At 44.6% G+C, this 72,089-nt stretch overlaps 1 protein-coding gene across 1 annotated transcript; it reads left to right on the top strand.

Annotated features, from left to right (window-relative positions):
- The first annotated feature begins 32,819 nt into the window (after nucleotides 1-32,819).
- On the top strand, nucleotides 32,820-47,601 carry LOC125554696 (uncharacterized). Its single transcript, XM_087518085.1, is given in 13 exon segments — nucleotides 32,820-33,038; nucleotides 33,143-33,276; nucleotides 33,279-33,330; nucleotides 33,505-33,636; nucleotides 34,112-34,251; nucleotides 35,630-35,674; nucleotides 35,677-35,721; nucleotides 35,872-35,994; nucleotides 36,730-36,879; nucleotides 37,950-38,036; nucleotides 46,692-46,862; nucleotides 46,986-47,065; nucleotides 47,209-47,601. Coding segments are annotated over 13 exon segments (1,362 nt in total). The 5' UTR covers nucleotides 32,820-32,887; the 3' UTR covers nucleotides 47,261-47,601.
- The last annotated feature ends 24,488 nt before the right edge of the window (nucleotides 47,602-72,089 follow it).

Here is a 72,089-nt window from a genome sequence, read left to right as displayed (position 1 = left end):
CCCTACACGGCCACTTCCGAGAGTGAGATCTGATAGATATGATATGATAATATTTTTGGTATTTTTATGATAAAGATGCAAAGTAAAATAAAAGCAAAGTAAAAAGCAAATGAAATAACTAAGTATTGGAAGATTAATATGATGAAGATAGACCCGGGGACCATAGGTTTCACTAGTGGCTTCTCTCAAGAGCATAGGTATTCTACGGTGGGTGAACGAATTACTGTTGAGCAATTGACAGAATTGAGCATAGTTATGAGAATATCTAGGTATGATCATGTATATAGGCATCACGTCCGAGACAAGTAGACCGACTCCTGCTTGCATCTACTACTATTACTCCACTCATCGACCGCTATCCAGCATGCATCTAGAGTATTAAGTTAATGAAAACAGAGTAACGCCTTAAGCAAGATGACATGATGTAGAGGGATAAACTCATGCAATATTATGAAAACCCCATCTTGTTATCCTCGATGGCAACAATACTATACGTGTCTTGCTGCCCCTACTGTCACTGGGAAAGGACACCGCAAGATTGAACCCAAAGCTAAGCACTTCTCCCATTGCAAGAAAGATCAATCTAGTAGGCCAAACCAAACTGATAATTCGAAGAGACTTGCAAAGATAACCAATCATACATAAAAGAATTCAGAGAAGATTCAAATATTGTTCATAGATAGACTTGATCATAAACCCACAATTCATCGATCTCAACAAACACACCACAAAAAGAAGATTACATCGAATAGATCTCCACAAGAGAGGGGAAGAACATTGTATTGAGATCCAAAAAGAGAGAAGAAGCCATCTATCTAATAACTATGGACCCGAAGGTCTGAGGTAAACTACTCACACTTCATCGGAGGGGCTATGGTGATGATGTAGAAGCCCTCCGTGATCGATGCCCCCTCCGGCGGAGCTCTGGAACAGGCCCCAAGATGGGATCTCGTGGATACAGAAAGTTGCGGCGGTGGAATTAGGGTTTTGGCTCCGTATCTGATCGTTTGGGGGTACGTAGGTATATATATAGGAGGAAGGAGTACGTCGGTAGAGCAACAGGGGGCCCACGAGGGTGGAGGGCGCGCCTGGGGGGTAGGCGCGCCCCCTACCTCGTGGCCTCCTCCTTTGTTTCTTGATGTAGGGTCCAAGTCTCCCGGGTCTTGTTCGGTGAGAAAATCACGTTCCCGAAGGTTTCATTCCGTTTGGACTCCGTTTGATATTCCTTTTCTTCGAAACCCTAAAATAGGCAAAAACAGCAATTCTAGGCTGGGCCTTCGGTTAGTAGGTTAGTCCCAAAAATAATATAAAAGTGGATAATAAAGCGCAATAATGTCCAAAACAGTAGATAATATAACATGGAGCAATCAAAAATTATAGATACGTTGGAGACGTATCGAGCATCCCCAAGCTTAATTCCTGCTCGTCCTCGAGTAGGTAAATGATAAAAACAGAATTTTTGATGCGGAGTGCTACTTGGCATAATTTTAATGTAATTCTTCTTAATTGTGGTATGAATATTCAGATCCGAAAGATTCAAGATAAAAGTTTAATATTGACATAAAAATAATAATACTTCAAGCATACTAACAAAGCAATCATGTCTTCTCAAAATAACATGGCCAAAGAAAGTTATCCCTACAAAATCATATAGTCTGGCTATGCTCTATCTTCATCACACAAAGTACTTAAATCATGCACAACCCCGATGAGAAGCCAAGCAATTGTTTCATACTTTTGACATTCTCAAACTTTTTCAATCTTCACGCAATACATGAGCGTGAGCAATGGATATATCACTATAAGTGGAATTGAATGGTGGTTGTGGAGAAGACAAAAAGGGAGAAGATAGTCTCACATCAACTAGGCGTATCAACGGGATATGGAGATGCCCATCAATAGATATCAATGTGAGTGAGTAGGGATTGCCATGCAATGGATGCACTAGAGCTATAAGTATATGAAAGCTCAACAAAAGAAACTAAGTGGGTGTGCATCCAACTTGCTTGCTCATAAAGACCTAGGGCATTTTGAGGAAGCCCATCATTGGAATATACAAGCCAAGTTCTATAATGAAAAATTCCCACTAGTATATGAAAGTGGTAACATAGGAGACTCTCTATCATGAATATCATGGTGCTACTTTGAAGCACAAGTATGGTAAAAGGATAGTAACATTGTCCCTTCTCTCTTTTTCTCTCATTTTTTTATTTGGGCCTTTTCTCTTCTTTTTATGGCCTATTTTCTTTCTTTCTTTTTTATTTTTCGTCCGGAGTCTCATCCCGACTTGTGGGGAATCATAGTCTCCATCATCATTTCATCACTGGGACAATGCTCTAATAATGATGATCATCACACTTTTATTTTCTTACAACTCAACAATTACAACTCGATACTTAGAACAAAATATGACTCTATATGAATGCCTCCGGCGGTGTACCGGGATATGCAATGAATCAAGAGTGACATGTATGAAAGAATTATGAATGGTGGCTTTGACACAAATACGATGTCAACTACATGATCATGCTAAGCAATATTACAATGATGGAGTGTGTCATAATAACCGGAACGGTGGAAAGTTGCATGGCAATATATCTCGGAATGGCTATGGAAATGCCATAATAGGTAGGTATGGTGGCTGTTTTGAGGAAGGTATATGGTGGGTGTATGATACCGGCGAAAGGTGCACGGTATTAGAGAGGCTAGCAATGGTGGAAGGAAGAAAAGTGTGTATAATCCATGGACTCAACATTAGTCATAAAGAACGCATATACTTATTGCAAAAATCTACAAGTTATCAAAGCAAAGTATTACGCGCATGCTCCTAGGGGGATAGATTGGTAGGAAAAGACCATCGCTCGTCCCCGACCGTCACTCATAAGGAAGACAATCAAAAAATAATCATGCTCCGACTTCATCACATAACGGTTCACCATACGTGCATGCTTACGGGAATCACAAACCTTACCACAAGTATTTATCAAATTCACAACTACTCAACTAGCATAAGTTTAATATCACCATCTTCATATCTCAAAACAATTATCAAGCATCAAACTTCTCATAGCATTCAACACACTCATAAGAAAGTTTTTACTATTCTTGAATTCCAAGCATATTAGGATTATTTAAGCAAATTACCATGCTATTTAAGACTCTCAAAATAATCTAAGTGAAGCATGAGAGATCAATAGTTTCTATAAAACAAATCCACCACCGTGCTCGAAAAGATATAAGTGAAGTACTAGAGCAAAACTATATAACTCAAAAGATATAAGCGAAGCACATAGAGTATTCTAACAAATTCCAAATCATGTATGGCTCTCTCAAAATGTGTGTACAGCAAGGATGATTCTGGTAAACTAAAAAGAAAAGAATCAAATCATACAAGACGCTCCAAGCAAAACACATATCATGTGGTGAATAAAAATATAGCTCCAAGTAAAGTTACCGATAGAAGTAGACGAAAAGAGGGGATGCCTTCCGGGGCATCCCCAAGCTTTGGCTTTTAGGTGTCCTTAGATTATCTTGGGGGTGCCATGGGCATCCCCAAGCTTAGTCTCTTGCCACTCCTTGTTCCATAATCCATCAAATCTTTACCCAAAACTTGAAAACTTCACAACACAAAACTTAAAGTAGAAAATCTCGTGAGCTCCGTTAGCGAAAGAAAACAAAAGATCACTTAAAGGTACTGTAATGAACTCATTATTTATTTATATTGGTGTTAAACCTACTGTGTTCCAACTTCTATATGGTTTATAAACTATTTTACTAGCCATAGATTCATCAAAATAAGCAAACAACACACGAAAAACAGAATATGTCAAAAACAGAACAGTCTGTAGTAATCTGTAGCTAGCACAAGATCTGGAACCCCAAAAATTCTAAAATAAATTTCTGGATGTGAGAAATTTATCTATTAATCATATGAAAAAATAATTAACTAAATAACACTTTCCAAATAAAAATGGCAGAAGTTCTCGTGAGCGCTAAAGTTTTCTTTTTTTTACAGCAAGATATCAAGTCTTTCCCCAAGTCTTCCCAACGGTTCTACTTGGCACAAACACTAATTAAACAAAAAAAGACACAACCTAAACAGAGGCTAGATAAATTAGCTATTACTAAACAGGAGCAAAAAGCAAGGAATAAAAACAAAATTGGGTTGTCTCCCAACAAGCGCTATCGTTTAACGCCCCTAGCTAGGCATAAAAAGCAAGGATAGATCTATGTATTGCCATAATAGTAAGATAGATCATTAAAACTCATTTCATATTCTCTACGTTCGGCAGCAACTTTTCTTTGAGGCAAGCAAAAGTAATCAAAAGGGCTAAATTTAATGGGACAAAAGTCCCCAAGATCAACCTTGGGAGGTATAGGTTCCTCCTTTGGTCCTTCGTATTGCACAACCAATTCATCATTATAAGCATTCTTTTGACAGAACTTTGTGAGCCTATATTCAAGAGAATATCCTAGTTCATTATTACGAATGGCCAAATCATCATTAAGTTCAGAAATTCTATCAACTAAAACATTGGTAGGAACCCTTTTTCTAAGATTTTCATTGAAAGCAACATTGTCTAAAGATTGAAAACGCATTATTTCTTCTTGATCAAAAAGGATAGCCTCTATGGGAGGACGGCAAGCGTCCACCCTATAATGTGCAAAGATTTCTTTGGCCTCTTTTATTATGAATCTAAACTCATGAGCCAAAAAGATAGTAGCGGCACGCTTAACAGAAGAATGCTCAATATTAGAAAATTCTAGGAAAATCCTTTGTATGCAAGGATGCAAGTGCATGAATTGTCTTTCAAGTTCAACTACAAGCATGGCAATAGCGTCCGCAAGACTACTAGTTCTATGAAGGATAGAACTACCCATAGAAGGTAAAGTACCGGCACAAGTAAAGAAATCTTTAATAACTCCTTTTCCAATAATATTACCACTACCAACACGGGATTTTTTTGTATGTAAGATGGGGGGTTCTTTAGCAGGAGCATTAGAATTTTTCATGATATTATTATTGTCCATATCGACAATAATTTCCCCAATTTCAAACATAACGGCAGAAGGTGCAAGGGGCAAAAAGAGGCAAACGGGAAAAAGAGAGGGAGGATAGAGAGAGGGCGAATAAAACGGCAAGGGTGAAGTGGGGGGAGAAAAATGAGAGGCAAATGGCAAATAATGTAATGCGGGAGATAAGGATTGTGATGGGTACTTGGTATATTGACTTTTGTGTAGACTCCCCGGCAACGGCGCCAAAAATCCTTCTTGCTACCTCTTGAGCACTGCGTTGGTTTTCTCCGAAGAGGAAGGGATGATGAAGCAAAGTAGCGTAAGTATTTCCCTCAGTTTTTGAGAACCAAGGTATCAATCCAGTAGGAGGCTACGCACGAGTCCCTCGTACCTGCACAAAACAAATAAATCATCGCAACCAACGCGATAAGGGGTTGTCAATCCCTACACGGCCACTTACGAGAGTGAGATCTGATAGATATGATAAGATAATTTTTTTGGTATTTTTATGATAAAGATGCAAAGTAAAATAAAAGCGAAGTAAAAAGCAAATGAAATAACTAAGTATTGGAAGATTAATATGATGAAGATAGACCCGGGGGCCATAGGTTTCACTAGTGGCTTCTCTCAAGAGCATAGGTATTCTATGGTGGGTGAATGAATTACTGTTGAGCAATTGACAGAATTGAGCATAGTTATGAGAATATCTAGGTATGATCATGTATGTAGGCATCACATCCGAGACAAGTAGACCGACTCCTGCCTGCATCTACTACTATTACTCCACTCATCGACCGCTATCCAGCATGCATCTAGAGTATTAAGTTAATGAAAACAGAGTAACGCCTTAAGCAAGATGACATGATGTAGAGGGATAAACTCATGCAATATGATGAAAACCCCATCTTGTTATCCTCGATGGCAACAATACTATACGCGCCTTGCTACCCCTAGTGTCATTGGGAAAGGACCCCGCAAGATTGAATCCAAAGCTAAGCACTTCTCCCATTGCAAGAAAGATCAATCTAGTAGGCCAAACCAAATTGATAATTCGAAGAGACTTGCAAAGATAACCAATCATACATAAAAGAATTCAGAGAAGATTCAAATATTGTTCATAGATAGACTTGATCATAAACCCACAATTCATCTTCTCAACAAACACACCGCAAAAAGAAGATTACATCAAATAGATCTCCAGAAGAGAGGGGGAGAACATTGTATTGAGATCCAAAAAGAGAGAAGAAGCCATCTAGCTAATAACCATGGACCCGAAGGTCTGAGGTAAACTACTCACACTTCATCGGAGGGGCTATGGTGATGATGTAGAAGCCCTCTATGATCGATGCCCCCTCCGGCGGAGCTCCGGAACAGGCCCCAAGATGGGATCTCGTGGATACATAAAGTTGCAGCGGTGGAATTAGGGTTTTGGCTCCGTATCTGATCGGTTGGGGGTACGTAGGTATACATAGGAGGAATGAGTACGTCAGTGGAGCAACAGGGGGCCCACGAGGGTGGAGGGCGCGCCTGGGGGGTAGGCGCGCCCCCCTACCTCATGGCCTCCTCCTTTGTTTCTTGACGTAGGGTCCAAGTCTCCTAGGTCTTGTTCGGTGAGAAAATCACATTCCCGAAGGTTTCGTTCCGTTTGGACTCCGTTTGATATTACTTTTCTTCGAAACCCTAAAATAGGCAAAAAAACAGCAATTCTGGGTTGGGCCTCGGTTAGTAGGTTAGTCCCAAAAATATTATAAAAGTGGATAATATAGCCCAATAATGTCCAAAACAGTAGATAATATAGCATGTAGCAATCAAAAGTTATAGATATGTTGGAGACGTATCAACCTGCAAGCTTAAATAATCCACAAACTTCATCCACATAGATTAAGTGTAAATCGGGATGCAATGTTCCATCTCCTATAAAAGGATTAGCTAGCAGTTTCTCGATCATACCCAAACGAATTTCAAAGTAAACATTTTCAGTAGGTTGAGGAGCAACTCTTTGCTCTACTGGTCGGGGTGAAGATACCCCGAACAAGCCCCTCAAAGGATTATGTTCCATAGTAACAAGTGATAGTAAATTTCAGCACACTATATAAATTTTTCCTTACAAAATTCCACCTACCAAAGGCGCTTCACTCCCCGGCAACGGCGCCAGAAAAGAGTCTTGATGACCCACAAGTGTAGGGGATCTATCGTAGCCTTTTCGATAAGTAAGAGTGTTGAACCCAACGAGGAGCAGAAGAAAATGATAAGCAGTTTTCAGTAAGGTATTCTCTGCAAGCACTGAAATTATCGGTAACAGACAGTTTTGTGATAAGGTAATTTGTAACGAGTAGCAAGTAATAAAAGTAAATAAGGTGCAGCAAGATGGCCCCATCCTTTTTGTAGCAAAGGACAAGCCTGGACAAACTCTTATATGAAGGAAAGCGCTCCCGAGGACACATGGGAATTATCGTCAAGCTAGTTTTCATCACGTTCATATGAGTCGCGTTCGGTACTTTGATAATTTGATATGTGGGTGGACCGGTGATTGGGTACTATCCTTACTTGGACAAGCATCCCACTTATGATTAACCCCCATTGCAAGCATCCGCAACTACAACAGAAGTATTAAGGTAAACCTAACCATAGCATGAAACATATGGATCCAAATCAGCCCCTTACAAAGCAACGAATAAACTAGGGTTTAAGCTTCTGTCACTCTAGCAACCCATCATCTACTTATTACTTCCCAATGCCTCCCTCTAGGCCCAAACAATGGTGAAGTGTCATGTAGTCGACGTTCACATGACACCACTAGAGGGATGACAACATACATCTCATCAAAATATCGAACGAATACCAAATTCACATGACTACTTATAGCAAGACTTCTCCCATGTCCTCAGGAAAAAACGTAACTACTCACAAAGCATATTCATGTTCATAATCAGAGGGGTATTAATATGCATAATGGATCTGAACATATGATCTTCCACCAAGTAAACCAACTAGCATCAACTACAAGGAGTAATCAACACTACTAGCAACCCACATGTACCAATCTGAGGTTTGGATACAAGAGATGAACTAGGGTTTGAGAGAAGATGGTGCCGGTGAAGATGTTGATGGAGATTGACCCCCTCCCAGTGAGAGGATTGTTGGTGATGACGATGATGATGATTTCCCCCTCCCGGAGGGAAGTTTCCCCGACACAACAGCTCTACTGGAGCCTTAGATTGGTTCCGCCAAGGTTCCGCCTCGTGGCGGCGGAGTTTCGTCCCGTAAACTTGCTTATGGTTTTTTTTTCTCGATGAAAGACTCCATATAACCAAAGATGGGCATCGGCGGGCCACCAGGGGGCCCACGAGGCAGGGGGCGCGCCCAGGGGGTAGGGCGCGCCCCCCACCCTCATTGACGGTGGGTGGCCCCCCTCTGGTACTTCTTTCGCCCAATTTTTTATATATATTCTGAAACGTGCTCCCGTGAAGTTTCAGGACTTTTGGAGATGTGCAGAATAGGTCTGTAATATTTGCTCATTTTCCAGCCCAGAATTCCAGCTGCCGGCATTCCCCCCTCTTCATGTAAACCTTGTAAAATAAGAGAGAATAGGCATAAGTATTGTGACATAATGTGTAATAACAGCCCATAATGCAATAAATATCGATATAAAAGCATGATGCAAAATGGACGTATCAGGGGGCACCCCATAGAAACACAAGTTGATCATTGATCCCTTAGTCGTGTGTGGTGCCCCCCTCCACCATAATCCACCTCGATCATATCGTAGCGGTGCTTAGGCGAAGCCCTGTTCTGGTAGCATCATCATCACCGTCATCACGCCATCGTGCTGACGTAGCTCTCCCTCGACACTCAGTTGGATCTAGAGTTCGTGGGACGTCACCGAGTTGAACGTGTGCAGATCAGGGAGCTGTCATACTTTCGGTACTAGGATCGGTCGATCGTGAAGACGTATGACTACATCAACCGCATTGTCATAACACTTCTGCTTACGGTCTAAAGGGTATGTAGACAACACTCTCCCCTCTCGTTGCTATGCATCACCATGATCTTGCTTGTGCGTAGGATTTTTTTTGAAATTACTGCATTCCCCAACATGCAAACCCGAGGGTCATCTTTATTTTAACCACCCCGGGCCAGTGCTCCTTTGATTGTTGGTCTGAAACGGGCAGCCTGCGGGGCCACCTCGGGGAAACTTGAGGGCTGCTTTTACTCGTAGCTTGTCCCATCTGGTGTGCCCTGAGAACGAGATACGTGTGACTCCTATCGGGATTTGTCGACACATCGGGCGGTCTTGCTGGTCTTGTTTTACCATTGTCGAAATGTCTTGTAGCCGGGATTCCAAGAATGGTTGGGTCTTTTCGGGAGAAGGAATATCCTTCATTGATCATGAGAGCTTGTGATGGGCTAAGTTGGGACACCCCTGTAGGGTATAAACTTTCGAGAGCCGTGCCCGCGGTTATGTGGCAGATGGGAATTTGTTAATACCTAGTTGTAGAGAACTTGTCACTTGATTTGATTAAAATGAATCAACCGCGTGTGTAGCTGTGATGGTCTCTTTTCGGCGGAGTCTGGGAGTGAACACGGTTTGGGTTATGTTTAAACGTAAGTAGTTCAGGATCACTTGTTGATCAATTCTAGCTTCATGACTGTTGCGTAGCTTCTCATCTTACTCTTATTTGCGTATGTTAGCCACCATATTTGCTTAGTGCTTTCTACAACTCCACCTCATTACTTTATCCTACCCATAAGCTTAAATGGTCTTGATCTCGCGGGTTTTGAGATTTTTGAGTCCTCGTGACTCACGGATACTTCCAAAATAGTTGCAGGTGCCGATGATACCAGTGCAGGTGATGCTACCAAACTCAAGTGGGAGTTCGACGAGGGCCTTGGTCGTTACTATGTGTCATTTCCTCATGATCGGTAGTGGAGCCCAGTTGGGACGATCAAGGATCTAGCATTTGGGGTTATCTTCCTTTTCCTTCTGATTTGACCGTAGTCGGTCTATGTGTGTATTTTGGATGATGTATGAATTATTTAAGTTTTGTGTGGCGTGGCGATTGTAAGCCAATTCTATTTATCCCTTTCTTGTTCATTACATGGGATGTTGTGAAGATGACCCTTCTTGCGACAAAACCACCATGCCGTTATGCCTCTAAGTCGTGCCTCAACATGTGGGAGATATAGCCTCATTGTGGGGATTACAAGGGACCCACCAGTTGTCCACAAGGGTGGGGGCGCGCTCCCTGCCTTGTGGGTCCCGTGGACCTCCACCGACCTCAACTCCAACTTTGTATATTCACGTTCGGGGAGAAAAAATCAGAGAGAAGGATTCATCGTGTTTTACAATACGGAGCCGACGTCACCCCCTATTCTTCATCGAGAGGGAAGATCTGGAGTCCGTTCGGGGCTCCGAAGAGGGGAAATCATCGCCATCATCATCAATAACCTTCCTCCATCACCAATTTCAAGATGCTCACCACTGTGCGTGAGTAATTCCATCATAGGCTTGCTGGACGATGATGGGTTGGATGAGATTTATCATGTAATTGAGTTAGTTTTGTTAGGGGTTCATCCCTAGTATCCACTATGATCTGAGATTGATGTTGCTATGACTTTGCTATGCTTAATACTTGTCACTAGGGGCCGAGTGCCATGATTTCGTATCTGAACCTTGTTGGGGAACATAGCATGTAATTTCAAAAATTTCCTACGCTCATGCAAGATCTATCTAGGAGATGAATAGCAATGAGAGGGGGAGAGTGTGTCCACGTACCCTCGCAGACCGAAAGCGAAAGAGTTTAACAACGCGGTTGATGTAGTCGAACTTATTCTCGTTCTGACTGATCAAGCACTGAACGTACGGCACCTCCGAGTTCTGCAGACGTTCAACTCGATGATGTCCCTCGAACTCTTGATCCGGCAAAGTGTCGAGGGAGAGTTACATCATCACGACGGCATGGTGACTGTGATGGTGAAGTGATTCGCGCAGGGATTCGCCTAAGCACTACGACAATATGACCGGAGGCGTAAACTGTGGAGGGGGGCACCGCACACAGCTAGGAATCAATGTTGTGTGTTCTAGCGGTGCCCCCCCCCACATATATATATATAGGTAGGAGAGGGAGAGGGGATGCAAGGGGCGCCCCAAGTAGGAGTAATCCTACTTGGGCGCCTCCTCCAAGTCGGCCTCCCCCCTCCCATATCCATCAGAGGGGGAGGAAAGAGAGGGGGAGGGGAAGGAAAGGGGGAGGCAGAATCCTCCCCTTTCCTTCTCCCTTCCCTTCATTTACTTCTCCTCCTATACGGCCTATAGGGGGTGCACCAGCCCCTTTTGGGGCTGGTCTGTCCCTCTCTTGGCCCATTAGGCCCATATAGCTTGTCGGGGGTTGCCCGAAACCCCTTCTGGTGACCCGATACGTACCCGTTACCCCCGGAACACTTCCATTAGGCCCATATAGCTAATGGTTTGTCCCTCTCTTGGCCCATTAGGCCCATATAGCTAATGGTTTGTTCCGGTTCTCTATTAAAAGGAGGCCTTAATATCCCTTAGTTTCCATTAGGACCCTGCTGCCACGGGAGGGTAGGACAAAAGGTGTCATGCAAGTTCTTTTCCATAAGCACGTATGACTATATTCGGAATACATGCCTACATTATATTGATGAATTGGAGCTACTTCTGTGTCACCCTAGGTTATAACTATTGCATGATGAATGCTATCTGACATAATTATCCATCATTGATACATTGCCTACGAGTTCGTTTCATATTGATCTTTGCTTCGTTACTTTTCCGTTGCCACTGTTACAATTGCTACAAAACTGCTACTGTTACTTTTGCCACTATACCGTTACTTCCATACTACTTTGCTACTAAAATACTTTGCTGCAGATATTAAGTCTTTCAGGTGTGGTTGAATTGACAACTCAGCTGCTAATACCTGAGAATATTCTTTGGCTCCCCTTGTGTCGAATCAATAAATTTGAGTTGAATACTCTACCCTCGAAAACTGTTGCGATCCCCTATACTTGTGGGTTATCACGTGGCTGCTAGGTTTGACGGTCAACACTAGCTACCTACGTACACAAACAAAGTGGTAATCCTTGTTGCTGGATTAACTTTCGGGGTGTGTGAGGGAAGATACTTAATTAAAAATCTCTAGCCCCACACTAAACTTTGTCAATACGTGTGAGCCCTAGAAGATCGAAAATCTTCATTGCCCTCTCGTGATCATGATGGTTCACTATTCTTGACTATGACATAGCCCAAATAACTGTTAGCAAATCATCGATAGCCAGAGCCGATCGATTATCAAAACTTTGTCAAAAGCTACACCTTGACGTCAATGAACTAACCTGAAGCAACACTCGTGGGAAGCATAACAAGAACATCAACACTCATATCCACATGTGATCTAGATCGTAATGTGCACCTACTCATAAGAACATTCATGATGCCACTATTGGGAAACATAGTAGAAAACAAAAAATCGGCCTATGAACAGCAAGAACAATATGAAGGTGGATTAAGGGATTGGGTCATGATTGTTACCAACTCCGAGTATGTAGCGGAATGATACGTCTCCAACGTATCTATAATTTATGAAGTATTCATGCCATGTTTACAACAATTTTATATGGTTTTGGTTTGATTTGATTAGAACTAACCCGGACTGACGATGTTTTCAGCAGAACTACCGTGGTGTCTTTTTTGTGCAGAAATAAAAGTTCTCGAAATGGGCTGAAAATTTACGGAGATATTTTATGGACCAAAAGAGACCCCCAAAGCACAAGAGTTGGGCCAGGAAGTGGAGAAGGAGGCCACAAGCCCTCTAGGCGCGCCCTACCCCCTAGGAGGGTGCTCCGGGCTTGTGGGCCCCTCGAGCACCCCCTTGACGTGAGACTGACTCCAAAAATTCTTGTAAATACACAAACCTCTGACAAGAACCCAAGATCGGAAGTTCCGCCACCACACACCTCTGTAGCCACGAAAAATCAGTCTAGGCCCTCTCTAGCACCCTATCAGAGGGGGCCATCATCACCGGAGACCATGGAGGAGGAAGCCAGAGGGGGCCATCATCACCATGGAGGCCAAGGACCAGAGGGAGAACCTCTCCCCATCTAGGGGGAGGCCATGGAGGTGAAGGAAATATGCCCTAGAGGCAATAATAAAGTTATTATTTATTTCCTTATTTCATGATAAATGTTTATTATTCATGCTAGAATTGTATTAACCGGAAACATAATACATGTGTGAATACATAGACAAACAGAGTGTCACTAGTATGCCTCTACTTGACTAGCTCGTTGATCAAAGATGGTTAAGTTTCCTAACCATAGACATGAGTTTTCATTGGATTAACAGGATCACATCATTAGGAGAATGATGTGATTGACTTGACCCATTCCATTAGCTTAGCACTTGATTGTTTAGTTTGTTGCTATTGCTTTCTTCATGACTTATACATGTTCCTATGACTATGAGATTATGCAACTCCCATTTACCGGAGGAACAATTTGTGTGCCACCAAACATCACAACATAACTGGGTGATTATAAAGGTGCTCTACAGGTGTCTCCGAAGGTACTTGTTGGGTTGGCATATTTCGAGATTAGGATTTGTCACTCCGATTGTCGGAGAGGTATCTCTGGGCCCACTTGGTAATGCACATCACTATAAGCCTTGCAAGCATTGCAACTAATGAGTTAGTTGCGGGATGATGTATTACGGAACGAGTAAAGAGACTTGCCGGTAACGAGATTGAACTAGGTATTGAGATACCGACGATCAAATCTCGGGCAAGTAACATACCGATGACAAAGGGAACAACGTATGTTGTTATGCAGTCTGACCGATAAAGATCTTCGTAGAATATGTAGGAGCCAATATGGGCATCCAGGTCCCGCTATTGGTTATTGACCAGAGAGGTGTGTCGGTCATGTCTACATAGTTCCCGAACTCGTAGGGTCACGCTTAACGTTCGTTGACGATATAGTACTATATGAGTTATGTATGTTGGTGACCAAATGTTGTTCAGAGTCCGGGATGAGATCACGGACATGACGAGGAACTCTGGAATGGTCCGGAGATAAAGTTTGATATATGGGATAATAGTGTTTGGTCACCGGAAGGGTTTCGGAATTCACCGGAAGGGGTTTCGGATGTTTCTCGAAATGTTTGGGTACGAGAACACTTTATTTGGGCCAAAGGGGAAAGCCCACAAGGTTTTTCAAAAGTGCAAAAGGAAGTTTTGTGGAGTCCAGGGGGCAGACGCCAGGGTCCCTGGCATCTGGGTCCAGACGCCGGGAACCCTGGCGTCTGGCCCTGGAGTCCGAGAAGGACTCTTGCCTTTCGGGTGAAACCGACTTTGTGGAGGCTTTTACTCCAAGTTTCGACCCCAAGGCTCAACATATAAATAGAGGGGCAGGGCTAGCACCCAAGACACATCAAGAAACACCAAGTCGTGTGCCGGCAACCCCGTCCCTTCTAGTTTATCCTCCGTCATAGTTTTCGTAGTGCTTAGGCGAAGCCCTGCGGAGATTGTTCTTCACCAACACCGTCACCACGCCGTCGTGCTGCCAGAACTCATCTACTACATCGCCCCTCTTGCTGGATCGAGAAGGCGAGGACGTCACCGAGCCGAACATGTGCAGAACTCGGAGGTGCCATGCTTTCGGTACATGGATCGGTTGGATCGTGAAGACGTACGACTACATCAACCGCGTTGATATAACGCTTCCGGGAATGGTCTACGAGGGTACGTAGACAACACTCTCCCCTCTCGTTGCTATGCATCACCATGATCCTGCGTGTGCATAGGAAATTTTTGAAATTACTACGTTCCCCAACAGGATGATGAAGCACAAGGGGAGACTCTCTCCCACTCTCTCTCGGTGGCGCTGGAGTGCCACTGGGGGAACCATCGCCATGATGATCGCCTTCATCAACATCACCATCTTCATCACCTTCCTCATCTCTTTTAAGCGATCAACTCTCTCGCACCCCGTTGTAATCCCCTACTTGAACATGGTGCTCATTATGCCACATATTATGATCCAATGATGTGTTGCCATCCTATGATGTTTTGAGTAGATTTCTTTTGTCTTTTGGGTTGATTGATGATCTAGATTGGTTTGAGTTGTATGTTTTATTTTGGTACTGTCCTATTGTGCCTTCCGTGTCGCACACATGTGAAGGATTCTTGTTGTAAGGTGTTGCAATATGTTCATGATTCGCTTATAGTGGGTTGCGAGAGTGACAGAAGCTTAAACCCGAGTAAGGGGGTTGTTGCATATGGGATAAAAGGGGACTTGATACTTTAATGCTATGGTTGGGTTTTACCTTAATGATATTTAGTAGTTGCGGATGCTTGCTAGAGTTCCAATCATAAGTACATATGATCCAAGTAGAGAAAGTATGTTAGCTTATGTCTCTCCCTCATACAAAATTGCAATAATGATTACCAATCTTGTTAACAATTGCCTAGGACAATTCCGCACACTGTTCCATCATTATTCCACACTCTCTATTTATAATATATTGTAATATATTCTAACCTTATGTTAACAAAACCTATTTTTATATTTTATTTCTCTGACATCATGCAAAGCTATCCTCTTCATACCCACAACGTAATTTTATTTCTCATTTCTAGTTGGAAGCAAACGTTCGATGTACATAGAGTCGTATCAGTGGCAGATAGGACTTGAGAGAATATTGATCTTACCTTTAGCTCCTTGTGGGTTCGACACTCCATACTTATCACTTCCACCTTTCGAAATTGCTACGATGATTCCTTGCACTTGGGGATTATCAAGTTCTTTTTTGGTGCCGTTGTCGGGGAGAAATAGCGTGGGGTTTATATTCTCGTGTGTGCTTGTTTGCTTTCTTCACCAAGTAGATTTTCTTTCCCCTTTAGTTTTTGTTTTATGGGTGAAACAAACAAAAAAGTTTAAAAGAATGCAAAATACAAAAAAAAATACTTACCTCTTATGCCTAAAAACTTTTTCAAAAAGAGAAGCGATTGGAAGGTTATGCATTGGAGAAGTGAGGGTCGACCTTGAACACTTGTGTTCATGCTCATCGAAACAATGTAGAATTTTTCATGGAAGTTTCTAAAAAATAATTACCCCCTTGTATATATCCATTGTATTGTAAAAATAATGTACCAAGATTTGGCTTTAGGATGATTAGATTACTTGTTTGCTATGTGCGGTGCAAAAAAACAGAAACTTTTGCTGTAGTAATTGAATTTACATTTTTTTACTAGAGCATGATAAAATCTTAAAAAAAATAGACAGTACTGATATGTAATTTTTTTCCTAGTTTTCAGAATTTTTGGAGTTACATAAGTATATGAAGTTTCCATATTGCTACAGATTGTCATGTTTTTGACAGATTTTGTTTTCTATGTGTTGTTTGCTTATTCTGATGAATTTATGGGTTGTATCGGGGGGTATGAACCATGGTGAAGTTGGAATACAGTAGATATAATGCCAATATGAAATTGGAATGAGTTTACAATAGTACCTAAAATTAGTGATTTGCTTTATTATACTAACGGATCTCACAACATTTTTTGTTAAGTTTTGTGTGGATGAAGTGTTCGAAGATCGAGGGGTTATCGATATGAGAAGAATAAGGAGAGGCAAGAGATCAAGCTTGGGGATGCCCAAGGCACCCCAAGTAAATATTTCAAGGATTCTCAAGCATCTAAGCTTGGGGATGCCCTGGTTGGCATCCCATCTTTCTTCTTCAACAATTATTGGTATACCTCGGTTTCTATTTTGTTCACATGATATGCGTCTTTTGTGTTTATTTTTCTTTTCTTTTCCTTTATGCACCATGATAGTATGAGATAGTTCTTCATTTATTTATAGAATGATTCATGTGCTTCACTTAAATCTTTTGAGTATGGCTTTATAGAATGCTCTTTGTGCTTCACTTAAATCTTTTGAGTATGACTTTATAGAATGCTTCGTGTGCTTCACTTATATATTTTGAGCTCGGATATTGGTCAATCTATATTAAATGTAGAATGATCTATGAACTTCACTTATATCTGTTAGAGTATGAATAAAATTATCATCGAAATTGGGCTTGGAAGAGTATCATTAAAATATCACTGTTTAGCTACAAAGCTTTAAAGAAAAATGCTTGTTGGGAGACAACCCGGCATTTATACCTACTTTTTTTGTGTGTTAACATGATTAATCTACTATACTAATCATGTTTTATAGGTTTTTGTTTCAATAAAGTGCCAAGTAAAGCCTTTGGGGTAGTGTGGATGATGGTTGACTTGATTCTGTGCAAAAATAGAAACTTTTTCTTCCAATAATAGAATTCTTTAAATTCACTGGAATGCGATAAAATTTTGAACTTTTACACAAGATTGATATAGAAATTTACCATGTCGTCCTAATTTTTCAGAATTTTTGGATTTACAGACGTATGGTTATTGTCGAGATCATTACAGACTATTCTGTTTTTGACAGATTCTGTTTTCAATGCATAGTTTGCTTGTTTTATAGTTTCTATGGCTTATATTGCTCAATATAAATTGTGGAAATGATATGTTACAGTAGGAATTTGATGTCTACTATGCAACGTTCTTCTTGTAGACTCGAGTTGGGCCTCCAAGCGTAGAGTTTTCTAGGACAGTAGCAAATTTCCCTCAAGTGGATGACCTAAGGTTTATCAATCCATGGGAGGCGTAGGATTAAGATGGTCTCTCTCAAACAACCCTGCAACCAAATAACAAACAGTCCCTTGTGTCCCCAACACACCCAATACAATGGTAAATTGTATAGGTGCACTAGTTCGGTGAAGAGATGGTGATACAGGTGCAATATGGATAGTAGATATAGGTTTTTGTAATCTAAAAAATTAAAAACAGCAAGGTAACTAGTAACAAAAGTGAGCAAAAACGGTATTGCAATGCTTAGAAACAAGGCCTAGGGTTCATACTTTCACTAGTGCAAGTTCTCTCAACAATGATAACATAATTAGATCATATAACAATCCCTCAACGTGCAACAGAGAGTCACTCCAAAGTCACTAATAGCGGAGAATAAATGAAGAGATTATTGTAGGGTACGAAATCACCTCAAAGTTATTCTTTCTGATCGATCTATTGGGCTATTCCTATAAGTGTCACAAACAGCCCTAGAGTTCGTACTAAAATAACACCTTAAGACACACATCAACCAAAACCCTAATGTCAGCTAGGTACTCCAATGTCACCACAAGTATCCACGGGTTTGATTATACGATATGCATCACACAATCTCAGATTCATCTATTGAAACCAACACAAAGAACTTCAAAGAGTGCCCCAAAGTTTCTACCGGAGAGTCAAGATGAAAACGTGTGCCAACCCATATGCATAAGTTCACAAGGTCACAAAACCCGCAAGTTGATCACAAAAACATACATCAAGTAGATCACGTGAATATCCCATTGTCACCATAGATAAGCACATGCAAGACATACATCAAGTGTTCTCAAATCCTTAAAGACTCAATCTGATAAGATAACTTCAAAGGGAAAACTTAATCCATTACAAGAAGGTAGAGGGGGATAAACATCATAAGATCCAACTATAATAGCAAAGCTCGCGGTACATCAAGATCGTGCCAAATCAAGAACACAAGAGAGAGAGAGAGATCAAACACATAGCTACTGGTACATACCCTCAGCCCCAAGGGTGAACTACTCCCTCCTCGTCATGGAGAGCGCCGGGATGATGAAGATGGCCACCGATGATGGTTTCCCCCTCCGGCACGGTGCCAGAACGGGCTCCCGATTGGTTTTTCATGGCTACAGAGGCTTGCGGCGGCGGAACTCCCGATCTAGGTTTTGTTATGGGTTTTTTGGGATTTATAGAAGGTGTTGACATCGGGGACAAGTCAAGGGGGGCCATGAGGCGACGACAAGGACGGAGGGCGCGCCCTAGGCACGCCCTCCACCCTTGTGGTGGCCTCGGGACTCCTCTCTGATATCTTTTCGTTCCAGTATTTTTTATATTTTCCAAAAATATTCTCCGTAAATTTTCAGCTCAATTAGACTCCGTTTGATATTCCTTTTCTGCGAAACTCAAAAACAAGGAAAAACAGAAACTGGCACTGGGCTCTAGGTTAATTGGTTAGTCCCCAAAATCATATAAAATAGCATATAAATGCATATAAGACATCCAAGATAGATAATATAATAGCATGGAACAATCAAAAATTATACATACATTAGAGACATATCAGCATTGTGTGAGAACAATTATGAATCTTGTCTTTGACAGTACCAAAGTGAATGGTTTGCCCTTTATCAAACTAACCTGTCTCACGAAGTTCCATAAAGTTTTGTGTGATTGAAGTTTTCATGTTTTGGGTGAGATATCGATATGAGGAGAATAAGGAGTGGAAAGACACTAAGCTTGGGGATGCCCAAGGCACCCCAAGGTTATATTCAAGGAAGAACCAAGCAACTAATCTTGGGGATGCCCCGGAAGGCATCCCCTTGTTCATCTTCAAAACTATCGGTATACCTTACTCGGAGCTATATTTATATTCGTCACATGATATGTGTTTTGCTTGGAGCGTATTTTCATTTTACTAGTTGTTTGAATAAAATCATTGGATCTGAAATCTTGAATGAGACAGAGTCCTCACATGGCTATTTAACTACTTGACTACGCCTTGATCTTCACTTATATCTTTTTGGAGTAGTTTTGTCATTTACTCTCGTGCTTCACTTATATCCTATGAGTAAATGGTTGAATGAATTGAATATCATGTGGTGCCATTAATTATTTTCAAACTTGAGCAAAATAGTTGAAGTTGGACAAGGAAGACAACATAATGAGTTTTGTTTGGGTATATTTGTATAGAAGTTATATTGTTATGGATCCTCCAACATGTGGTGCTTGCTTACGATATTTTGCTAGCCAAAACTTTGTACTAAGTAGAGATACTACTCGTGCATCCAAAACCCTTAAACCCAGTTTCTTGCCATGAGTGTCCACCATATCTACCTATGGATTGAATAAGATCCTTCAAGTAAGTTGTCATCGGTGCAAAAAGCAATAAAAATTGCTCCTAAATATGTATGATCTTTTATTGTAAGGGAAAATAAGCGTTGTACGAACTTGTGATAGTAAAGAAATAAAAGCGACGGACTACATAATAAAGGTTGCTATCACAAAGGGCAATACAACGTGGCGTTCCTTTGTATTAAGGGTTTGCACATCCAGAATTAAAAAGCGCATGACAACCTCTGCTTCCCTCTGCGAAGGGCCTTTTTTTCTTTCATGTATTTATTTTTATGCAAGAGTCAATAGTATTCCTTCTTAGTTCAGCCTCAATTATTCTTTAGTTGGCAAGCATCATGTGGTGGGGAAATATCCAAGCATATATGGCCATTCAAATATATTTGATCATGAATTATTATTGTTGACAATTATCTATATGATAAATAAGTTGGCAGGCGAAACATTAAGCCCCTATCTTTCTCTGTGTTCAACGGATGCTAGTTGTTCTAAAAATATGCTTTGAGTGTTAGCAATCATGGAATACTATATGATAGTTGAGTAAGTGGAATTTACTAAATCAAAGCTCTTACATGGACCCTTCCTGAAAATAAGATGAATTCCAATTGTTTGATGACTGGAACCATAGTTTGTTAGTTTTCAAGAAACTTTATGGTCTATACTTTAACATGTGAATAGCTTGTTACTTGATCATGAGAAGTTTTATGAGATGAGCTACTGTTTATGATATATAATGATGCTAGAAAATTGTTTGAACTATCATTAATCAAATTTATGCACTATGCTAGCATTCACACCTCATAAATTATTTCTTTTATCATTTACCTACTCGAGGATGAGCAGGAATTAAGCTTGGGGATGTTGATACGTCTCCAACGTATCTATAATTTATGAAGTATTCATGCCATGTTTACAAAAAAATTATATGGTTTTGGTATCATTTGATTAGAACTAACCCGGACTGACGTTGTTTTCAGCAGAACTACCGTGGTGTCGTTTTTTGTGCAGAATAAAAGTTATTGGAATGGGCTAAAAATTACGGTGATTTTTATGGACCAAAAGAGACCCCCGAAGCACAAGAATTGGTCTAGGAAGTGGACGAGGAGGGGCCACAAGCCCTCTAGGCGCGCCCTACCCCCTAGGGAGGGTGCTCTGGGCTTGTGGGCCCCTCGGGCACCCCCTTGACGTGAGACCAACGCCAAAAATTCTTATAAATACTCAAACCTTCGAAAATAACCCTAGATCAGAAGATCTGCCACCACAAGCCTCTATAGCCACGAAAAATCAATATAGGCCCTCTCTGGTACCCTGTTGGAGGGGGCCATCATCACCGGAGGCCCTGGAGGAGGAAGCCGAAGGGGGCCATCATCATCATGGAGGCCAAGGACCAGAGGGAGAACCTCTCCCCATCTAGGAGGGAGGCCATGGAGGAGGGAGCACAAGGGGGAGACTCTCTTTCTTAGTGGCGCCGGAGTGCCGTCGGGGGGAACCATCACAGCGGTGATCGTCTTCATCAACATCACCATCTTCATCACCTTCCTCGTCTATTTTAAGTTGTCCACTCTCCCAGACCCCATTGTAATCGCCTACTTGAACATGGTGCTTTGTGCCACATACTATTATCCAATGATGTGTTGCCATCCTATGATGTTTTGAGTAGATTTCTTTTGTCTTTTGGGTTGATTGATGATCTAGATTGTTTGAGTTGTATATTTTATTTTGGTGTTGTCCTATGGTGCCTTCTGTGCCGCGCACACGTGAAGGATTCCCGCTGTAGGGTGTTGCAATACATTCATCATTCGCTTATAGTGGGTTGCTAGAGTGACAGAAGCTTAAACCCGAGTAAGGGGGTTGTTGCGTATGGGATAAAGGGGACTTGATACTTTAATGCTATGGTTGGGTTTTACCTTAATGGTCTTTAGTAGTGGCGGATGCTTGCTAGAGTTCCAATCATAAGTGCATATGATCCAAGTAGAGAAATTATGTTAGCTTATGCCTCTCCCTCATATAAAACTGCAATAATGATTATCGATCTTGTTAACAATTGCCTAGGACAATTCCGCACACCGTCCCATCATTATTCCACACTCGCTATTTACAATATATTGTAATATATTCTAACCTTATGTTAACAACACCTATTTATATTTTAGTTCTCTGACATCATACAAAGCTATCCTCTTCATACCCACAATGTCGTGTTATTTCTCATTTTTAGTTGGAAGCGAACGTTCGGTGTCACTACTACAGGATGCTGCTAACGCGACACTACGATCAGAGACCCTTCGACGAAACTATGTGCGATGCATCGCAAACGGTGGTGTAAAAACCTGTCAAAAGGGTGCAAAACGTTTGCGATGAAGGATGCATCAAACACGGTTCAGATTTTAGTTGCATGTGCGATGCAGGGCATACAGTCAGCTCAACTAACTATTTGCGATGAGGAGGAACAAAAGAAACGGGCAGCCAGATGAGGTGTGTGCGATGTACAACATATGGTTCACTCGGATGAACTGTTTGTGATTAGGCAACACAAAAGAAACGGTCAGCCAGATCAAGGTGTGTGTGATTGAGGGCATACGCTTCAGAAGGATTAACTGTTTGCGATTAGGCAACAGAACAGAAATGGGTTAGCCAGATCAAAGTGTTTGCTATTGATGGCATACACTTCACATGGATGAACTGTTTGTGATTAGCCACAACAAATTTAAACAGTTAGATAGATCAATATGTGTGCGCTAGACGGGCACACACATTCTAATTAAAAGAAGCGTGCGCGATGGTACTAACGAGCGCGCACGGTTGTTGGAACAAGACGTGTGCTGACATTGCCTATTGCGGTGCACCCTATGGTGCAAACATCACATACGCGGCCGAGAAGGCATAAGTGCCCACGTTACGCCTTCCAGGAATAGTGCCGCACTTATAACCGTCAGTAAATTTTGAGCATGCGTCCCGTCACATTCCAAATTGCAAACCTGTTCACATCGATCAAAACCTAAACGGTTTCCCACTTAGGAGCATATTACTACTCGGTTATAAATACTACTACTCCAAGATGACTGCACATTCCTCCTCAACTCCTCATCCACAAAAAGTCAAAAACAAACAAGTCATTCATCATCGTTCCCTTGCGTCTGCCATGGCCAGCGTGAGTTCTGGGTCGAGAGATTGCCACCAGGGAGAGGCGAGCCTGGAAGCGGAAGCACGAGAGATGTCCCTCCTCACCGCGAAAGCAGCCAACATGTCCCGCCGCATGGTCGTAGCAGCAGAGAGGTCCCGCCGCGCCGCCGAAGCAGCACAGAGGTCCCGTCGCGACGTCGATGCAGCAGACTGGTCCTGCCGCGCCGCGGAAGCAGAAGAGATGTCCCACCATGCCGCGAATGCAGCAGAGATGTCCTCCCGCACCGCGGCGCCCTGGGAAAATGTCTCACGGGCAAGCGAAGACTCTTACAGGCGCGTGTGTGCCCTCGTCCTTAGGCAGATGGATCAGATCTCCAGGTGAGCGAGGTTGCAGGATGACTTGAAAGCCTCATTTGAATAGTCTACTGACGTCATCCGGCAACTATATGAGAGCAATGGGAAGCTCTGGGCCGAGCGCGACCTGCTGAGGGCGAAGATCGTCGGAAGTGCGGAGCAACAGGAGCAGACCACTGCCTTGTTGAAGAGGACCGGCGTCATCGTCGAGAAACTTATGGATGAGAATGCCATGCTGCACATTGAGCGCAGAAGGCTGATGGAGGAATCAGTGGATGCTCGCAAGAAGCATCTAGAGGACAAGAAAGAGCTCGCCGCCGCTCGCCGCGGAGACTAGTTCCCGTGGCCTGCAGCAACGCATCAAGAAAGTAGAGATCAACGAGCCAGATCGTTGTCTTCCTTCTTCTTTTTCCCTTGTGTATTTCGGGCGTTGCCGCATGTGGCTTTTTTAATTATGTTTCTAAATATGTAAGACAATTATTATCCACTGTCATCGTTCTTATATTCATCATGCTTGCTATAATTCGCAGTCGATACTATATAGGTCCGTTGGATCTTACATCAAGATTGGTGCAAAACTTTCTTTTTAGATTTTCATTTTTCTTTCTTAAATCTCAGTCCAATGAGACATATAGCCACGTCGTAGAACAAGTGCTCGGACGCCATTAATGGAGACGTTAGGACGGAGGTGCGCGGCTGGTAGCGGTCAAAGGGCTCTCCTCCCAATGAGCACGTGCAGGGGTCTAATCGCACGCATCCCGTACTCAAATAGCTACCCCTCACGGCACCTCCTAGCCAATAAAAAAAGGGACGCGTGGCCGCACGTAATTGGTAAGTAGAACGCCCACGTTTTCAATAATACTTGTGTTTCTGATTTGTAACATGGCAACACTTATTTCAAAATGACTTTGTCAATTGTTAATGTGTGCGCCTTAAACCGTTTGTTTAGGAGCTCGATGTACTAGTGTTTGGTGCATTGGAGCCTGTGCTTGTAGTTCAAATTTGAATTATGCACATTAAATGCCGAGGAACTTAATTAATGTATAAAAAAGGCCAAACAAACCCAGAATAATTCTAAAATTTAGCACGGTACTTCTATTCGGTCTAATCTGGATGTGTAAAAAAATAAGGCGGGAGAAGGCGGTGTACGTATGTCGTTTAGCACATGGAGGTGACACGTTCCCTCTTGGAACAACGAGGCTTCTTGAGAGAAGCTCCGGTTTGTAAGAAGTTTACACCAAAGCTTGTCCCAATTCAGCCAAAGAAATTACCACAGCATGTTGGTGCCATGTTATGACACCATGCCAAGTTTCATGATTTTCAGGCGTGTTTTGAATTTACACAAATTAAAAAACCAAGTTTCTCAATTTTTCCGGCCGAGCCACGATGCCCAGATGTTTGAATTTCACTCCAATCTCTTGCATGAGACCTAGAAATTCACCCAAGGACATACATGTGATTTTTCAAACAACTTTGATGCATAGGAGCATGTGCTTGTAGTTCAAATTTGAATTATACACATTAAATGCGCAGAAACTCAATTAATGTATAAAAAACCAAACGAACACGGAATAATTCTAAAATTTAGCACGATACTTCTATTTGGTCTAATCTGCCAGTGTACAAAAATTAAGGCAGGAGAAGGCAGTGTACGTATGTCGTTTCACACACGGATGTGACACGTTCCCTCTCAGAACCCAGAGCCTTCTTGAGGGAAGCTCCAGTTTGCAAGAAGCTTACACCAAAACTTGTCCCAATTCGGCCAAAAAATTACTGCAGCATGTTGGTGCCATGTCATGACACAATGCCAAGTTTCATAATTTTCAGTCATGTTTTGGATTTACAAGAATTAAAAAACCAAGTTTCTCAATCATTCCGGCCGAGCCACGACGCCCAGATGTTTAAATTTTATTCTCATTTCTTGCATGGGACCTATAAATTCACCCAAAGACACACATGTGATTTTTCAGCAAACTTTGGTGCATTGGAGCATCTGCCTGTAGTTTAAATTTGAATTATGCACATGAAATGCCCAGAAACTCAATTAATGCATAAAAATGTTAAACGAACCCGGAACAATTCCAAATTTAAACATGACACTCATGTACTAGTTGCATGTTCACTGTACGTAAATGTTCTAGCAATTCAAACACCATCATTTCCCTCCGTAACACCATTTTGTCTTTCAAAACATAATGAAAAAAATCAGGTATACCATAAACAGTTTACTAGAAAGAATCGTGTGGGATGCGATACAAAATATCTTGGCACACCGTCTTGTCTGGCTTACGCAGGAAGCTTCATCGTCTACAGTCCACCGCCCCCGCTTGAACCACACTTGCGCCCCAGTTTCTCGCGGCACCGAGCGAATTTTTTTGGCCACCACGGAAATATCTATCTCCCCGCCCACTCCCTCCTACCAAAATCCACATTTCCACTGTTCCTCCTTACTTTCCAAATTCAAACCTTCACTGCTGCTTATTGGCAGCTCAGCCTCCTCGCCGGCGACCCTTCTTCTTGCAGCGCCGCCTCCTCGCCGGCTACCCTTCTTCTTACAGCGTCGCCTCCTCACTGGCGACCCTTCTTCTTGTAGCGCCGCCTCCTCGCCGGCGACCCTTCTTCTTGCTGCGCGACCTCCTCGCCACCGAACCTTCTTCTTGTTGCGTGGCCTCGTCGATATGGTCAGGTAATCCACACCCCACCCACACCATCCTCCTCCTTTCCCATCCCACATGCCCCGACCGACGGAGCAACACCTTCCACCGAAATCACTGCCTCCCTCCTCCAATTAAGCGCCGCAGACAACCATTTTACATGCAATATAACGTGGAGCTGAGTAGCATGCGGCCACACATGCGAATGAGGTCGCTATGGCTGCCATGCGTGTCGACCGCCAGATCTTGGAGGAGCACCTCGTCTTCGAGGCCACCGTCGACACCGCCACGCGGTTGTCTACTTTAAAATACAGTTCGTGATTTTTCTCGAGGCCACCGCCAGTGCCTTCTAGTGATTTGTCCTCTGTAATATTAATATGCAATCTGATGTTCAATTAACAGTTTGGTCCTCTGGAATGTAATGTTCAGTTAACACTTTGGTCCAACAATTGCTACATTTCGTAGTACTGTTCTCAAGCATTCTTTGTTTTGTTAACTGTCTTATCTTCTAGTACATGTTTCTATTCTGCAATGTCGTGCTCAGTTAACTATTTTGGTTCATTTGGTCTGCTGTCCATTTAACAGTTTGGTACAGTTCTGCAATTTGATTTTCATTTGTTGTGGGTACAATTTTGTATTGTTATGCATGTGACACTAATCGAATTTGGCTGTACTCAATACATATTCTACTGATAGTATGGCAACTCTTAGTTAACCTAATCAAGATCTTCCTTATGTATGTTACAGGGAAACAATGGAGACACTACGGTTTACCATCGAGGTTTGTTCAAGCAAGGTCCTTTGGCTAATAGCACATTATTGTGCAGTTGCGGGAATCATTCTAATATTTAGGTTTCTTACAATTTGGTCTTGCACATATAGGTCCTGTTGTCAGAGGCTTAGACCCACTGTTGGACCCATTTTGGATATGGGGAAATGAGACGTCCATGAATATCAGTCAAGTCAAGAAACTCAGAAAGATTGTTAGGATGAAGAAACTCGTGACGAATAATAGCAAGATCTTTGTTTGCACAATGAAGAAGACATCAGTCAACTATAGGATGGTACCAACTCTTTTATCTTGTTTTTACCCCTTGCGCCATTTCAAAATTTACAACAGCGATTTATGCATAGCTTTGTTTTCAATACTTTTCAAAGCAGTTCACCGATGATTACCTCTCAAACCACCTGCATGGTCAAGAGGTGAGGAAGGTATTCATTCAACACCCACGGTACAATATTGAAGTCTTGCTGAAGTGGATGAAGGTTGGGCAGGCAATTATCCATAGCCACTGGCCTAAAGTTGCAAGGACATTCAACATCACTGAAGGCTCAATATTTGCCTTCCGCTTCTGCAGTTTCCCAGATGAGATTCATCTGTCTATTTACCGTGTATGATGCTACTTTCCAAATGTTTTTGATGCTGCATGTGAAACTTGGTGCTGTTGTGTAATGGCATAACTGAGTGCCGAAGCTATCTGATGTAATTCGATTATGAAATCCTGGTTGCTTTTATATGGATATGAAATATCTGGCGTGTTTTATAAAAAATATTAGTTTGATTAGTACATGGATTATCAATAATAGGCTAATTACCCTGCTTATTGGGGTTTTCTATTGCAGACGGTTACTCAGACAGCACCGTGGGCGATAAACTCAAACAACCACACGGTTTCTAGAAAGTAGGTGTGTTTGATCAACTAACAATCACACACGGCTTTCGGCAGCGAACTGTTTGCGTTAGGCCACCTTGCACAAACGTATCCACACACAGAATTGTGTGTGATATACATACGAACTGAAAGGTTTTTCCTGGATTGACTGTGTGGGATGTACATAAGAACAGAAATGAATTCCTTTGATTGATTGTGTGTGATATATATACCTACAGAAATGTTTTTCTGAGATTCACCGTGTGGGATGTACATACCTACGGAAATGATTTTCTCGGATTACCGTGTGGGATGTACATACCTACGGAAATTATTGGGTTTCGATACCTCGCCCGATCGCACACGGCCCCAGCCTGGGTCCCAGGTGGGTCTATCCCCGACGATTTCTGGGTCGTGTCGGAAGGACACCCTATCACACACACTCACTTGACGACGGTTCCAAATGCCGTCGCGGAAAGGGGTTAAAAACCTTTTGTTTAGCACGTCGCTGTACCAGTGTGTACATAGAGTCATATTAGTGGCAAATAGGACTTGAGAGAATATTGATCTTACCTTTAGCTCCTTGTGGGTTCGACACTCCATGAATGATCCCGCGAACCGCCCTCGTACGATCACTCGAACCGAAGACCGAAAGCACGACAACTCTAAAGTTTGCAAGCGTGCAGTCTTCATGATCCGGCAGCGCTTCGCCGTCCAGAACTAATCTCCTCCTGAGAATTAGAGGAGAATATTAGAACCACTCGGGGCTTCTAATTATGATAATTAGAGGAAATATAACTAGCCGTAATTATCTCAATTAGAACTAGTAGTGTTGGGCTAGAGGAGGCACCTAAAACTTGTATGAAGAAAAGGGCAAATACCTCCACTATATATAGGTTAGAGGGGGAAGGAGGGGAAGCCAACAAGGAGGGAAATACCCTCCTTGGGGTGGCGGCCAAGAGGGGGACTCCTCCCCCACTCAAATTCAGTCTCCCCCTATCGAAAGAGGATGCGTCTCCTCCACTTGGGCCCTTGTGGCCCGAGTTGCCTTCCTCCTCTTGGCCTTTTAAGGCCCGTTGATATTTAATTATTTATAAAAGCCTTCTAACAATTATCAGATCCTTTTATATATAATTTAAGATCACAGAAACATTTTTCACCTATATATTGATTATCGGTAATACCCGGTATTGCTCGATAAACTCCGAAACCCTTCCGGTGACTTCGAAACACCTCCGGATCCTCTTGGAACTATTCTGAATATTAACAAAACTATTTCACAAATAAATCCTCGATACTCTCGTCCTACTAACACTCATCAAATCGTGATTAGCTTAAACTTGTGACCATGTAGGTTCGGTAAACCATAGACATGAACGAAACCTCCTTCGTTCAATGACCAATAGCGGAACCTTCGACGTCCATATCGATCCCTATGATTACACGAATGACATTAGAGTGAACCTTTTGGTTATCATGTGATGTTCCCTTTGCTTTGTGATACCCTACAAAACTCGAGGTGAGATATATCAGTATCCTATTGAGTCATAGACATGCTCATTATATCGGTCTCCTTGTTGCCGGTTTTGTTATTCTTTCTCGTTGTCGCGTTCTGGTACCCCCGTGATGAAGTCACCTGTGTCTGGCCAGACGATGATGGATGCCGTCACACCGAGAGGGCCCTAAGAATATCTCTCCATCGTTGGAGGAGCAAATTCCACTCGAGCTATCGTGTCCCTTGTCAAACTTTCCGATGAACCTGTAAGTTATCGTTATGATCATCAAGTTAGTCATGACGTGTGAGCAACCCCAAAGCTGATCGTACGACAAGAAGTGACAATGATACTCTCATGGTCTAAGGAACTAAAATCACAAGTTAACACTCCATGTTATAACAATTGACGCATGACGATATTATCTCAAAGTATAACAAACAAGTTTGGATCGATTCAGTATGATCGTTCTTCTAACTCATACTCTCAATGTTGTTTTGATACTATCGTTACACTTAACGATATCTCAAGATCCAGAAAACATAATCACCAACAACACTTGAGCTAGTCTTAGAGGCGGGATTAGGAATCTTATTTTACCGTTTACCATTCTACACGTGCATATGATTTTTCCACTAAATCATATATTCCAGGATCATAGCAATTATAGTATAGAATATAAATTCTAAATTATGAACATAGAAATATAATAACACAATATTATTTCTCCAGGGCATACTTCCAAGTTCCAACAGAATTTAAGACATTAACTTTTTGGACCAATTCTAACTTACTGTGCCACCATAAATCATTTAGTTTGAAATCAAAAATCGCTTTGGAGAATAGATGAAGGTTTTATCGATGTACTACTTACAATGAGCTTGTTTTGACGCAACTCCTTACAACAATCTTTTCATTTTCTCCTAATGCAAGAAACATGTCGTCAATACTTGACGACATTTTCACTGTCCTATGATCAACAATTTGACCATTTTGGTAACTTTACTCACAACTTACTTCAAGTATGATCATATTTGGTTATTTATATGCATACCATGAAATTAACACAAGTGTGATTGAAATCATGTATTTCACTCGTCAGTATTTCAAGATACCGATTGTTGCTAAGAACTTCTTTCATGTGACTTTGACAAGAAACTCTTCCTCACATGCTCGAAAAAAAAGAAACTCTTCCTCACGTTTTAATACTAAACTGCTTTTAATATTTGTCAATACGTATTTTGGTTAAGGCCGATTAGACACTACTATCTCCATAGATTATTATGCCTAATACTAGAGTAGGGCGTTTTGGTGACCGAGCACCATGGAGCCCTTTATTTTTGAAAAATTCAAAATTCAAACTTTTTGACTTCAAAAAATTCTGAAAATAAATATGCAACTATACACGGATGAAATGTATGTGCATGTAAAAATTCAAGATGAAATACTTCGAAATGCGACCTACACAAAAAGACAAATTTCTGAACTTTAAGGATGAATAGTAACATGTGTTAAAAAGCCTCAGATTTGTCTTTTTTGCACAGCCTTCATTTCAACGTATTTCGTCCTAAAAAATTACACACATGTGTGTTATGCCTCCATGTATATCTGTAATTTTTTTCAGATTTTTTTGAATTGTAAAAATATGAATTTTCATGAATTTTGTGTTTTTCAAAAACTGGCCTCCATGGAGGCCGAGCTCCAAAAGGCATTTTCGCTAATACTAGGACTATATACTGGTTACGTACTTTATTGAAAAACTAGTTTAATAAAGTCTTAATTTATGTCAAGAAATTCATATAATTCTAATTAACAAAGTGTCAAGTACACATAGTGTTTAGAAATATGGCAATTTGCATTTATGTCCCTAACTCGAACCACCTACTCATATTGGCCCTAATTTCGAAGCATGCCCAAATTTGCCCCTCTGCCGTCAAGTCACCTTATAGAAATGCTCTTGTGTGTCGTTACCCTCCGATCAAAGGGCTTTGACCGTCTAATGAATAGTAAATTCAAAAAATAGCCAAAAAAATAAAAATAAATCTGAAATTTTGTGAGATACTCGAGTGCGCAAGATGCGTCCAAATTTTTGTGGTGTTTGGACATTCCACGAGCCCGTGAGAAAGGAAAGAATTTAATTTGTATACTTGTGAACAGTAAATTAACAAAAAATTAAAAAATCTAAAATTTTGTGAGATCGAAGACGCTCGGGTGTCCAAGGTGCGTGCAAATTTTTGTGGTGTTTGGACATTGCAGGAGCTTGCCAAGAAAAGAAATCAAAATTTGGCTAAAAATGCACTATTTTGTTTTTTACTACAGCTCCTCCCATATCATTTGATCACAAAAGATTTGCACTCACCTTTCACACCTGAGCGTCTTTGATCTTGCAAAATTTCAGGTTTTTTGTAATTTTTGCTATTTTTTTTAAATTTATTGTTCACGAGCATACATATTAAATTCTTTCCTTTCTCACGGGCTCATGGAATGTCCAAACACCACAAAAATTTGCACGCACCTTGCGTACTCGAGTATCTTCGTTCCCATAAAATTTCAGATTTTTTATTTTTGTTGCTATTTTTTCGAATTTACTGTTCACGGAGTTACTGTTCACCAGACGGTCAAACTCCTTTGACCGGACGGTAACGGCACGAAAGGGTATTCCTATAAAGTGACTTGACGGCAAAGAGGCAAATTTGAGCACGCTTTTAAATTAAGGGTAAATATGAGTAATGAGTTCAAGTTAGAGACACAGATGTAAAAGACCCTTAGAAATACTCCTTTCGTTCGAAAAAGTTTGTCCCAAGCTTGTCTCTTAAATGGATGTATCTAGTATCAGATTAGTGCTAGATACATCCATTTGAGGGACAAACTTTTTCGGACGAAGGAAGTATTATTATGCTCCACTTACTTTCTTATAAATACAAGCATTTTTATTTTCTCGATGAGATCAAATTATTTGACCATTTCATCATAACAAAGATTTCAACTTCATTATGCTTGTTTCAATGATCTCTTGAAGTTTGCTCACTTACTAGCATCCTATCGATCGATAAAATTATCTTGAGCCGTATCAAATATACAACCTTAATTCTATTTTCATCTCATGAGAATCATTTTGACATCCATCTATTATATCTTATAATTAAAATATTTAGTAATTGCTAGTTTAACACAAACTGACTTTAAGTATTACTAGGATGAGGCAATCTTGTCGTTACCTCCTTCAAACAAACTGATGTCTTCTAATTTTCTGTAACCAAACACGCCCCATTTCTATCTGTCCTCATACGCGCCGCCCTTCCCGATCTCCACAGCATTCCGGGCCAGTTTTTTGGACAATTCTTCCAGAATTAACCCCCTCCCCAGCTTCTCCTAGAATTGTCACTCTATATTTTTTTATAATTTCTAATTAATTAGATCTTAACTAGCTAGGAATTGTAAAGAAAAATGAAATGACAGTTCTGGAAAAAGCTGAGGAGGGGTCAGAAGAACTGGCCCTCACTCCCTTCCCGTCTGCCCCCTCCTACGCTGTAAGTACTGCCAACCCCGTTGCCATGGCACCGCAGCCGCCTCTCTTCCCTCCCACTGCCTTCGACCGCGGCGGCGGCGGCCTCCCTTCATGGGACCCCAGCCGCATCTCCAACCCTTCCTTCGACCAGGGCTTCCTCAAGGCGGCCTTCGACGGCGAGCTCCACCTCGTCAAGAGTAAGTACTACCTCCCTCTGTCCGCGTCTGCGATTACTTTCTTCATTTTCCGGTTCCCGTCTGTTTCCGTGCTGATTTTGGCGCCGATTCGTTTTGCATTTCAGAGGCGGCGAGGGTGGTGGGAAGGGGGGCGGAAGGCAGTCGCCTCGCTGAGAAGATGGGCGCGGTCAGGGACGGCTACGGCATGGGCTTGTTGCAGACCGCGGCCCTAGGCGGGAGCCTGCCCGTGTGCCGCTACGGCGCTACCTTGTCGAGGACATCCGGCTGGATGTCGATGACGTAGGCCCGATGGGTGCGTCGCCTTCCTTCAAGCCCTCTCCTTTCCTTTCCTTTCCTTTCCTTTCCGTAATAAGTAGGGAGTAGCTTTCGTCGATTAGAGAGTAGCTCTCGTTCATCCAGGTAGGTGTTTCCTTGGATGGGCTGAATTTGTTTGTGCTAAGCTTCTCTGCTCTGTTGTCCCTGACAGGCGAAACACCTTTGACTGTTGCGATTGGCCGTCAGAATGTGGATTTGGTGCGTTACTTTCTTGATCAAGGTGCTGCTACAATTAAGCTCAACGACAGTGGGAGTACTCCTCTCCACCTTGCTGCTGCAGAAGGTAGTATTGATCTCTACGCATAAGTATCACTCATAAAGTGTTCTTCATCTCCCTGTGTACTACTGCGTGAGGACCCATATATCCGTGAGACATGGAGTAAAAATTTCTGACGGAATATTCTTTGTAGTGGCAAATATCCGAGGAAAGTGAGTATGGTGCTGGCTGTATGCGAAAGTTCTTCCTTTTCCCCCATAGACATCATATCATGGAGAAAATATAACAAGCAGGCCATCTGTTTTTTTCATGACATTGTTAATTTAGTTTAGCCAAGTCCAATTTTTTTGAAATGCCCTTTTGTCCACGTCATGCATACTCACTCAATCAATTCACAAGCCATATTGACTCTGTATTTCAGTATGTCCTCTAATTTAGACTTGTTTCTTAGCACATTGTTAGATAGGATGGCGTGAATACAAGGACTTACAACAAAAATCTACAGTTGACTAAAGATATATCCTGTATTATTTTTATCCAGGAAGCTGTGAAATAGTTGAGTTCTTACTCTCCAGTGGAGCTTATGTTGATGCAATACATCTTGGTGGGACGGCACTGCATTCTGCTGCACGTAATGGGCGGGATGATATTGTGAAAATTTTGCTAGAACACCATGCAGATGTAAGTGTCACTCCCATCTTTACTTTTTCTGAACCTTCATGCTATTTAGAATGGTAAGATCGACAATATAGTTTTTTTTATATACTTATTTCAGTGTTTCCTTATCCATCAACTTTATCCTATTTGAGTTTTTTTTCATGTGGCTGGCTTTGTCATGTTGCACTTGTTGTTTTTATTCCTTCTAGCTATAAGCTATAAACACGTGGAGTCTGGCTCTTCACCTGCTCCAGTTTTCAAACCTTATTCTCATTCATATATTTTTCTTGCTAATATGAGTAACATTGTTGATGTTTTTTCAAGCCAATTCATTTTCTCTCATCTACTAATCAACCCTTAGTATCCTTTTGAGCGCCCAGCCACCGATTTTCCCAGCTTCACTGCACACATTCCACCAGTGACAGGTGGAGTGTAGAAGCCTTTTTTTTAGGTTGGTGGATTCTAGAGACTTGGCTGTACAACATGCTTCTTTTTCCTAGCATGTTCTTTTTTTAACTCCAAAAATTCAAAGAATAAAAATCTTGCATGTATATACGTGTGAATCATGTACCCTCAAGTGCTAGTAATTTTGTTCTTGACTTGTACTACCTCTGTACCGAAATATAAGACGTTTTTGTAGGCTAAACTAGCCTAAAAACGTCTTATATTTTGATACAGAGGGAGTAGTTTGCATGAAAACACAGGAATCAGGAGCTTAAAAGGCATTTTTGTAGGTGCTTGTTTTTTTTCCACGCCAATAAGAAAACGTAAACTTTTCATAAAACATGAAATTTGAACATGATAAGGAGTCATCTACATGTGAGAATATTTTGAAGAACGAAAAAAAAATTATTTGAGAAGGCAGCAAATGCTTCCGAGCACCATTCGGCATTATCCATGCATAATCTCAGTTTCTACCATCGTTGCATGATATGTCTGACAACTTGAATTCAGCATGCTTACCAATCATTTAACACGGTATCACTCTAGTGTGTTCATCAGTAAGATCTTGCTTTGCAGCGTTCCTATATTTTTATTAGTGCTTGACGTTCAATGCACAATAACTGTTAAGATCTAGCTTTGCCTCTTGTATGTCCATGGATTTACTGTGCTGGAAACTCAGCCTTGCCCTTATTTTTTCTACTTCTCTTTCGTATGCATTTTTAGGAATGGTCACAGACGTCCCAGAAGGATCACGGATGATGAGGATTCATCAACTTTCATAGATAATATGAGAAGCTAATTCATTTACTTTTGCAATGTTTGTGTATGCTAATTTTGTTATTTCATCTTTTTAACAAAAGTTTTTACTCACAGTAACATGGTCCTGACCCCTCCCCTCCTTTAAGTTGTATGCTAGTTCTAGTTATACGCGATTTCTAATTTCTTAATCTCTCAACAGCATAAGATAGCTTTGGGTGGTACTGGTTATACAGCTCTTGCAATTGTGCTACTGTTGTGCACTCACTGAAATGTGTGAAGCTCCTGCTTGAGGTATGTTACTTCGTACATCAACTTACACATTACGTAATAATGAAAAAAGAGGATGTCACTCAACTAATTTCTTTATTTTTCTTCAAATGATTATGACGCAATTTGTATGTGTGTTGTATGAAGAATATAACCCAGATTTGTTATTGTTAGGCTGGTGCTGATGTGGATGGTAATTGTAAAGAGACACCATTAATCATTGCTGCCATTAGTGCCTCAACTGAAATCCTGAAGTGCTTAGTTCTGGCTGGTGCGGATGCTAATGTTCCTGACAGTGTAAGCTGTTGTACCTTGCTGTTACATGCATGCTTTCGTGTCTATACCTAATATAAGATATTCTAGTAAAAGTTCATTTTTGGTTTTTCATTTCAAACTGTTAACTTGAGACAAACATCTGGATGAATTTGCTTATAGGCAGGTCTATTTTGTGTGTATTTTGGGTGCCTAGATTTATCCTAGTAGGGTAAAATAAAATACACGAAACATCAAAGCTACATTTGAAATTCAGTCTCCTGTTCTATTTTATTATTTGGAGAGGCACGTGATGGTTCTAGGCTATCTACTAGATTGGAAGAACATACCTTAGAGTTTCCACTTCGAACAAAATTTTCTACATGGAACTTGCAAAGAACTTTGGGTTGTTGGGATAAAAATATAACAGTTGTTCTTACCATTTTGGAGGAAAAATGAAGCAGAGGTTGCAAATACCAGGAAGAGTTACCACTTCTCTGTTTCATCCTAGAAGTTGTCAGGGTAGTATTATATCACATATGTTAAAAATATAGTTCTTGAGTTGTGGTTGCTGTCCTGTCACATGTTTATGTGCTCATTGCTACAATATACGCTACAAAGTTTCTGTAGCACTTAATGTTATGCCGATCTCTAGAATTTATTTTATTTTATACCATGTGTATGTGCCCGATGGTTGTTCATATGTCTTGCGTACTGCAATTTTGTCATTTTCCATTGCCAAATACTGGGTGAAGTTAATCCTGCTTGTTATCATGGCAGTTAGGACGAGCTCCTATTGAAATTGCTGCCCGCTCTGGTAGGCGTGAAGATGTTGAGATTCTATTTCCAGTCACTTCTTGTATTCCAAATGTACGTGACTGGAGTGTAGATGGGATCATTAGGCATGTAAAATCAGCGCGCCCAGCGAAGGTATAATTTGAGTACCATTATTATATGTATTTAAATGGTTTGTGTGCAACTGTGTATGTTGGCTGTTAGCTTTCAGACAGAGACCTTCCCAGTTTGGGGTTTCTGAAATTCATTGCTGTTACTTCAGAAATGTGCTTGAAATTCATTGCCCCCTCTTTCTCTGTGAATATTTGAAAATTTAACTACAATTGGTGGCTAAGAATTGTATTGACCATGCATGTTAAGTGTGCGCCAGTCTTATTAGTGCATGCTTTTCTTAACTATGACCTATGAGCCGGAGAAATGAAAATATGTCAGTTGTGTTGCATACTAATCATTTGGGAGCAATACAGTTTTGTTGAAAGCGGTTTAAATATTTACCTTGATCTGTTCTGTTAAGCTTGTAAACCGTATAGTCTTTCTGACACGACTTTGACGGCACATTCCATGTTAGGTTTGTAATTATGCAACGTGCATAGTGATTTACTGGCATCCCTGTGGTTATGTGTTTGAACTCTTCTGAGTCTTGTAAGGACTAACCTAGCCAGGGTTAACACCCCGTGTTGATTTTAAATCAGTTTGGACAGAGATGAGCATTTAACAACTAAGGTAAAATAATGTCTAATAAATTGGCGAAGAAATACTAGTTAAGTGATGAGATTATGATCTGCGGGGATTCTGCAGAGGTAGCCTATTCCAACTTGCTTGTGACTGAAGGCTTTGTTGTCCTTGGGGATGTAGAGGATGCAAAATGGGGTCATCAGCAATGCAGATAAGAGAACATTTGAAATGTGGGAATTTGAGATAAGTCAGACTAACTTCTATCAGTAATTTGGGTTGGATCACAGTAGAATCATGCAGAAGTTGAAACAAATCAAACAATTATTCCAACTGGGGATACTAAGCTTTATTATTATTTTTATGGATAAACCGCGTGACAGGAGGTTTAATATTCATGACCACTTTATACATGGTAGATATTGAGATGAGATATTGCATTGATTCAGGGAGAAAGTAGTTATAACATGTGGGAAGGGATTAGGTGTGGTAATGAATCTTTTTATATCATTTGGTTGCTCTCAATGTTTCAGAAAGCCATGCTTACTAGTGCAAAATCTAAAGCGCATGAGGCATTCAAGAACGGGAACTATTATCTTGCAGCAAGAATTTACAAAGAGGTATATTATTACGAATTTGCTAATTCTCAGTTGCCTGAAATTTCCGTAAATCTGAGCCACCTAAAATTGCTCCTTGGTTGGCCTGAACTGCACTCTTTATACTAGTTCTTGCATGTTATGGCATAGTGCAAAGTTTGTACAAAGTGTGTGCAACTTCTGCAAACTAAATTTCCTGGTTTAGTTCTTATCCCGTATATATAATATTCTACTTGTTTTTCTCTATCAGAGTAAAACTACTCCGGAAATTCTATATATTGTAAATATATATTTTGTTTCAGTAATTATTTATTTTTATCTTTTATAAAATACTGTATTGATTTTGTTTTTTCTATTCTAGTATTATGGACTAATACACAAAAGTTGAGGTTTTGAAAATTTTCGTTCATCTGATGGATATACAGCCCCATATTATTAATCTTGTTGTATAAGTTTATGCTTGTTGACTGTTCAAAAATGTTCAAGATCCTATAAGGCATTTTAGCCTTATTTGTTTGTTTCTTCTTGGAATGGCATGTTGGTATGGGGATTATGTTTTCTGCACATTTGCAGATATGCTAATGTTGCAAAGTTGATAGAGATTGCAGATATGCTAATGTCTCTGACCCGTTCCTATTAGAGCATCTACAGCTGGATTTGGCAAATCCGGCTCCCTATATGCCCGTGGGCGCATTTGTAGATGGCGCCGGGCGGCCCCTCATTTGGCCTGCCGGACAGCGGGACTCCTCATATGTGAATCCTCAAATCCATGCAATGCATGCACGTCGATCATAGAGCACAAATTCATCACAATTCAACAATTTACCAAATGCGACAAAGCAAAATAAATCATAGTTTGACAGTCCGGACATGCCAAAATGAAATTGAAGTCCGAGCGTGACAGATCACTCACTGGCCGGATCACTCATCGGACCATCCATGCCTCCTGCTCTGTGGCCAGCCTTGCCTCCTCCTCCGCGGCCAGCTTTGTCTCCTGCTCCGCAATCATCCTTGCTTCATAGTCCCTACGTTCGTTGATCTCCTTCATTCCCACAAGCCACTTTGCATGCTCATCCAAGGTACTTTCTTCTGTCAACATTACCTTGGCACCCTCCGCGTCTCGAGCAAGTTGCAACCTCTTATTCTCAAGCTCAATTTCTCCAAATGTCTGGGCCTTCTCCATCTCCCATTTGATCACCGCTTCGCTCTTCTCCAACTCGATCTTCTCTCTCAATTTGCAGCTTCTTGAACGCCCTCTCCTGGTCCCAATCCATCCTCTCTTTTTGTGCATCCAACATGAGCTTGTACCTTTCCTCTTTCTTGTTCTCCCTTACGGAAAAAATGCCTGTACAAGTGGAGGACATTTTTGTAGCCGCGGCATCACGAGAGGCCCTAGCCTTCTCCCACTTGTCTCCCATCACTTGCCGGTTATCCTTTGCCATGGTGGCTCTTCCATTCTCCCCTACAATTTCTTCCTCTTCGTCGTCTAACCCAATTGATTGGTGGGAGCTTGAGCCATCATTCTTCCTCTTGCCGGCCTTGAGATCGGCCACAAATTGTGTCCACTTTGGTTTGCCATTCAATAGCACCCAACAATGGCTAAAACCGAATGTCTTCTTCTCCGTCTCTTGATACATAGTGGCTGCCACCATTGTCTAGCAAACAATGCATGTATAACGATGAGAATGCAACAAAAAATACAAGCAATTTAAACTATGACAAAATGAAGTGATTATGCTTATGTGAGTGGACGCTCCCATCCCACTTTGAGGGCGGCCAAGCACTTGTGCATAGTAGCCGACGTATTTGTTCATTTCCCCTTAAATTATCCCCGATCGATGATCGATGTTGGAGAGATGCCACATTGCGGTTGGTGGCGATAGGATGCGGCTCCACATAATGCTCATGATAGTGCTTGTGGATCTTCTCCCAATACTGATTGCCTTTTTGCTCCGTGCTATGTATGAGGTCCAATGTTGTGGCCAACCAAGATTTAACCAACAAGATGTCTCAAAAGTTGTGAATGCTGGACCTCTTGCCTGGGCATCTTTCCCTTCTTTTTCTTGTTCGGATTGGGGTTTGATGTGCTGCCTACTTCAAACGTAGGACAAGTTGGATCCCCCAACTCATACTGCGCTTGGATCTGATCATAATTACCATTGATCATGTCCGACATGATCAATTCCTACAATTATCATGGTTTCAAATGAACTAAAGGTCTATGCAAAACATTGATCATCACATATGCAAAGTTGATTGGAAGAGGAGCAAAATAAATGTAGTCCTGCTATGTCATTCCGTCGAACAGGGCGTGGGCAGCCGATGCCCGGGCCTGTACACGACCAAACGAGCGGCGGCGAGTCATAGACGTCCCCTGGAGCCCTTTGCATTGCCGGGAAACTCTCCGGATTGTGCCCCCATCCAACCGTCTCCTCTTCCCCAACTGGGGTCGGACGGTGTGACCCTTGTCTCCGCATCCGCTCCCTACGACGCCGCTTCCCTCTCCCGCTGCCTCCACCGCCGGTCCCTCTGGGCGACGTTCTCCGGCTTGCAGGACAAAGCCAAGGACGGGAGGCCCACGGACGATGCAGACACAACCTCCATGGCAGCGGTGGGGGACGGGCTGGGCGACATCTAGGGTGGCGATGATGGGGGAGCAAGGGTGGCCAATGGCAAGGGATCGGACACGGGAATTGGTGGGAGGGAGGAGGGCGGTGGATTTGGTGCAATTTGTAGTGGAGTCGGGCTGTCTAGTCCGACGTGGCGGTCGCGCCCGGACCTCCCCATGTCTGCCCAAGATTTAGGCTGGATATGAGGGGTGCCGGTCAGCCCGGGCGTTTGAGGCGCCGTCTGGATCACTTTTTTTTACCGGTCAGTGATCGGCGGTCCGCCCGGGCATTTGTGGTCTGTTTGAGGCGCCCGGCTGTAGATGCTCTTAAGCTGCTATATCTGTTGTCTCTTGTTGTGCATGCTTGTATCCATGAGGCAGTTGGATCAGTGCCAGAACGGGTCGTACCATCCATTTCATTGTTGTGTTTGTGGACATAGGCCATGGGCATCAGCAACAGCACATACATGTAGGGGCAGGATGTGACCAATACTAGCGGCCAGCTTGCAGCTTCCAGGGAGAAGTTGACACCTAGATTGTATCCATGAATAATAGTTTCGGAACTGGTTTAGAGATAAGTCCATGGAATTAGGAAGTGAATTCCGGTGTGTAAGTAGTCAATTAGCCGTCCTTGTCCAGGTGACCAGGTTAAATCCTTCTAGGTGAGTCCTGTCAATCTATAAGCCAGGTTCAGTCAGGAAGTCTAAGTAGTCCTTATAAATGGATGATGTGGTTCCTGTTAGGGAAATAGCAACTTGTACTTCCTGGGATATATATACATGTACAGGTGTGGTAAATTTGCAGGAAAACCCTTAAACAATGGGGATATTACATGGAAAATATATAATCCCCCCCCCCCCCCTCAAGCTCAGGGTGGATCAACAACACCTGAGTTTGGAGAGAGAGAAACCATGTTGCGCTCTACTCCGGGCCTTTGTAAAAAAATCCGTCAACTGTAATTAGGAAAACACATACTGAACAGCAATAACCTGATCATGCACACCAACACGCACAAAGAAGCATCAACACGAATATGATTGGTGAGCTCATACTTCACATGGTCGCGTACAATGCTGATAGACAAAAGTGGAGTAGGTGTGGTAACATAAACACCAAACTCGTGAAGTAACCATCCGTCAAAAGAGCCATAGCTCGCAACTCAGTCTCTTCACTCTAACGGGAAACTGCAGTTTGTTTCTTCATCTTCCAGGCAATAAGAGAACCACCAAGAAAAACACAGTAAGCAGAAAGTGACGTTGATACGAGGAATCACTAGCCCACGTGGCATCCGAATAGGCCTGAAGTTGTAACGAATTGGAGCAGGGAAAGAAAAGATGTCGAGGGATCGTGCCATGAAGAGAATCCGAAGGAGGTGATATAGTGAACCGAAGTGGGAGTAGAAACAAACTGACTCAAAATATGGATAGGATAGGAGATATCCAGACAAGTGACAACTACATAGACAAGACTCCCAACAAAATGACGATACGCGTTGGATCAGACATGGGGCCACCATTAGAAAGCATGGAGGCGAACATTGAGCTCCATGGGAATCTGAATAATGTGCTCATCAGTAAGAGCAGCACGAGCAAGAAGATCTTGGATATACTTTTCTTGGAAAATAAAGAAGCCATCAGAGATAGAAGAAACCTCAATCCCAAGAAAGTAGCGAAGAGGTCCAAGATCAGACATAAGAAACTGTTCAGTAAGACATGTTCTCAAAGGCAATGTACTTAGATGATCATGCCATCAGCATATAGAAGAAGAGTCTGACCACGAGCAGAAAGTGGGACAAACAACGCAGGATCCTGAGCACTCCCCGAGAAACCAGCCCCGGAACCTCGCGAGCTCCCCCTCGGGACCTCAGGGGTCTTCCCAAGGTCAAGGCTCCGGAGGAGCATGCCCCCACGACGCAGGGACCCGTCAAGGGTCGCGAGCACATCGAGCTAAGTTATCATAATCACGCCAGGCAGGAATCTTTCAATTAGTAACCACGTAGATGCTATAATACGAGCAAGAAACAGTGATAAAAAGACGCAAGCGCCATAGTTCATTACACGCCCCGTGGGGCCCTTCATGGTTTTGGATGCAGGAAGCAGAAAACAAACAAAAGGAGCGGCCTCCGGAGGGCCACTGTTCTCGAGGCCCGGCTCTGGCGCTACCACGATCAGTCGAAGTCCTCCTCCTTGATAGGGGCCCGGTGGCGTGGCGCCTCACCCTCCTCCTTGGTCTGGGCGCAGCGACATGGCGGCTCGTCGTAGTCGTTGTCGCTCGTACTCTCCCTGGGGGAGACGCGGCCGCTGCCGGAGGTGTCGCGGCCATCGCCAAGGGCAAGTTCACCGCGGAGGGCGCCACCGCCGCGATGGTCGTCGTTATCGGAAAGGTGGTCGCTGTCGCTGCCGTCGCGTTCTGGGCAGCACCCCAAGAGCCAGCCGTCTTCCCCGAAGATCTTGACGAAGAGCATCGCCGCTCCATCATACTTGAAGTGGAGGGTACGCCTCCCTTGCAGGCAGCAGGCGCGGGCGAATGTCTGCCACCTGCGGTTCAGGAACACATTGCCTGCGGGGGTGACCTCGACCTCCACCCACGAGGCCTTGCTGCAACAACCGTCGGCTTGCAGCCACAGGCCACCGGGCCCTCTGGACGGCAACTCCTCCGCGAAGAAGCACGGGAGGTGGATCCAGATGCCCTCCGGCCTCTTCACCCACACCACGAACTCTCGGGCCACGTCGGCCGTGTGGGATCGCGGGCGCGGCGGCCGGGCGGCCACCGCGAGCCCTCCACCTCGACCACGGCCGTCGCGGCTTCCGCTGCCACCCCCGCGGGAGGGACCTTTCCCACGGCCATCGGAGGCAATCGGACGCCCGCGGGGGCTCGCTCACGCCCCTGGGGAACCGCCGCCGGCGTCGCGGTGATCTTGCGAGGATGACATCGCCCTCTCTTTGGCGGGGACGACTCTATCCTCTCCTGTGGAGCCTTCCCCTTCTCGGCGGCGGAGAACCTCCTCACCGGTGCCATGGATGCTGCTGCCTCAAGAATGAGGAATGAGGAGCAGGAAGATGAAGGTGAGCTGGGGGCTCCGTCTCCCTCGCCCTCTTATAGGCGGTCAGAGGCCAACCGGCGTCCCTTCGCGTTCGAGCAATGATGGTCATACAGGAGTGCGCCAGTCCCTTGTCAGCCTGGGCGGTTGCCGAGGCGGCGTGGGGAAGCGGAGGCGCCCACACCCCGTCGAACGCCATGCGTCAAGCCTGGCCCGCAGGCGGTTGGGGTCCGCGACGCTTCTGCCTTCCCTCTTCGGCTTTGCCTCGAAGCCAGCCCGAGCGTGCCTTGAGCCCGGGGGCTACTGTCGGCATTCTGGGATCGGGGGTACCCATATCTGCCTGTTTGCGGCCCACGGCGTGGCTCCCTCGACGGCCTGGTACGGCCCAGCGGCAAGGCCTCCAAGACAAGACCCTCGCGAGGGCCTCAGCCTCGCGAGGAGAACGACATCAAGACTTCCAGAGGAGCGGCCTCCCCAGGTTGCCTCTCGAGGAGCGGAGATTTCTATGCAGGTACCCAGCCTCACGAGGCTGCGATGACGTTAGCCATGACGACCAAGACCAGGCGGGCGTCAGCGGGCACAGAGGAGACAGTTTCCCTTTCGGTGCTAAGGGAGCAAGGACGGACGCAGGTTCCCGAGGAGTCCCCCAAAGCTTTCCATTCCGGTGCAACAAGACCAAGACCACGAGCTCGGCAGGATGGATGTCATCATCGAGCCCACCGCTACGTCACGACCAGAAGCTTTGCAGGCGAAGATCACCTTTCATCAGGATTAGATGTATTTCTTGTCCCCTTTCAAATTGGCCATTGTGGGATCCCTTCCCGCCTAAGTTTTGAGGGAAGAGGACCGAGGCCACTATAAATATAGGTTAGCCACCACCATAGACGAGATCGGATCCTTTCCACCCTCACCACCAGAGCCCTCGCGAGGCTGTTCATCCACTGTACTTGTTCATCCTCGGCCCCCTCGTGAGGCCAATCCACCACAAAGCAGGAGTAGGGTTTTACACCGCAAGGTGGCCCGAACCTGGGTAAACTGTTGTGTTCATCCTCTTCCCCACTCGCGCGAACTCGACGAGGCTAAGCTGTAGGGTGACGAGCTTGAGACTTGAGAGGTGGAGATCTTCGCACACACCCCAGAGTTCGAACCTTCTTGGGTCTGCGGAGTCCTGAATCCGACACATTCAGGATGAATAACAACATCACGATGATAAGAAGATGGACGTGGGTAGAAGGGACGAGACTCATCTGAAGTCACATCCCGAGAAATAAGCATTCGACAACAGACATGATCCCAACAACGATAGCCTTTATACTCATCACTGTATCCTAAGAAGACACACTTGACGGACCGAGCGGTCAGTTTGTTGCGTTCATGCGGGCCAACAACATAGCAAACACAACCAAACAAACGATGCATCGAATAATCAGGAGAACTACCAGGCACAAGGTGGAAGAATCAGAAGACATATGAAAGGGAGCTCCAGAGTCGGGATGTGGGATGTACCTGATTGTGTAGGTGATGGTCACTCAGTGCCAGAAGCATCAGTCACAGAACCTGCAGCACTCGTCGAAGAAGAACCTGTAACGGCAAGCAAATGCTTAAGCCTCACAATATCCTGCTCTGTCAAGGCGATGTTTGAGGATGTCGTAGTACAAGCATGACTCCCAGAAGATGTGCGCCGCATGTGCCACTTCTTTGTAATGCAATCAGACTCGGGACGACCATGCATCCTTGTTGCAGTAACCACAATGAGTACGAGAACGACCCTCACAACCAGGAGCAGTGGGGAGGAGCGGCGGAGCACTGGACCGGGAAAGAGCCGGTGCAGCAGACGGCGTAGCAGGAGCTCGATCAACGAGCACATGTGGAACCTCAAGTAAACCAGCACCACATAGGCGAGTCTCCTCAGCACGAATCTCAGAAAGCGCCTCTATAAGAGAAACACGACTACGAGCTAATAGCTGAGCAGCCGCGGCTCAAACTCCTTACGGAGCCGAGACAAGAACTCGTACATCCTCTGAAACTCCCAAGTCTGACCGCACAACATGACATCACTGGCAAGAACCACAACCAGCAGTGCAAAGAGAATCAAGCTGGCACTAAATGTGAGTACAAGTCATCAACATTGGTGTCACCCTACTGAAGTGCATGCTCCTGGCGGACCACAACCAGGTATAGGGCATCACCAGAGGGCTGATAGCGTTGTCGAAGATGACTCCACATCTCGAAGACGGCAGTGAGGCCCATAAACTTAGAGACAAACTGAGGTAGAACATTGGAACTGAGAACAGCTGCAGCACGAGCATCATCATCAAACCACTGAGTGTAGGCAGACAGTTCATCACGATACATCTCAAGAGCCACCTGGTAGTGTGAGGCCTACTGCTCATAAGCAGCGACCGCAACGTCAGCAGTGACCACAGCATCAGCAGCAGCCTTCACAGTGTCCTTATCAGCCTGGAAAGCATCGGAGGCAAGAACCTGTGGCGTCGGCTGAGTAGGAGCCACAAGAGGAATAGGGCGCAGTGGATAGAGAGGATAGCCCCTGGCCTCTGCATCATTGTGATGCATACGACCACAGTAATTATGAGGTTGCTATTTGAGAGGCTCACCAGTGAACACACACATTATACTTCTGTCCTCTGTTTTTCTTTTCAAATTTCTGCTGATATTTTTCTTATTTGGCACCTCTTGATTGGTTGGTTTTTATGTGCTTGAGCTATATATATGGATTCAAATTTTTACATCCAGGAGTAGATTATGACTTCGCTGAGCTGTTTTCCTCTGACATGCTTATGCAAGTTAATAGTCATTGATGACTTGTGTCTACTGCATACATTTTATTCAATGAGTAATAAGGATTCACCAAGCATGCTTATGCAAGTTAATAGTCATTGATGATTTCTGTCTACTGCATACATTTTATTCAATTAGTTTTAGGGATTCACCCAGCATAACAAATTCCTGCGGGGCAAATCTAAGAACAATGCACAGAATTGTGTTTAATGCTTCTTCTGTCTGTTCGTAGGCAATGACACTTGATCCTGGTAATGCAACCTTGCTTTCAAATAGGAGCCTATGCTGGCTTCGCCTCGGTGATGCAAAGAACGCCTTGAATGATGCTCAAGCTTGCAGTATGATGCGGCCTGGCTGGCCAAAGGCCTCATATCGTGAAGGAACTGCTCTAATGTTACTGAAGGTGCGATAACATGTTGAGTTCAGTTCTATATTTTCTGTAGAAAAACTTTTTTGAATTACAAGTTATGCATTTTATGCTGTGATCCCTTTTTATGTATGTATAATTCAAACTCATTGTCTTCAGGACTATGAAAAGGCATGTGGTGCATTTCTTGACGGTCTTAAACTGGAGCCCAGGAACGTAGAGATGGAAGATGGATTACGGTATCCTCTTTGTTCCTTTTGGCTACATTGGTGTCTAGTGTACAGCGATAACCTCTCAATGATTTTTGTTTCCTTGTCGCTACAATGTTTCACTTAGAGAGCCTATAGGCATATTTGCTTATCATTCAAATTAAAATGTGCAGGCAGGCTTTGGAATCCTTGAAGATATATCGCAGTAGCCCTGGGCAAGACTAGCTGGATGAGCATCAAGTAGATGCGAGAAACTTGTAGTTACCAGACTTACACTGCTCACTGGAGAGACGGAGGTGCCCTGTTTTTCTGTCTCATAGGCCCATAAACTTAGAGATTGGGTAGTTTGGATGGCCTTCCGCTGATCATCATCAGATACCTTCCTCACTGGATGCTTGAGACCGTTCTGCTGATTGCGATTTCGGGAGCAAATGCTGTTCAGTATGCAGCATTTTTTTTCTATGGTTCCGTGGATAGGGAAACATTTCTACCATGGACATTCCTAGTAATAGCCTCTTAACTGACAGTATTACCAGATTGACGTTGAATGCCTGTGTCTTGCTTCAGATCTCTTGTCAAGCTAAAGATCATTGCCCATAGACTTTGATCAATGTGGGTGGGGCATAGGGCAAGTAAAACCGAACCTTGGAGCTTGTATGGTCATGATTGTTAGGAGACTTTGCTGGCGACGAACTGTTGAGCTTTACATGATTTGCGTCAATGTATATTCTCTAGAAACTGGCATGTGTAGTGTAACAGTATAGTAAAGATGTTCCCTCGGAAAAAGAGAAAAACAGTGTTACTAGTCAAGATGAACAATTCATCACTAGTTGAGGCCCGTAAATGTGTTGGATGTGCTTATTTTCAAATAAACTTTAACGGCTATTACTATGACCAAATTAAACGTGTGAACTAACCCTTTTCTTTAGCAACACTAATGGTTGGGTGGATAGGGGGTTGTACTTCCACTCTTCCAGCCCATTGTGAAACAGCCCCTAAATATGTCGTCATGTCTTTCTTCGGGTTTCCCTATAAAAGGGGAAATGTTATCTTCAGGTTTCTCTTTTAAGAAGGAAAATGCTTGTAGACAGCGCGCCTGCCGAAATTTCGGCCGGCCACACACGCAGTGTTCGATTCCTCCACATCAAACGCCTCTTGAGTCGCTTTCCCACCGCACACTCAGTTTTTTTGTTCTCTTTGCTTTATCTTCTTCTTTCACCTCTTTTTCTCTTATCTGTTCGCATTTTTTCGTTGTCCCCCCCCCCCCCCCCCCCCCCCCCTCGGCCTCCATGAAACTCGGGGCTGCTCCTAGAGACCAACTGCCGCCCCTGTTGTTAGGGGAGTCACCGCGGGCGGAGAAGACGACCATAACCAACACCTCCTTCCTCCTGCTCTTAGGCACCCCCACCTATGGGCACGCATGAGCTGCAATGGCGGCCGGGACGCATGTTGCAATGGCGATCGACGAGGGTACAACGACGGTAAGCATTGATGTACGACCGGCGAAGGCAATGCTGGAACCACAGTATCCCTCTTTTGCTGCAATTGTTGACAAAATAGCTTCAAACCCAAAAGCTTCAACCGGCTATAGAGAAAGCTTCAACCGGCACTGTCAATCAGGGAAAGCTTCAACTGTTGACACAAAATGCTCCAACGCTGGATGAAAAGAAGCTTCAATGAAACCATAGAGAATCTTTTTGATACAGCCGGCCAGGGTTCTTTTTGCTACATCCATCCATCCATTTTTTGCGGCAACCGTCCATGGTTTTTGCTACGTCCAGCGAATTTTTTTTGCTACGGCCATTCACGGCAAAGTTGTAACCTACGACGGCGGGGTGATGATAATTTTGCTACAACCCTAATCTCTTTTTGTCACGACCGGCGGGATGATTTGCTCCATCCATTCATGGCAGAGCTGTGGACGAGACAGCGACGACGATGGTTTTTGCTGCAACCGCCTTCGCTTTTGCTACGATCAATGTTTTCTCACTACATCCCATTCACGGTGTGATTGGTGGCCGTCGTTGGGAGAAAGTCACGCGTCGGCGGCGAGGGCCGGCGGGCGCCGCACCGTAGCGCTGCAACCATGGAGCAACGGCCGGAGTTGCAACCGGTCGAGGTTCTTCAACGAGCACCGTCGTCGGAGACGACAGGCGGCCCTGCCGTCGTGAGTGAGGGCGCCATGAACTGTGGCGAGGAGCGACGCCCGCCTTGTACGCCTGCTGTACGCTTTAGGGACAGGGGCATGGGGGGAGAAGATGATGACGTGGGGCATAAAATTGGATGGCTTCTGTACGCTAGGTCGCACGGCTGCGTGCGGAACGGCCCAAATTTGGGCCGGCGCAGCGGCTGGCCTTTTAAGAAAGGGAAATATTATTTGGCAAACGTCAGATTTTTCTGGCCCTACCGGCGAACGTCCTTGTTGCATGGCGTTGGTGCAAGCATTCACCCCCACTATTGCAATTCCTCTTTCGGGTCTTCCCTCTCCCTCTCTGGCTCTTCTCGGCGAGGCTGCTGCGGTGACAACTCACATTTTTTTCGACTAGACCCCGGCCAGTGTGGCTGCATCATGGGATGTATAGTGTAGACTGCCACAATTGAGGCGGCCTGGAGACCAGGTGCGAGGTAGCGACCACCGGCTCATGCACTGTGTGGGTCGGGCTCTCTCCGTCGGATCATGCGCGTAGCGGCTCCTCAACTCCTTCCTCTTTGTGGTGGTTTTCGGCGAGGCTGTTGTGGCGACAACTCGTCGATTCCAACCAGATCTGGGCGAGGGTGCGCGACAAGCCATGAGTTGCCACTGCTCACCCCTTCTCCTCGCCCGCCTTGCCTTGTCGGCATCGGCGGGTCACCCCTCCGTTGCCACCTCCTCTAACACCAGCTACAGGCTAGCACACCCACATCCCCATCTGGACAGTGGACACGGGGCCACCGTCATGCCGTGACCCGAGGATGACCCCGACGGTGAAGACGGCTTCCCCACCCTTGACAGCACCGACGGAACATGATGCTTCCCCCAAGCCTCGCGGCGGTGCCCGAGACATGGTCATGGCTACGATGCCCGTGCTCGTCTCCCTGGATGTCGTTGGGCGCCGCGGCCGCCTGCGGCTCCTCGATGACATCCTGCGCACCATCATTCTCCCTCGGCTGCTACCAGTGAGCATCCCTAATCCACCATCCATGTTATCGAAGGGCCATAGGCCGATCTTTATTAGATAGAAAAGAGGGTACAACCGAACAGCCATCAGTCTAGGTGATCTAGCGCCGATGGCTCACTCCACTTTACAAAATGGCCACTCCAAACCCGGATGGAGTAGAATAAGGACATAAAACAAAAGACAGCCTCAAGTAGAGAGGTCAACAACACACTCGGCTGCCCTCCACACAACAATATCTTCACGAATCAGGTCAAGGACTCTGTTGGCGCTGCTGGCCATGTGATGAAAAATCCTTGCATTCCGCTCCTTCCAGATCCTCCAATGTACTAGGATAACAATGGTGTCGAAATTACGCCTGTCCGTTTTGGGGATGCCCTTCCTTGATGACAGCCACCAGTCCTCAGTGGTACTGCAAGAGACATCTGGAATGGAGAAGTGCACTCCCGTCCATTGCCTGAAGATGCTCCAAAGATGACGTGTATATCTGCAGTGCACAAAGAGGTGTGTGTAGTCCTCCGGTTCCGCCAAGCAAAGTGGGCATGTAGTGCTGGACGGCCAACCTCTTTGCAACAGGTTGTCTGCCGTGAGGCAGCGCCTATGCACGACGAGCCACATGAAGAACCGACAGTGAGGCGGCGCCTTGGACTTCCAAATGGGTTTGTAGCACGGAAATGCATGCCCGCCATGAAGAACATCCGGTATGCATTGCTGACAGAAAAACACTGGTTATCCGTCAGCCTCCAAATCGAACGATCTGAAGTCTCAGGTGCCAGCACCGTGGCCTACGAGATGTCCCATATTTCAAGGTATTGCGCGAGCGCCTGAACCGAGAGACCTCCCCTAATGTCTTGGATCTAGGACTGGTTGTGCAGCCCCTCCTTGACAGAACGCCCCGAGTCGCGCACAAAAGAGAAGAGGGCCGGGGCGGCATCGGTGATCGATCGTCCATCATGCAACCAGTTGTCTGTCCAGAATCACGCAGTCTCGCCGTTGCCCAGCGAAACAGAGCATGCCGCCTTAAACATTGCCGCTACTTCCTTCTCTGTGGTGTCCGGCAAGCTGTGCCAGGGCCTTTCCTCTGCAGCCCATCTGAGCAAAGGCCAGCGGCTTCGCAAAGCCAGCCCGAAAAATCTGAGGTTGGCCAAACCGAGTCCACCCAACTCCTTGGGCCTACAGACCTGTGTCCATGGCAGTAAACAGTGTCCCCCATTGATTTCCTCCTCTCCTTTCCAAACAAAGCCTCTGCATCTTCGTTCAATAACCTTGATCGCCCACACCGGCAGTGGGAGCACTGACATGAAGTGGATGGGAAGAGCCATGAGAACTGAGCTAGTAAGAGACAAACGCCCGACAGCAGCCAGCAACTTCGGTTTACAGCCTTTCATCTTGTTAGAGAAATTATCCACCATGGACCAGATATCATTCCGGTTCAGTCGATAGATTGAGAGGGGGATTCCCAAATACTTGAAAGGAAACTTTTGCCTTTGGCACTGAAAGTGCTCCACCACCGTGTTCTCTACCTCGTCCTCGTAGCGGATACAAGTTATGGTGCTCTTCCATAGGTTAATCCGCACGCCCGAAGCTTCACCGAACAGATCCAACATACTAGCAATCACCTGGTGGTCCATAGGATTCGGCCTGAAGAAGAGAACTGCATCATCGGCAAAAATAGATGCCCTGGGCGTGCTGCCGTCAAGACCTAGAGGTGATAGGAGATTCCGTGGTGCAGCCCAGAGCAACATGGCGTGCAAAGTGTCCATGGCCAAGATGAAGAGTATGGGCGACACCGGATCCCCTTGCCTCACCCCTTGGCCGAGAGCAAAGGGTGTCGACAACTCTCCATCGATAAGCACCAAGGATGACGCGAAACTGAGAAGACCACAGATCCAAGAACACCACCTCCTCCCAAAGCCTCTATTTCTCAAAACCTCCCGAAGGAATTCCCATGAAAGAGAGTCAAAAGCCTTGGATATATCAAATTTCATGAGCACCGCTGACCTCTTCTTCTGATGCAGCATCTTAGCGGTGTTACACACAAACTTGAAGTTTTCATGTATGCTACGGTTGGAGATAAAAGCGCTTTGGGCTTGCGAAATAATATCCGGTAGCAAGGGTGTCAACCTGACTGCCAAAACCTTGGCAAAAATCTTGGTTGCCCCATGAATCAGGTTGATAGGCCTGAAGTCCCCAAGCTGCAGCAAAACATCCTTCTTGGGCAGAAGCGCAATGATAGATGAGTTCAGACCCCCAAAAGAATGGAAACACCCCTCATATAGGGCGTGCATGACAACCATAATATCCTCAGCAATAATGTCCCAGCATTTCATATAGAACAATCCGGAGAAGCCGTTGGGACCCGGAGCGCGGTCAGTTGGCATGTCAAAAACCACCTTCCTAACCTCCTCCATAGTGAAAGGCATCTCCAGAGCCCTCGCGGATTCTAGTGAGATTTTGAGCAGGCCGAGCTCATCAAGGTTTAGCAAACAGCTTCGGGCTTTGGGCGTGCCCAACAGATTATGAAAGAAGGATTGCGCGAGGACTAGTTTCTCATCCGTAGAGGTCACCGTACGATCACCATCCTTCAGGTAAGGAATCAAGTTTTTTCTCCTCCGACCATTCGCCTTCATGTGGAAATATTTAGTATTGGCATCCCCCTCCTAGAGATCTCCGACCTTAGCGCGTTGGCGTAGGCGAACACGCTCCAGAGAAGCCAAGGCCAGACACTTTCCCTTCAGGAAAGCTCTCAGTTTTCTCTCTTCCTCAGAGAGCAGTCTGGATTCTTGAGCGACATCCAGCCTCAGAATGATCTCATTGGCAATTTGAAAGTGTAGGTTCATAGTGCTTTGTTTCCGTTGTCCCCATCTTCTGAGAGCCTTGGCAGTATGCTGGTTGCTCCCTCCGTTTCTAAATATTTATCTTTCTAGATATTTCAACAAATAACCACATATGAAGCAAAATGAGTAAATCTACACTATAAAATATGTTTATATACATCTGTATATGCTAGTCCATAGGAACAAAGGGAGTACATGTTTCTTCTCATCTTAGCTAATTGAAAGAATTTTTTGTCATCACCATTCTGAATCCTACCATCCCTTACAACAGAACAATATAGTACTACATCATTGCGCTAAGCGTGTGCTAACTGCTTTATCACTTTGACCAAGCACGCTCCCTGAGTCGCTAGCACCTTAATTTTCTACCATGGCAAATTTACTAATCATGTCAAAATCAGCAGCAAAAATGGAGTCGGGGCACATGGTGAGGATGCAGTGATGCTTAATCATGTGAATTTTTTAGGATTTTTCTTTTGTAAAAGGTCGCATGGCAAGTGCTTTTGTAGTTTTTCCATATTACTCATGCCAAAGTATGAACATGTTTAGCTCATTTTTCCCATTACATCGCAAATGCACAGAATTTGTTTTGATGGCATTTATATTGTTCATACCATGGCAAATTCTCTTTCTACAACTTTTTTTATTGCAGATACCATGGCAATTATTGAACATGTGGTAAATTTATCTTATGTAGCTTGGCAAATCCCTAATTTTGGAATATAATATATGCCATGAGTTTGTAGAGGCTTTTATATAGTTTTTTGCCATGGGTCATGGCAAATTTTGCTATTAGTTTTTTTACCCTTTTAAACAAATCATGGCAATTTCGCTATGTGCTTTGTGTTCACTTTTTTTTATATAATTTTCTTGCCACGGATCATGGCAATTTTGGTCGTACATAACATTTGTACCATAGCATATTTTTTGCATCTAAGAAAATGTAGGTAACTCTGTGTTTGCGACATGGCAAAGTTTTAGGAAAATTTGATCTACCCATAGGGCATTTTCAGGATTTTGTTTTTGCCATTCCACTAGTGCAAATTCCCTCATGCTTGCTTGCTTGTGTCTTGTAGTGTATTATGGCAAATAATGTTTTCGAATTGGAGCATGATTTATTTTTGTTTTTACCATGACATTTTTATTGTACATACCATGGCAAATTCTCTTTACCATGGCTCTTTTTATTGTAGACACCATGACAATTATTGCAAACTTATAATATATTTACCATGATAGAAACTATATTAGACTTAACATGGCAAATTTATCTTATGTAGCTTGGAAAATCCGTAATTTTTCTATACAATATAGTTCTCATGACTTTGTAGAGACTTTTATATAGTTTTTGCCATGGGTCATGGCAAATTTTTCTATTAGTTTTTTACCTGTTTTAAACAATAAGACAGTTTCGCAATGTGCTTTGTGTTCACTTTTTTTAATATAACTTTTATTGCCATGGATCATGGTAATTTTGATCGTACATAACATTTTGTACCATGACATTTTTTTGTTGCATCTAAGAAAAATGTAGGTCAAACTATGTTGGCACTTTCATGATTTTTTTCATTCCAGTTGTACAAATCCCCTCATGAGTTGCCATGTATAATGGCAAATTTTGTTTTCGAATTGAACCATGACAAAGAAAATGTTTTTTACATTGTACATACTATGGCAAATTCTCTTTAGAGCAACTTCGACGCGCCGATCCATTCCGTCCGCGTGTGTCCGTTTGGGTCACCGCAGACAGAAAAGCCGGCCCAACGCACCGACCCAAACAGACAGGCGTCCCCTTTTTGTCCGCCTGCCGACCCATTCGCGGCCCAAATTTGAGTCTCATTTGCATTGGTGCGGATACGAAATGGACACGCGCGACGCGCGCCTACTCCTCCCCCTGGCCGCCAGTCGGTGGCACAGCTACCACCATTTCCCTCCACTTCTCCAAAACCCTCCCACCCTCTCGCGCTCCAGGCCGCTCGCCATGGACGACGTGCCGACCCTCGATGCCGCCACCGGCCTCGCCTCGTCCAGCCTCATCTCCGCCGCCTCCGCCAAAGGTAAGCCCCGCGCGCCCCACAAGACCGCCGTGCCACCAAAGAAGAAGAAAGTAGCTGACGACCGAGGAGCGGGTCGTGCAGTCGACCAAGAGTAAGGGCTGGAGGCACGCGCGGGACGCAAGGGACGAACCGGCGGCCGTTACCGCCCTCACTGCCGCCACGTGGGAGGAGGAAACCAACGCCCGAGTCACCACGGAAATGAGAGAGGCCCTGATCTACCTAGGGTTAAACCCTGGCCAGCACGGGCTGGTCAGCGCCGCCGTGGCCGCGACCAGCACGGACTCATCGGCATTTTCACGAATGGTGCTGCCAGAGTCACCAGGCGCGTCTGCCACATAGCCGATTCCCGGCTTCCGCGTCTACCCGCTTCTCTAGGGAATGCTCACCGAAGGTAAGCGTGGTGGCGCCGTCCACGCCCGCACCCGTGGCCATCAAACTCAACACCACGCCAGTGGCTGGTGCATCATCCTCCAGAGAGGCGAGGAAACGCCCGCAGGAGATGCCAGCTGACATGCTCCCCGACGCCTGCAACCTGTTCGACTGAATGCCGGCAGCCAGCGATGACGATACGGCCAACCGTTTCTGTTAGGGAACGTAGCATGCAATTTCAAAATTTTCACATGATCACGCAAGATCCATCTAGGAGATGCATAGCAACGAGAGGGGGAGAGTGTGTCCACGTACCCTCGTAGACCGAAAGTGGAAGTGTTAGCTCAACGCGGTTGATGTAGTCGAACGTCTTCTCGATTCAACCGATCAAGCACCGAACGTACAACACCTCCGAGTTCTGCACACGTTCAGCTCGATGACGTCCCTTGAACTCTTGATCCAGCAAAGTGTCGAGGGAGAGTTTCTTCAGCACGATGGCGTGGTGACGGTGATGGTGATGTGAACCGTGCAGGGCTTCGCCTAAGCACTATGACAATATGACTGGAGGAGTAAACGGTGGAGGGGGCACCACACACGGCTAAGAAACAATTGATGTGCTTAGAGGTGCCCCCTGCCCCGTATATAAAGAAGGGAGATGGGAGGAGGCCAGCCTAGGGCGCGCCAAGTGGGAGGAGCCCACTTGGACCCCTAGTCCAATTCCCCCCCTTCCTTTTACCGGAAGGGGAAAGGAGGAAGGAGGAAGGAGGAGGAGGAGGAGGAGGAGGAGGAGGAGGAGGAGGAGGAGGAAAGGGGGGCCACGCCCCCTCCCCTTGTCCAATTTGGACTCCCATGGGGGGGCGCCACCCCTTGTGGGCTGCCTCCCCTCCCCTCTATGGCCCATATCTTCCCCCCGGGTTCCGGTAACCCCCCGGTACTCCGATAAAAACCTGAAACACTTCAGAACCATTCCGGTGTCCGAATACTATCGTCCAATATATCAATCTTTACCTCTCGACCATTTTGAGACTCCTCGTCATGTCCGTGATCTCATACGGGACTCAAAACAATCTTAGGTCACCAAAACACGTAACTCATAATACAAATCGTCATCTAACATTAAGCGTGTGGACCCTACGGGTTCGAGAACTATGTAGACATGACTGAGACACATCTCCGGTCAATAACCAATAGCGGAACCTAGATGCTCATATTGGTTCCTGCATATTCTACGAAGATCTTCATCGGTCAAACCGCAATGACAACATACGTAATTCCCTTTGTCATTGGTATGTTACTTGCCCGAGATTCGATCGTCGGTATCTTCATACCTAGTTCAATCTCGTTATCATCAAGTCTCTTTACTCATTCCGTAATGTATCATCCCGTAACTAACTCATTAGTCACATTGCTTGCAAGGCTTATCATGATGTGCATTACCGAGAGGGCCCAGAGATACTTCTCTGATACTCTGAGTGATAAATCCTAATCTCGATCTATGCCAACCCAACAAACACCTTCGGAGATACCTGTAGAGCATATTTATAATCACCCAGTTACGTTGTGACGTTTGATAGCACACAAGGTATTCCTCCGGCATTAGGGAGTTGCATAATCTCATAGTCAAAGGAATATGTATAAGTCATGAAGAAAGCAATAGCAATAAAACCTAACGATCATTATGCTAAGCTAACGGGTGGGTGTTGTCCATCACATCATTCTCGTAATGATGTGACCCCGTTCATCAAATGACAACACATGTCTATGGTCAGGAAACTTAACCATCTTTGATTAACGAGCTAGTCAAGTAGAGGCATACTAGGGACACTTTGTTTTGTCTATGTATTCACACATGTATCAAGTTTCCTGTTAATACAATTCTAGCATGAATAATAAACATTTATCATGATATAAGGAAATATAAATAACAACTTTATTATTGCCTCTAGGGCATATTTCCTTCAGTCTCCCACTTGCACTAGAGTCAATAATCTAGATTACATTGTAATGATTCTTGTTGGGGAACGTAGTAATTTCAAAATTTTCCTACGCACACGCAAGATCATGGTGATGCATAGCAACGAGAGGGGAGAGTGTTGTCTACGTACCCTCATAGACCGGCAACGGAAGCGTTGACACAACGTAGAGGAAGTAGTCGTACGTCTTCCCGATTCGACCGATCCAAGTACCGAACGTACGGCACCTCCGAGTTATGCACACGTTCAACTCGGTGACGTCCCTCGAGCTCTGATCTAGCAAAACGTTGAGGGAGAGTTTCGTCAGCACGACGGCATGATGACGGTGATGATGTTCTACCGACGCAGGGCTTCGCCTAAGCACAACTACGATATGACCGAGGTGGAATATGGTGGAAGGGGGCACCGCACACGGCTAAGGAACGATCACGAGGATCAACTTGTGTGTCATGGGGTGCCCCCTTGCCTTAGTATATAAAGGAGGGAGAGGGGGAGGTGCGGCCGGCCCTATGGGTGCGCCTGGAGGAGTCCTACTCCAACCGGGAGTAGGACTCCCCCCTCTTGCCTTGTTGGAAAAGGAAGGAGGAAGGGAGAAAGAGGAAAGGGGGGCGCCCCCCCCTTCCTTGTACTATTCGGACTAGGGGGGAGGGGGCGCGCGGCCTGCCCTGGCCGGCCCTCCTCTTCTCCCTTATGGACCATGTAGGCCCATTAACCCCCGGGGGGGTTCCGGTAACCCCCCGGTACTCCGGTAAAATCCCGATTTCACCCGGAACGTTTCCGATATCCAAATATAGGCTTCCAATATATCAATCTTTATGTCTCGACCATTTCGAGACTCCTCGTCATGTCCGTGATCACATCCGGGACTCCGAACAACCTTCGATACATCAAAACACAAAAACCCTAATTATGATCGTCACTGAACTTTAAGCGTGCTATGTAGACATGACCGAGACATGTCTCCGGTCAATAACCAATAGCGGAACCTGGATGCTCATATTGGCTCCTACATATTCTACGAAGATCTTTATCGGTCAGACTGCATAACAACATACGTTGTTCCCTTTGTCATCGGTATGTTACTTGCCCGAGATTCGATCGTCGGTATCTCAATACCTAGTTCAATCTCGTTACTGGCAAGTCTCTTTACTCGTTCCGTAATACATCATCCCGCAACTAACTTATTAGTTGCAATGCTTGCAAGGCTTGAGTGATGTGCATTACCAAGAGGGCCCAGAGATACCTCTCCGATAGTCGGAGTGACAAATCCTAATCTCGAAATACGCCAACCCAACAAGTACCTTCAGAAACACCTGTAGACCAGCTTTATAATCACCCAGTTACGTTGTGACGTTTGGTAGCACACAAAGTGTTCATCTGGTAAACGGGAGTTGCATAATCTCATAGTCATAGGAACATGTATAAGTCATGAAGAAAGCAATAGCAACAAACTAAACGATCAAGTGCTATGCTAACGGAATGGGTCAAGTCAATCACATCATTCTCCTAATGATGTGATCCCGTTAATCAAATGACAACTCATGTCTATGGTTAGGAAACATAACCATCTTTAATCAACGAGCTAGTCAAGTAGAGGCATACTAGTGACACTCTATTTGTCTATGTATTCACACATGTATTATGTTTCCGGTTAATACAATTCTAGCATGAATAATAAACATTTATCATGATATAAGGAAATATATAATAACTTTATTATTGCCTCTAGGGCATATTTCCTTCAGTCTCCCACTTGCACTAGAGTCAATAATCTAGTTGACATCACCATGTGATTTAATACCAATAGTTCACATCGCCATGTGATTAACACCCATAGTTCACATCGACATGTGACCAACACCCAAAGGGTTTACTAGAGTCAATAATCTAGTTCACATCACTATGTGATTAACACCCAAAGAGTACTAAGGTGTGATCATGTTTTGCTTGTGAGAGAAGTTTAGTCAACGGGTCTACCATATTCAGATCCGTACGTATTTTGCAAATTTCTATGTCAACAATGCTCTGCACGGAGCTACTCTAGCTAATTGCTCCCACTTTCAATATGTATCCAGATTGAGACTTAGAGTCATATGGATTAGTGTCAAAACTTGCATCGACGTAACCCTTTACGACGAACCTTTTGTCACCTCCATAATCGAGAAACATATCCTTATTCCACTAAGGATAATTTTGACAAATGTCCAGTGATCTACTCCTAGATCACTATTGTACTCCCTTGCCAAACTCAGGGCAGGGTATACAATAGGTCTGGTACACAACATGGCATACTTTATAGAACCTATGGCTGAGGCATAGGGAATGACTTTCATTCTCTCTCTATCTTCTGCCGTTGTGGGGCTTTGAGTCTTACTCAATTTCACACCTTGTAACACAGGCAAGAACTCTTTCTTTGACTGTTCCATTTTGAAATACTTCAAAAACTTGTCAAGGTATGTACTCATTGAAAACTTATCAAGCATCTTGATCTATCTCTATAGATCTTGATGCTCAATATGTAAGCAGCTTCACCAAGGTCTTTCTTTGAAAGAACTCCTTTCAAACATTCCTTTATGCTTTGCAGAATAATTCTACATTATCTCCGATCAACAATATGTCATACATATACTTATCAGAAATGTTGTAGTGCTCCCATTGACTTTCTTGTAAATACAGGCTTCACTGCAAGTCTGTATAAAACTATATGCTTTGATCAACTTATCAAAGCGTATATTCCAACTCCGAGATGCTTGCACCAGTCCATAGATGGATTGCTAGAGCTTGCATATTTTGTTAGTACCTTTAGGATTGACAAAACCTTCTAGTTGCATCATATACAACTCTTATTTAATAAATCCATTAAGGAATGCAGTTTTGTTTATCCATTTGCCAGATTTCATAAAATGCGGCAATTGCTAATATGATTCGGACAGACTTAAGCATAGATACGAGTGAGAAACTCTCATCGTAGTCAACACCTTGAACTTGTCGAAAACCTTTTTGCGACAATTCTAGCTTTGTAGATAGTAACACTACTATCAGCGTCCGTCTTCCTCCTGAAGATCCATTTAATCTCAATGGCTCGCCGATCATTGGGCAAGTCAATCAAAGTCCATACTTTGTTCTCATACATGGATCTCATCTCAGATTTCATGGCCTCAAGCCATTTCACGGAATCTGGGCTCATCATCGCTTCCTCATAGTTCGTAGGCTCGTCATGGTTAAGTAACATGACCTCCCGAACAGGATTACCATACCACTCTGGCGCGGATCTCACTCTGGTTTACCTACGAGGTTCGGTAGTAACTTGATCTGAAGTTACATGATCATCATCATTAGCTTCCTCACTAATTGGTGTAGTAGTCACAGGAACAGATTTCTGTGATGAACTACTTCCCAATAAGGGAGCAGGTACAGTTACCTCATCAAGTTCTACTTTCCTCCCACTCACTTCTTTCGAGAGAAACTCCTTTTCTAGAAAGGATCCATTCAAAGCAACGAATATATTGCCTTCGGATCTGTGATAGAAGGTGTACCCAACATTTTCTTTTGGGTACCCTATGAAGACACACTTCTCCGATTTGGGTTAGAGCTTATCATGTCGAAACTTTTTCACATAAGCATCGCAGTCCCAAACTTTAAGAAATGACACCTTAGGTTTCTCGCCAAACCATAGTTCATACGGTGTCATCTCCACGGATTTAGATGGTGCCCTATTTAACGTGAATGTAGCTGTCTCTAATGCATAACCCCAAAATGATAGTGGTAGATCGGTAAGAGACATCATAGATCGCACTATATCTAATAAAGTACGGTTATGACGTTCGAACACACCATTACACTGTGGTGTTCCAAGTGGCGTGACTAGTGAAATTATTTCACATTGTTTTAACTGAAGGCCAAACTCGTAACTCAAATATTTTACTTCTGCGATCATATCGTAGAAACTTTTATTTTTGTTACAATGATTCTCCACTTCACTCTGAAATTCTTTGAACTTTTCAAATGTTTCAGACTTGTGTTTCATCAAGTAGATATACTCATATCTGCTCAAATCATCTGTGAAGATCAGAAAATAATGGTACCTGCCACGAGCCTCAATATTCATCGGACCACATACATCAGTATGTATGATTTCCAACAAATCTGTTGCTCGCTCCATTGTTCCGGAGAATGGAGTCTTAGTCATTTTGCCCATGAGGCATGGTTCGCAAGCATCAACTGATTCATAATCAAGTGATTCCAAAAGCCCATCAGCATGGATTTTCTTCATGCGCTTTACACCAATATGACCTAAACGGCAGTGCCACAAATAAGTTGCACCATCATTATTAACTTTGCATCTTTTGGTTTCAATATTATGAATATGTGTATCACTACAATCGAGATCCAACGAACCATTTTCATTGGGTGTGTAACCATATAAGGTTTTATTCATGTAAACAGAACAACAATTTATTCTCTTACTTAAATGAATAACCGTATTGCAATAAACATGATCAAATCATATTCATGCTCAACGCAAACACCAAATAACACTTATTTAGGTTCAACACTAATCCCAAAAGTATAGGGAGTGTGCGATGATGATTATATCAATCTTGGAACCACTTCCAACACACATCGTCACTTCACCCTTAACTAGTCTATGTTCATTCTGCAACTCCCGTTTCGAGTTACTACTCTTAGCAACTGAACCAGTATCAAATACCGAGGGGTTGCTACGAACACTAGTAAAATACACATCAATAATTTGTATATCAAATATACCTTTGTTCACTTTGCGATCCTTCTTATCCGCCAAATACTTGGGGCAGTTCCGCTTCCAGTGACCAGCCCCTTTGCAGTAGAAGCACTTAGTCTCAGGCTTAGGACCAGACTTGGGCTTCTTCACTTGAGCAGCAACTTGCTTGCCGTTCTTCTTGAAGTTCCCCTTCTTCCCTTTGCCCTTTTCTTGAAACTAGTGGTCCTGTCTACCATCAACACTTGATATTTTTCTTGATTTCTACCTTCGTCGATTTCAGCATTACGAAGAGCTTGGGAATCGTTTTCATTATCCCTTGCATATCATAGTTCATCACGAAGTTCTACTAACTTGGTGATGGTGACTAGAGAATTCTGTCAATCACTATTTTATCTGGAAGATTAACTCCCACTTGATTCAAGCGATTGTAGTACCCAGACAATCTGAGCACATGCTCACTGCTTGAGCTATTCTCCTCCATCTTTTAGCTATAGAACTTGTTGGAGACTTCATATCTCTCAACTCGGGTATTTGCTTGAAATATTAACTTCAACTCCTGGAACATCTCATATGGTCCATGACGTTCAAAACATTTTTGAAGTCCCGATTCCAAGCCGTTTAAGCATGGTGCACTAAACTATCAAGCAGTCATCATATTGAGCTAACCAAATGTTCATAACATCTGCATCTGCTCCTGCAATAGGTTTGTCACCTAGCGGTGCATCAAAGACATAATTCTTCTGTGTAGCAATGGGGATAAACCTCAGATCACGAATCCAATCCGCATCATTGCTACTAACATCTTTCAACTTAGTTTTCTCTAGGAACATATCAAAAATAAAACAGGGGAGCTAAACGCGAGCTATTGATCTACAACATAGATATGCTAATACTACCAGGACTAAGTTCATGATAAATTAAAGTTCAATTAATCATATTACTTAAGAACTCCCACTTAGATAGACATCCCTCTAATCCTCTAAGTGATCACGTGATCCAAATCAACTAAACCATGTCCGATCATCACGTGAGATGGAGTAGTTTCAATGGTGAACATCACTATGTTGATCATATCTACTATATGATTCACGCTCGACCTTTCGGTCTCCGTGTTCCGAGGCCATATCTCTTATATGCTAGGCTCGTCAAGTTTAACCTGAGTATTCTGCGTGTGCAACTGTTTTGCACCTGTTGTATTTGAACGTAGAGCCTATCACACCCGATCATCACGTGGTGTCTCAGCACGAAGAACTTTCGCAATGGTGCATACTCAGGGAGAACACTTATACTTTGATAATTTAGTGAGGGATCATCTTATAATGCTACCGTCAATCAAAGCAAGATAAGATGCATAAAAGATAAACATCACATGCAATCAATATAAGTGATATGATATGGCCATCATCATCTTGTACTTGTGATCTCCATCTCCGAAGTACCGTCATGATCACCATCATCACCGGCGCGACACCTTGATCTCCATCGTAGCATCGTTGTCGTCTCGCCAATCTTATGCTTCCATGACTATCGCTACCTCTTAGTGATAAAGTAAAGCATTACAGTGCGATTGCATTGCATACAATAAAGCGACAACCATATGGCTCCTGCCAGTTGCCGATAACTTGGTTACAAAACATGATCATCTCATACAGTAAAATTTAGCATCATGTCTTGACCATATCACATCACAACATGCCCTGCAAAAACAAGTTAGACGTCCTCTACTTTGTTGTTGCAAGTTTTACGTGGCTGCTACGGGCTTAGCAAGAACCGTTCTTACCTACGCATCAAAACCACAACGATAGTTTGTCAAGTTGGTGCTGTTTTAACCTTCGCAAGGACCGGGCGTAGCCACACTTGGTTCAACTAAAGTTGGAGAAACTGACACCCGCCAACCACCTGTGTGTAAAGCACGTCGGTAGAACCAGTCTCGCGTAAGCATACGCGTAATGTCGGTCCAGGCCGCTTCATCCAACAATACTGCCGAACCAAAGTATGACATGCTGGTAAGCAGTATGACTTATATCGCCCACAACTCACTTGTGTTCTACTCGTGCATAACATCAACACATAAAAGCTGGCTCGGATGCCATTGTTGGGGAACGTAGTAATTTCAAAATTTTCCTACGCACATGCAAGATCATGGTGATGCATATCAACGAGAGGGGAGAGTGTTGTCTACGTACCCTCGTAGACCGGTAACGGAAGCGTTGACACAACATAGAGGAAGTAGTCGTATGTCTTCCCGATCCGACCGATCCAAGTACCGAACGTACAGCACCTCCGAGTCCTGCACACGTTCAACTCGGTGACGTCCCTCGAGCTCCGATCTAGCAAAACGTTGAGGGAGAGTTTCATCAGCACGACGGCGTGATGCCGGTGATGATGTTCTACCGACGCAGGGCTTCGCCTAAGCACCGCTACGATATGACCGAGGTGGAATATGGTGGAAGGGGCACCGCACACGGCTAAGGAACGATCACGAGGATCAACTTGTGTGTCATGGGGTGCCCCCTTGCCTCGGTATATAAAGGAGGGAGAGGGGGAGGTGCGGCCGGCCCTATGGGTGCGCCTGGAGGAGTCCTACTCCAACCGGGAGTAGGACTCCCCCCTCTTGCCTTGTTGGAAAAGGAAGGAGGAAGGGAGAAAGAGGAAAGGGGGGCGCCGCCCCCCCTTCCTTGTCCTATTCGGACTAGGGGGGAGGGGGCATGCGGCCTGCCCTGGCTGGCCCTCCTCTTCTCCCTTATGGCCCATGTAGGCCCATTAACCCCCCCCCCCGGGGGGGGGGGGGTTCCGGTAACCCCCGGCTACTCCGGTAAAATCCCGATTTCACCCGGAACGTTTCCGATATCCAAATATAGGCCTCCAATATATCAATCTTTATGTCTCGACCATTTCGAGACTCCTTGTCATGTCCGTGATCACATCCGGGACTCCGAACAACCTTCGGTACATCAAAACACAAAAACCCTAATTACGATCGTCACCGAACTTTAAGCGTGCGGACCCTACGGGTTCGAGAACTATGTAGACATGACCGAGACATGTCTTCGGTCAATAACCAATAGCGGAACCTGGATGCTCATATTGGCTCCTACATATTCTACGAAGATCTTTATCGGTCAGACTGCATAACAACATACGTTGTTCCCTTTGTCATCGGTATGTTACTTGCCCGAGATTCGATCGTCGGTATCTCAATACCTAGTTCAATCTCGTTACCGGCAAGTCTCTTTACTCATTGCCCGAGATCCTGATTAACCACTTTAAGCTAACCTCATCGCGATGGCTCCACGACTAAGTCCTCACACTAGGACATCTGTCGTGACAATTCCACGACAGTTGGCGCCCACATGGGGCTATCGCACGATGGTTTCAAGTTCCTAGAGGGCAACTTCGAAGGGATCAAGGGATACGCCATGGGCCGGATGACCAAGAGTCATCGTACATCGACGACGCGGGCTGGGGCCCCGAGGCCGGCTCAATTGAGTACGGGTACCGGGTCCCCATCGGCGGAATTCACGTCTTCATCGGCAAGATCGGCGAACCGGGCCCTAAGCCGGACATCTGCACCAACATCATCGAGACGGCTTAGCGTGCGAGATCCGCCCGGGTTCGGCCCGCCATGAATCGTGCCTTCGTGGGGTTTATCCATGGAGCAGAATCTGAGGATAGACCGGCATCTGGTGGTGAGACCATCGTTTACTCTGATGGCGAGTCATCCACCGGTGAGACAGAGTCATTGTATCAACTGCAAGATGGCCGGCTTGGGGGCTGTTCCGATGGCGACAGTATTCCGGACCCCTGTGAGCCACCGAACCGGGTTGCAATCTTCGTGGCCGATACACAGCCCATGCAGCACTCACCAACGGCAGCAGAGCTGATTTCCGGGTCAGCAGCGACGGTCGCTGCCGGGGCAGGAGGCCCTGAGCGCCCGCCGACTTAGGTCTTAACCGACTTACTGGATAGGCTGACGGCGCTGTTAACAGCGGTGGTTAACCCAGCGGATCAAGATCAGCATAATGCAGCAGTCACAAAGCCGCGTGATGAGATAGTGCAGGCCAAGGAGGAGCTAAACGCAGAAAACGCTAGGATGGTCGAGGAGTGGGCTGCTTTGGATGCTCAGGCACAGCGGATTCAGTCACAGTCTTATCGGATCATGCTAGATCAGAATGCTTCAAACAAGGTTATGAGGAGGAGACATCAGACTCGTCTGCCGTAGGTTTATGAGGCAAGAAATCTCTTCAACATGCCAGGAGCAGGAACCAGTGACCCGACAGTAGTAAACCAGGTCGAAGCGCCTGGGACGGGTATGCCGAATCAACCACGCGTGACAAACCCGGCTCGTCAGAACAATAACCCGCCGCAGCACGTGCCGACGCCACCGGGTCATTATTCTAACCCTTTGGATAACATGATCGTTGCGGCGTCACGATTGGCGGCTCTCCCGGTTGATGGTGAGTCGCCAACGGCGGTTGAGACACGGAGAGCTAGAGAGCTTCTTCAGACGGCGCTGACTCAGCAGCAGGCTTATTCTTACAATCGTGACAGGATTCATTCCACCCCTCGCCCAAGTCGGAGTTACAGCAGATGTATTGATGACCCGACGGTGTCGAGCAGTGGACGGAACCATAACCCGCCCCATGGACATAACCCGACGGGCGGTGATGCTGATGCTCAGAATGTGGTGGATCAAGGAAGAGCCCGTCGAGAGGTCGAGTTAGCGGCACAGTATGCAGCCTGACAACCTACTTCGGTTCGTCCAACCACTTCTGTGGAGCCAGGTGTAACCTTTAGAAATTTGGGCGTGCCATGCTTAGTACCAGATCTGCGTAATGAGCGTCTGCCCAAGGATTTCAAAGGTCCTCGCAAGGTGCCTAACTATACATTCGATTTAAGTCCAGAGGCATGGATTGAGAGTTATGAGATGGCCATGGAATTGCTAGATGTCTGCGAGGCTGCATGTGCTAAATATTTCCCCCTGATGTTGGAGGGAACGACCCGTACTTGGTTGAAGGGGCTCCCTGCTAATTCCATCGGGTCATGGGCCGAGTTAAAGGCCCGATTCATCCAGAACTTCAAGGATACATGTAAACAACCCATGTCAATTGTGGATCTGGCCTCCTGTGTCCAAGAAGAAGGTGAGTCAACAACCCATTGGGTGCGCCGGGTCTCGACAATCTTGTACTCATCGGATCGCACCAATGCCGACTCAGCAGTGTTGATGTTGGAGAACAATTGTCGTTTCACGTCGTTAAAGTAGAAACTAGGGTGGCTCAAACGCCATTGCAATGACATGGGGACACTCATGGCAGCTCTGGTTAAGTATGCCGATTCTGATAGTACCAAGGACCCCGAGTCTGATGACGAAAAGTCGGGGAAGGGAAGGAAGAGCAGCAACGCCAAGGGGCAGCAGCATAACCCGGCGAACCAGGGAGGCAACGGTAAGCGCAAGGCTGATAATAGTTTTGACTTTGTGGCTAACACCAATGCATAGAATAATGGTCAGTGTCGTAAGGGTAAACCGCCCCACGGGGCAGAGGATCCGGTATCAATCTTGAACAGATGTTAAATCAGCCTTGCCCAAGACATGGTACGAGAGAAAGACCATCCGGACACCTCTGGAAGGATTGTCACATTATGAAAGATTATAAGAATTCCAATATTTTTCATGACAGTCATGGGCCAGGTGGCGGTTCTGGATCCGGCTCTCATGGTCCGGGTTATGGCGGTGGCGGTTCTAACTCTGGATTCCAGGGAAATCAAGGTAATCACAGCAACCAGGGTGGTTAGAACCAGCAGAGTAATTAGGGGGGTCAACAGCAGCAACAACCTGGTTATCAGAGCAACCCGAAGCAGTTGAATAATGGGCAATATCATGTCTTTACCACTAGCTTGTGTAAGCGTGACCAGAAGCTTCATAGGAGGTCAGTCAATGCTGTTGAGTCGGCGATTCCTCGTTATCTGCGTTGGTCTAAGCAGCCCATCGTGTGGAGTCAGGAAGATCACCCGCCCTGGGTTGATAATCCGGGTCATTTGGCTTTGGTGGTCGCACCTCAGGTCGGAGGGTATAAGTTTACCAAAGTACTCATGGACGGAGGGAGCAGCATCAATATCCTTTATTATGAAACTTTCCGTCGCATGGGATTGACTGATAAAAATCTTAAGCTGTCAAACACTGTTTTCCATGGAGTAGTGCCTGGCAAGTCGGCATATCCAGTTGGTAAGATAGCTATGGAAGTTGTTTTTGGAGATGATCATGACTCTAGATTAGAGACGTTGACCTTTGAAGTGGTCAAGATCCACAGCCCATATCACGCTCTGTTTGGATGGTCGGCTTATGCCAGGTTCATGGCATGACCTCGTTACGTGTATCTGCAGCTCAAGATGCCGGGTCACAAGGGAACCGTTATAGTGCATGGGAGCCGTAAGATAGCTCTGGAATGCGAAGAAGGGGATGCGGCTTATGCTGAGTCAGTTTGTGCAACAGAGGAGTTAAAATTTTACAAGGACAATGTTGATCCGGCAGATATGACATCTTTGAAAAAGCCAACAACAGAGCATGACCCGGATTTTAAGTTTAAATCAGCAGATGATACCAAGATGGTTGATTTTGTTCCTGGCGATTCATCCAAGCAGTTCAACATCAGTGCTAATCTGGATCCGAAATAGGAAAGCACGCTCATCGAGTTCATCCATGAGAACCGGGACATCTTTGCATGGAAGCCTTCAGACATGTCAGGTGTACCGAGAGAACTCGCTGAGCACACTCTTAATATTGATCCAAAGTTTAAGCCGGTCAAACAGTTTCTTCACTGTTTTAGTGAGGAAAGACGGAAGGCCATCGGAGAGGAAGTAGCCCGGCTCTTGGCAGCTGGGTTTATCATCGAAGTTTTCCATCCCGAGTGGTTGGCAAACCCGGTGCTGGTACTTAAGAAGAACGACACTTGGCGTATGTGTGTGGACTACACGGATTTAAACAAGGCTTGTCCGGCTGATCCTTTTGCTCTCCCTCGTATTGATCAAATTATTGATGCTACGGCGGATTGTGAGCGTTTGAGCTTTTTGGATGCTTATTCTAGTTATCATCAGATCAAGATGGCAGTTAAAGATCAGGAAAAGACAACTTCCATAACTCCCTTTGGAGCCTTCTGCTATGTGTCTATGCCTTTTGGGCTCAAGAGTGCCCAGGCGACTTATCAGAGATGTGTGCAAAATTGCCTTCATAATCAAATTGGGCGTAATGTTCATGCTTATGTGGATGATATTGTGGTGAAATCCAGAGAGAAAGAGACATTGATAGATGATTTGAAGGAAACCTTTGATAATCTTCGGGTTTATAAAATGATGCTTAACCCGGCCAAGTGTGTTTTTGGTGTGCCGGCGGGCAAGCTATCGGGTTTTTTGGTATCCAACAGAGGCATTGAAGCTAATCTGGAGAAGATCAAAGCCATCACTTCTCTGGCTAAGCCGGCGTGTGTCAATGATGTGCAACATCTGGCGGGTCGTATTGCGGCTTTAAGCCGGTTCATAAGCCGGTTAGGAGATAAGGCCATCCCTCGGTATCAGATGATGAAAAAGACAAATAATTTTGTCTCGAGTGATGCCGCTAATGCAGCGTTTGAGGACTTAAAGAAACAGCTGGCTGAGCCGCCCGTGCTTTGCTGCTCCTGTTGATAAAAAGCCTTTGTTGTTATATGTGGCTGCTAATAGCCGGGCCGTCAGTGTAGCCATTGTGGTAGAAAGGAAGGAGGCAGGCAAGGAATATCCAGTTCAAAGGCCGGTTTACTATATCGGTGAGGTGCTTATTGAGTCCAAGCAAAGATATCCGCACCGGCAGAAGCTTGTATATGGGGTGTTCTTGGCCAGCCGGAAGCTTAAACACTATTTTCTGGGTCATCCCATCACTGTGGTTAGTTTTGCTCCTTTGGGAGATATCATCCAAAACAGGGAAGCAATTGGCCGGGTTGCTAAGTGGGCTATTGAGCTTAGACCTCATGGGTTAAAATATGTGCCTCACACGGCCAACAAGTCTCAGGCGCTGGTGGATTTCATCAATGATTGGACAGAGCTGCAGATGCCTGAGGAAAAGCCAGATAACACGTATTGGACTATTCACTTTGATGGGTCCAGGCAGTTGGAGGGCTCGGGGGCTGGAGTTGTGCTTGCTTCCCCTCGAGGTGATAAATTATGTTATGTTCTCTGTTTGATGTTTCCTTGCACTAACAATGCAGCTGAGTCTGAGGCCTTGCTCCACGGTCTTCGGATGGCTAAGGATATGAATTTAAGCCGGGTTAGGTGCTTCGGCGACTCAGACTTGGTGGCTCAGCAAGTCTCTGGTACTTGGGATTCTAAGGATCCACTCATGGCGGCTTATCGACGAGAGGTGGACGTTATTGCTGGTCACTTCAAGGGTTATCAAGTTGAGCACGTTGATCGGAGGAAAAATGAAGCGGCGGATGCTTTAAGCCGGTTGGGTTCTCAACGTAAACCGGTGCCGCCTAATGTTTTTCTTGATGTTTTGCATAACCCGCCCGTCAAGTTACCTACATAGGAGGATTTGGCTATCCCTGACCCGGAGGCTCAGTTGGTGGCGGCTCTTCATGTAATTCTTGATTGGACATTTCCTTATTTGGATTATATGACCCGGGGCGAGTTACCTGAGGATGAAACTTTAGCCAGGCAGATAACCCGACGGTCTAAATCAATGACAATTGTTAATGGAGAGTTACATCATCGCAGTGTCACAGGAGCATTTCAACATTGTGTTTCTCCAGAGGAGGGGCTGTGAGATCCCACGTGAGATTCATGAAGGAGACTGTGGCCATCATGCCGGTTCAAAATCTCTTGTAGCTAAAGATTTTCGTCATGGATTTTATTGGCTAACAGCTCATGCTAATGCGGAGGACCTGGTTAGAAGGTGTGATGCATGTCAGAAATTTTCACGACGAGCTCATGTGCCGGCTCAAGAATTGAGGATGATTCCAATTACTTGGACGTTTGCAGTTTGGGGGCTTGATATGGTTGGACCTTTCAACAGATCCAAGGATAAGAAGACCCACCTTTTGGTGGCGGTTGATAAGTTCACTAAGTGGGTAGAGGCAGAGCTAGTCAGTAAGTGTGATGCAGCAACGGCGGTTCAATTCATGAAGAAGGTGATCTTCCGTTTTGGCTTTCCACACAGCATCATAACAGACAATGGCACTAATCTTTCTAAAGGTGCTATGGAAGAATTTTGTCAACGTGAGCACATCCGGCTTGACGCGTCGTCAGTGGCTCACCCCCAATCTAATGGTCAAGCTGAGAGAGCCAATCAAGAGATCTTGAAAGGCATCAAGCCCCGGCTTATGCCCCCCCTGCAGAGAACGCCGGGTTGTTGGGTGGAGGAGTTACCTTCTGTGTTATGGAGCATCAATACCACCCCCAACAGATCTACGGGATACACACCTTTCTTCATGGTTTACGGAGCAGATGCGGTTCTCCCTAGTGACATCCTTCATGACTCACCTCGTGTGGCGGCTTATGTTGAACTTGACAATGAAAAAGCACGTCAGGAAGCGCTTGACCTGTTGGATGAGGAGCATGACATCGCGGCGGCTCGTTCAGCGATTTACCAGCAAGATTTGCGTCATTACCACAGCCGTCGGGTTAAAACCAGAACTCTCCAAGAAGGTGACCTGGTGCTCCGGCTTATCCAGGATCAGACTGATATGCACAAGTTATCCCCATCTTGGAAGGACCCTTTGTGGTCAGCAAGAAACTGAACAATGGGTCATATTACCTTATCGATGTTCGAGACCACAAGGACTCACGCATGTCGGAGGAAGAGAGCCGCCGGCCCTGGAATATTTCTCACCTTAGGCCTTACTACACTTGAGCCACTGGCTCCTCCAATGTACATATTTTGACAATGTATATA

This window comes from Triticum urartu, chromosome 4A, assembly GCF_056163025.1.
Source record: "Triticum urartu cultivar PI428250 chromosome 4A, HENAU_Tu73, whole genome shotgun sequence".
Classification (NCBI taxonomy): Eukaryota; Viridiplantae; Streptophyta; class Magnoliopsida; order Poales; family Poaceae; genus Triticum; species Triticum urartu.
The sequence above is the reverse complement of the archived record's forward strand: the minus strand, read 5'-3'. Positions and strand labels throughout refer to the sequence as shown.